The sequence below is a fragment of the Melitaea cinxia genome, chromosome 27 (genome assembly GCF_905220565.1).
Source record: "Melitaea cinxia chromosome 27, ilMelCinx1.1, whole genome shotgun sequence".
NCBI lineage: Eukaryota > Metazoa > Arthropoda > Insecta > Lepidoptera > Nymphalidae > Melitaea > Melitaea cinxia.
Window position 1 is genome coordinate 4,450,616 of NC_059420.1, and position 65,880 is coordinate 4,516,495.

The window sequence follows — 65,880 nt, forward strand, 5'->3', positions numbered from 1 at the left end:
TTTTTTCTTTCTTTCTTTTATAATCCCTTTGTATTTTATTGTTTTATTTTATTATATTACGTAACTAATTAATAGAAATATGACTTTAGAAGAAAATACACTTGGGTTACCATGATGTAGGAAAAATTTAAATATGAAAAATTTATAATTTGAAATTAAGATGGAACTTAAATGAGTTACAAACAGAACTCAAACTTAAAATTATATTTCGATTTCATTCTGTCATTTTCGTTAAACTTCAATCATCGAGGCCTGGATATTTGAATTTGAAATTTAAATAAAACACTAAAAGAACCTTTGGGCTGGAGATCCTGCTCATCGAAACTTCCTGTTGAAACCTTAACACCCGGTGGATGTCCAGAGCAAATTGACAATTCAAGTAATTGGTATGAATTAATGCAGAAGAGGTACAGACTTTCTCATTATTTAGTTGATCTATGCTTATTTACAAGGTTATTTGATTTCTGGTGGTATACTCGTTAAGCTCATTATACTCGTTAAGCACATTATACTCATCACGTATTTTTTTTTTAATGTAGTAAATATATTAAGAACCTTCTCTCTACGACTGAGCAACCTTAGTATTTGTTTAAATTGTAATTTCTGAAGTGATGGTTTTGGGGTTAGCTAGGTAGGTTTATTTATTATATTTTGTTACATGAGGGTAAGTGTAAAAAATGGAAATTAAACTACCTTAATGTTGAATATCTAGTTGGTTTATTATTTAAATCTTTTTTTCCTACCTGCTTAAAATTTGTATTTGGTCCTAGCCCTAAAGTTATATCACTATTTTTTTTGTCAACGGCACATTGTATTCCGAAATAGCCGGGCAACTTTTTCCGTCAATGTGTCGGGTGGCAACACATTATAAAAAAATGTTATTATTATTTTTAATTTAACTACACACTAATACCAGAAAAAGCCAGAAATTAAAAACCTTACTCTGAATGTGATGGGATTAGAATAGTTATACTTATTTCTATATCGTAGTAGTAATCATTGCATAATTTTAAATTATAGGAGCTGATGAAGTATACCAGTCTTCTTGGTTCGCTTTCAAATATTTGCAATTTCTGATGAACAGAAACAAGCCTCGCCCGAGAATTAATACTGTATCTTCAGCACAACCACATTATTACATTTAATTTTAATTATTTTGATTTTGATTTAAAAAAAAAAATGATTTTTTTTATTAGGAGACACCATGTGGTTGCCACGGCGGCATATGCTACGGCCTTTAAGTCTAATTCATGATCTTGCCATGATAATTTTCCGACTGTACAGCAATATTCAGCAATTGTATCCCTTATTACCTGGGCCGACAATGAAGGTCTGCGTGGGGTATTCGCGATAGGCAATAATGAAGTTATATCGTTATTTTCGAGACGCCATCTTCCCATTGTTACTGACCCTTCTACTTCACTATCAATACTACCTGGTGGTGCATAAATTTTAGCAGAATTAGTACTTTTTATTAAGAAGTTGTGAAGATGACATATTGTCATCACAATCAGTTGTGCCGTTTCAGGTTGGAGTAGCATTGGCTTTCGTAGTACTCTAAAAACACTAGCTGAAATGCCAAAAGCATTTCCAACCACTCGTCGAACTCTTGATAATCGATAATTAAATGTTTTTTTAATGATCCTTTAGGATGTACACCTGGATATGGCTTCATAATATGAATACCTAACGGGAATGCATTGTCTGCTACAAAATAGTATGGTATAATGCTATTCGTTCCTTCTAATAGTTTCGGAGATGGAAGATTTAATGAGTTGTTTGAAATTTTTTCCTTGAGAATGGAATCATTAAATACACCTCCATCGGAAATTCTCCCTTGACACCCTACATCGACAAATATAAATTTATATCAAGCATCAACTAAAGCGAACATAACAATACTAAAGAATTGTTTATAATTATAAAACTCCGATCCGCTATTGAAAGGTGCCTGCAACATTATGTGTTTCCCGTCCATAGCACCAACCACGTGTGGAAAATCCAAACAGTTTTGAAACTCGGAACTAATTTCCTCCCATTCTTGATGCGATGTAGGCATCTGTAACAAATATATTATATTTATTTTATTTTGCTTGCAGGAAGGCCAAGACCGCGCTTTGAAGGATAATACAACTAAAAATGAGGAAAATGACGACATAGATGAAGATCATGATCAGTCACAAGATAAACAACCCTATTCCACCGCGAGCACTGAATCGGACAAAACAACCGATAATGCAAAGAATTCATCAAAATCGCAATTCAAATCTCCACTTCCGAAAAAGAGAAAATACGTCGCGAACCAGAACCCAATGTTGCAATCGGCATTTGATTTGCTGACATCATCAGCTTCGGCTGCTAAAGCGGTAGCTACTGTTTCGACTGCACCTGCTACTGGATTAGACCAGTATCAGCTATACGCTAATTATTTGGCAGGCAAATTTAGGGGTTATTCCAAGCAAACCTACATGACTGTGGAACATCAAATAAACAACATCCTATATAACGCTGATTGTGGACAATATGAATATCAGCGCGGGTACTCCACTCCGGCATCTACATATCCCATGGCTGAGACTACAACTCCACAAATGTCTATAAATTCTTCTTATTCAAACAGAGTACAAAGTTTAGCCCCGTACATGACTGAAAATCAAGCACATTCTCCAGTGACTCAAGTGGATAATTCGTCGATGGATTCCGAAGATTCTTTTCGTGATTTGATCCATGACATCAATTATTAGTAATAAACAATAATTGTTTATAAACTTATAAATAATTGATTACATGGATCAATAATTATTTCTATAATAAAAAATATCCTACCTTGATGTTGTCTTTTAATGCCTCCACGATAGCTTGACAGGTCGCTGGCACTATAACACTTATCGATTGTTTCGAAACTCTGAATAAATATTGCAGGCTTGTATAGGAATCTCCGCTGGCTAAAAATCTCAAAGTGATACTTAATCTTTCTTCAACAGAAATTGCTTTCCTGTACGTAGTATCCGCTATTTTAATTTTGTGGCCAATCAAATTTATCAAATATTCGAAGTCACTAGGTGCCATACGGGTGAAGTTTTTGTATTTACCACTTATGTGTTGAAATCTTAGGTCTCGCATCAAAGCTCTTCCTCCAAGTCTGTTTCTGTTTCTAAATAATTCCGTTTGCCACCATCGTCTCTGTTTTGGTTTTGAGGTTAGAATGTTGTGAATAACAATAAAACAGGCACATGAAATTGCTAAATTCTCGTACATTTCAACCAACTGCGACGACATGTTTGATCGAGAGCAGAAACTGAACTGGGCAATTTGATACGCCATCATGACTATTGTGAAGATACGGATACGGAGCAAATCGGAGGCGTCCACAACTTGATACGGGGCTTGACAATACGCAGATACGGATACGGTGATAGGATCGGTCAAATGATCATGTCTGGACCCGGCTTAAATGTTCGAGGATCGCAACCAATTTGCTACCATAGAACGGCAACGAGTGGAAGCTGAGACTGTGACAGCCGAGGCCTTGAGAGAAGCGGTGATTAATATATCTTCAGTGGCTGTCGCTATTAATAACTTAGCAGCAGCAGTAACCGAAGCTGCCCAAATAATAAATAACTCAAGCAATTATTTCTGACAGACCATATACAAACAAATACATCTTAAGTATTTTAATACTTAGTTTTATAAACATAGGCTTAAATATTTATTAAACCAAATAGCATGATTTGTATTTATATATTAGAGACCTAAAAACTGTAATTGCGTTATTGTTGATAATATAAAAATACACATAGGCAAATAAAAACAAATAATAATTTAACAAGAGTTTAATTAATAACGCCTCGCAGCTCATAACTCACGAGAGAGATCTAGCTTCATTGCCTCTAGTTAACTCAGGAAGATCCTGCCTACTTATTCCTGGGTGCTGTCTTTCTCTACTGAAGATGGTATGGTATTCTCACTGTCATTCTGTCTCCAGCTTGCTTTATTACAAATGTTGTGTAATACACAACAAGCATTTATAATTCTAGCAGCTGTGTCAGGATGATAGTGATGGACCCTGTGGCCAAGAAGACATCTCCACCTTTTTTCAATACACCTACAGTACGCTCCACTACATTGCGTGCCACACAATGCATGTTGGTATAGCGCTCTTCTGGTGAGCCAGCCGGAGCATCCAAAATAGGTGTCATTAAAAAATTTCGTTGGGGATTAATTTAATAAAGAATATAATAAAAAATAAAAAATAAATAAAAAAAAAATTAAATTAATAAAGAATATATTTAAAATCATGGTAAGTATGACTGTATTATTACATTAATATATTAATGTATTGGGGTTTTATGTGGATTGCCATTATGTTATAATGTGTTATTGAAATTTCTTTGTATTTTAGGAAGAAAATAAAACATCACGCAAGAACAGAAACATTAATAATAAAAAGAATCAGGTGGCTTTATCGGCTGTACAAAATGTTAAATCCTTTGTACTTTTGTCAACAGCACTAATCCAAGTGGAAGATGTTGCTGGCAACAAACACACTATACGTGCATTATTAGATAATGGTAGTACATCAAGTTTCATGACCGAGGAACTATGCACTAAACTTAAGTTACCTATTACCTCAACATCGTCATTATGTCATCGTCGTCATTATGATGTCGTTATATCGTCACGCACAAGCAAATACAAGAAAAATATTAATTGATTTATAATTCCATACATCACACAAATACTACCGACCACTAGTATAAATCATACATTACTAAATATTCCGCAAGACATTACACTTGCGGATCCAACATATTATGCTCCTGCTAAGGTAGATATGTTACTCGGAGCAGACATCTTCTGGCAAGTGCTTGCAAGAGAGTTGCGATCTTTAACGCAGATGAAAAATCTCATTAGCACAGCTAGTTAAAAAAAAGCCAATAATAGAATCAAAACTCGGTAAATCAGTTGTGAAGAAAAAATCTGCATTGAAGTCACTTACAGAGGAGTTTAATAGCAATGCACACGTCCACAAGGTATCACGTGTATATAAATTGTTTGCCAATTAATATAAATACTATTTGTTCAATAAAGAAGTAATGTAATCTTTCTGTTTTTTCAGCGCCATACAATTACTTTAAAAAGAGCATGGGATAACTTAAAGGCCATGGCTCGTAAAACGAGAGCTGCAGAGAGGGGTAATTTAATTAAGACTCGAGGTGGACCATCTAAACCTCCACAGCAGGGAGCAATAATAAGCATGGTTGAGGAGGTATAATTGCTTTTTTAAAAAAATTCATTCATTTTGTTTTACCCTCCAATATTAATATTGTTTTTGTTCTTCAGGCTGCTCCAGTAATGATACGTGGACGTGACATAGACGCATTACGTGAATGCGTCTATGTCCGAATTTAGGCACCTTAACTCATTAATATCATTTATTCAATAAAAAATGCTATTGTGTAACGTAATCTAGCTCATAGAATTGTTCAAAATTATAAAATTAATTTTAATTAAAGACTTGCGACTAACTTCATACCAGTTATTTCAAGGTTAAAACACACGTGAAAGAAGGACAAAGAAAGCAATACACACTCACCCCGCGTGCGCAAGGGACCATTTGACTATTGTTCATCTAATAAAATGCTCCATCCCTTTCACACTCACCAATTGTGAAAAAGACTGCCGCGGTCTTTGTTTAATACGACGCTCATATTGCTCTTTGTCAGTGTGATTTTATACGTCGCATGCGCTCTTCTTTACTGTGTATTTTCAACGCCTACAACTTTTTGATATTGGACTCTGTTTTACTTTGTGATTTGGACGAATTGGATTCGGTGATCTTGACAACTTGGCTTTTCTTACGGACTTGTCTTGTGAATTGTGCTGGAAACTTTTTTCTGTAATTTAACTGAAACATGTCTCGGTACACACCGACTGAATATGCAAACATGCATTTCATTTACGGCTTATGCAACGGCAACGCCAGTAGAGCTGCTGCACTCTAGCAGGAAAGATATCCTAATGTTCGGCATCCTGATTACCGTGTCTTTATTCGAGTGCACAATTCACTTTGTGAAGGAAGATTTTCCGGGACTGGCTTAAGCAGAGCTAGCGAAGGACGGCCTCAACGACACAGTGAAGTCGAAGTGCTAGAATTGATTGAAAAAGACCCTTCTACATCCTTAAGTCAAATAACAAGACGTACCGGTATACCGAAGAAATCTGTACATAGGATTTTAAAAAGACACCAACTTTATCCGTACCATTACCAAAAGGTTCAAACTTTGATGCCAAGAGATGGTGCATTGAGAGTAACATTTTGTCAAATAATGTTACGAAAAATAAGAGATCAAAATTTTTTCGACAAAATTTTATGGACAGATGAGTCGACGTGCCGGCGAGATGGATTTTTAAACTTACATAATTTACACAGTTGGCAACTTGAAAATCCGAAGCTGATACGTGCAGACAGAGCACAGCAACAATTTAAAATAAATTTGTGGACGGGAATTGTTGGTGGGAAAATAATAGACCCATATGAGTTGCCAGCGACATTAAATGCTGAAGGGTATTTAATTTTTTTACAAAATAATTTACCTGAGCTGCTGCAAAACTTATCACTTGAGACAAGAGAAGGAATGTGGCTGCAAAATGACGGTGTCCCGCGCATTTTGCTGTTCGGGTGCGGGAATATTTAAATGAAGCATACCCAGATAGGTGGATTGGGCGCTTGGGTCCAATTTTATGGCCACCACGATCGCCTGACTTGAACCTCCTGGACTTTTTTTATTGGGGATGCATTAAGGAAAAAGTGTAGAATGAAGCAGTGTCCACAGTCGAAGAATTGCGCACACGTGTGCAATTAGCCGCTGGTGAAATTGAAGCATCAGGCTATGCACGCCGTATCAAAAGGTCATTTATAAGGCGATGCCGAGCCTGCATTGCTGCTAATGGAGGGCATTTTGAACATTTACTTTAATGTAATAAATGCGTTTTTATTATAAAAACCTTTGTTTTTTTTTTTTCTTTTTGCACATTTAAGTAACACAAATGCTAAAGACACAAAACGAACTTACCGACCGTCATAAGCTCTTTCGCTCATACAAAGTAATTTTGCTTGTCAAGTACTAATTGTTATACCTTTTTAGAAACTACACAAACTAAGTATTTTTTTTTAAATACTGGGCAATTCTAGTGCAATACATTTTTTTTTTCACAATCAATGGTTAAATTTTGACAAAAAGTAACGAAGAAAAATAAAAATAACTTCTAACGCTGATTTTTATAAGTTTAGAAAACATTATGCCAGTAATAGTATTTCATTAGATAGTACAAGTATTCCCGAGTAAAAATAAAAAGTACACTAAAATACCTTAATTTGTAAAAATTATGACCAAATTACCAGTCGCGGTAGGAATTTTTTGAAAAAACACAAAAATATTCATAATTTTTATAGTGTTGGCAACCCTGACATAAAAAGTACATTTTCTTGAAGATCGACATCAGGGCTACCCCCAGTTAACGGATTATCCACTATTTACGACGCACCCTGTATTTTTTTAAAACGTTCGTTCATTTAAGGGTTAATTATTGAAAATAAGATAAGACGTTGAAGAAATTAAAAAAGATTTTATCTTCTAAAACTACCCCATAGGTATGTTTTACATTTTTCAATTGAAATATTTGATCCAACCCTCCTATACCTTCTTAACCCTTTTACGAAACCTATTATAGATTTAACAGACAACATAGAAGATAGCCAGTCTATGCTAACTCTAGGCTCTGAACAGAACACAGGTACATATTAATATATATTATGTTGATAAAGTTATAACATGAAATGCTTAGTTATTTTTTTCTTATATTTTAGTATGTGAAGCTCATGGACGTGATGGAATTTTGTGCCTCTGCCACACCTAAAAGTATATACACAGAGCGGACTGAGCAACGCAAACCCTCAGATTACGTAATGAGAGAGGCAGTTTTGAGACTATACCAATCCTAGGCCAAAAAAAAAAATTGAAATACAAATATTAAAAGCAAAGGTAGGTACTGACTTATAATGATTCAACATGAGTTATCTTTTATTATTTTCATAGTGCAAATATATTACTTTTCAGTTGGAGAATGAAGTTATTAAGAAACAGGCTGCAGAGATGAAGGAAGAACGGAACAGAACTCTTTTAGAAATAACTAAATTAGAATTAGCGGAATTAAAAAAACGATTGGGAAAATAATAAAAACTACTTACTAAAATGATTTCTGTTTTTATTTAAGATTACATTGCCTTTTAATTATACGCCTTAAAAACGACATATTGAAATATTGACCTCATATATTTGTACCTAACTCGGACGCGATAACTTGAGATTCCGCTGGAATGCGACCCCCGTCCCGAGACCCCGCGCCGCGTCCCGCACTCGCCTTGCGCGCTCAGTACTGATAGCATCTTTGTTACGGATACGCGCTTCGTCTCTCGTTCGATATTTTTGAAAATTTTTTGTTGTTTTGTTTGAACTTTTGTTAGTTGTTTTGTTAATGTTGTTTGTTATTTCGTTGTTTATTTGTTAATTTTGTAAAAGATGGGAGAAAAGACTTTACATAGTCAAACACGGACACTTGCTTTAAAAGTTTTAAAATGTTTCAAAGATGAAAAATCTAATAAAACGTTTCTTATTCCTGTGGATCAAGCTTTAAAGAGGGCTTGTGCAGCAACAGGCATATCTAAGGCAACACTTCTAAGAATTAAAAACAAGGCGAAAAATGTTCCGCCAATTCCTCAAGAACAAAGTGATGATGACACAGCAGTGTCGGAATCATCTACTTCTGAAGCGAAACCAGATTCAAAACTGTCAACCCCAGGAAAAAAGAAAACAGTATTCAAGCAAAATTGAACTTGACAGTTTCGATTTGTGTGCGCTAAGAAACTTAGTCGACAGTTTCTACGCAGTACGGAAAGAAATTCCGACAGTGAAAAAGATGTTACCGGCTGCAAAAGCCGATCTAAATTTTCCAGGTACGTACCTATATTTTATTCAAATTTTATATGTGTATTTTCGAAATTGCACCATATATTGTAACTATCATGTATAAAATAATAAGATTATTTATTGTAATGTATTAATTACATAAAATAAACGCAGAGAACCCATGTACAGTAACTAATCAATTGAATATTATATTATATAACGCAATAATATTATTGAATATTACGCAAATCTTATATTTTTATTTACTTACTATAAGCATTAGTATAGTAGATCATCATTACTAAAATACCTAAAAACAAGCTTAATTAGCTAAGTAACCATTCATAGTATATTATTTTAATTTACAGTATTTACATTTACTATTATTAATTTTATTTTACAGGTGAAAAGACCACGTTTAGTCGATATCTCGTTAACTACTTGGGGTACAGGTTTAAAAAAATGTAAGAACGCACGACATGTGTTAATACAAAAGCCAGAGATTGCCGCCTGGAGAGCCCGTTAAAAAAACAAGAAAACAAAGAGCTTAGGGCGATCAAAAAACCCGTAATTTATTTAGACGAGACGTGGATACATTCCCATTATACCGTGCGCAAATGTTGGCAGAACGATAATGACGCAAGCGTTAAAAAAAATGATAACCTAGGACTGTGGTGGATATTGGTGCACGCGGGCGGTGAAAACAGATTTATCCCCGGTGCTGAATTGTTATGCAAATGTAAGAGTAATACCGGGGACTACCATCACGAAATGGATAGCAAGTTTTAAAAAGTGGTTAACAGAAAAACTAATCCCAAATTTGCCTCACAATAGTCTCGTTGTTATAGACAATGCCTACCACTCAACGCAATGTGAAAAACCACCCGTGAGCTCGTCCCTGAAAGGTGATATGCAGAGTTGGCTCCGAAAAAATAATATAAAATTTGATGAAAAAATGACAAAACCGGAACTGTACCATAAAATACTGCTAAATAAACCACCAAAAAAATATATAGTGGACGAGCTGATGAGACAGCATGGGCACGAGGTATTACGGCTGCCACCCTACCATTGCGATTTAAACCCAATCGAATATATATGGAATTTAATAAAACAGAGGGTGGCAGTCAAAAATATAAACCAATACGAAAAAGAAATAGAGAGCTTGACAAGAGACACAATAAACTCTATAACGGCTTACGATTGGAACAAAGAAATTAAGCATATAGAAAAATTTGAAAGTGAATATTGGGAGAGAGATAGACTTGGCGAGATCCGACAGAGGGAACTAATTATATCCCTCGGAGGGGAAGAAACCAGCTCAGAGAGCGAAAGTGATGACGATACAATGGACGGAATAGAACCCAATACACAAAGATACTGAATTTTACCCGAATGCCAAGAAACGGAAAGAATACACATTCCTATGTCGATTCAGATGAGGCTGTTGTGTCATTTATCTTTTTATGGTCCACAAAACTGTCGTAATTGTAACTTTTATTTGAATAGCCATTTATGGGATAATTTAATTGTTGAAAATGGAAACCATAGTTTTACTGCAGCATTTATTGAATTGGTATCATTGTTAAAAAATCAGATTGGCCATTATATAAAATATTAAAGGCAGTGACGATCACTTGGTTATTATTGGCTTGACATGTCCAAACATCAATTTAGACAAATATTGGATGAGGTTCCTCGACTAAATAATGTACATAGAGGAGCCACTGCACTGGCTGCATACTTGACAAAACTGAGAAATGGTGATTCAGACCAAAGACTCTTTATGTTGTATAAGATGAGTAGAAATACTTAAGAGAGATTAATGTCAATTGCTAGTGAACTTCTGACTCAAGATTTTGTACCACAATATCTGGATCTAGAGCATATGACCCGACAAAATATTGTTGAAAATAATTCCAAATGGTTTATTTGGACGCACAAACCAAATCAAACCTATAATAATCATAGATGGAACGTATGTATTTATTCAAAAAAGTTCAAATTATAAATACCAAAAAACAGACATACTCAATGCTATCCAGCAACAATGTCAGATGCTGATATACTTAAAAATGCAATTCTTACACAAAATACACCTTTGAGGAGATTCTTTTAATCCGGCTATGTAGTATGTGTGTATATTAGACCGAGGTTTCAGAGATTCTTTACCAATACTGAGAGAATGTGGGTACTCAATTCAAGTTCCATCCTCACGAGAAGAAGGTGAATCGCAACTATCTACCATTGAAACAAATTATTCTAGTAAAGTGACTATTTGATGATGGGTTTTTGAGGCCATCAATGGTGTATTTAAACAATCATTTAAATTGTTCCGGCAAGAGTTTTTTAATCGAGCATCATCTCACACGATGCAATACTTTGCAATTGGTGCAGCATTAATAAACAGGTTCCATCCTAGAATATTAGACATACCTGATGCAGTTCAAATATAATCAAATTCAAATATAAAAAAATTGTCTACTCATATTTAGTGGAAATAATAAATGGATGATTATCACTCAAAAATGAATACAAATAATTTCACTAAATGGATTACGGAAAAGGTTTTACGTAAGGTTTCTTGTTTGGGAGACGGTTATCTTAATATTAAACACGCAGTAAATACAGAAATTAAATCGTGCTACGAACCCGTTCAAAAGGTTTGTGTAAATGCTTATGTATTAAAGTCACTAAAATCATTGTTACTGAGTCTTGAAATTCGTATACTTGATTGGCTTGAGTTAAAAACGCTACCGTTTGCAGATCCAGAATTTTCATCACCGGTAGAGTTGAATATTATTTGGCGCTGATGTATATGGAGAAATTTCGCAGAATGGAGTGGAAAAAGAGTCCGCATGGAAATTTATTCACTACCTTAATATTACTATTCGGTAAAAGAATCAACTTGAAACATCAGCAGTTGTCCTTTTATTTAGATAAATTATGTACAATTAACGTAAAAAAAAGATTATTTTGTTTACATTACCCTATATTAAGGGTTACTGCAATAAAAATAAAATAAGATACAATTTAAATCTTTCGTTATATAAGAATATTGGGAAAAATAATGTGACATTTAAAATAATGCAAAAATATATTTAAATTAATTACATAAACTAATTTTTTAAAAATGACTCATATTTAATGAGACAAGATAGATTTATTCTATCAATCGTCGTGTGGGCTTCAAGACGTGTTAATATGTATAATTCAAGTCAAACAAACAAAAGATCTCCTCTGAAAAGGGGAGGGGGGATAATAATAACATTATTTGTTATTTAAAGCATTTTAAGAATGGTTATCACAAGTTGTATCGTTTGTTGATCTTGGAGTTGAGATCGTTTTTACGTACTCCTTGTTCGAAAATAACTTATAAAGTTGCGAAATGGCGCATGGGTGGCACTCCCCATAGCGCTAGAGCTACGGTGAAGTCAGACGCGGAGCTCAAAGGTGTTATTATAATAGCTTTAAATTCTTCCTCTAATCTCAAAACTTTAACCATGGATATCTCCATAACCATAGGGTTTCGAAGTGTGGCAGTGTTACCTTGTATAGCTTCCCCTACATCCTCCGCTCTCCACCCCCCAAAATCCCATAATTCGGTTTTTCCTAGTCTAAAGCTTAGCTTAGCTTTTATTTTCTAATCGATGCCTAACAGCCAAAAAGGGTTAAGCGACATTTTTTGAAAAACTGAGTTATATACATAGTTAGAATCGTAGTTTTTTCCTGCGTTTGGTCTGGGTTACATTTCTCAATGTGAAACTTTTTGTCGCTAACTAACGAAACTTTATGTTAATTTGCCTGTAGATAATTATTAGTTGAAATCCGTTTAGTACTTTATGCCTGTTTGTTTTTAAAACATTAGTCGTTAATTGTAGTTTGACCACATTTTTAAGACTCTGTTAGCTGGTTAGTGTTTTTTTCCCGGTTAATAGTTAGTGATAAATAGGAGGTTACTACATATTGCCCCTAAAAATACTTAATAATAGTTTGTCGCTTATCCTTTTTTTCCCTCCCGATACTTATACAATTTTGTCGATTAGATAAAAAGGTAGACCTACATGTTATCGTTATACCCATTCGGACTCACCGTATTGTGTTCTTATTTTATTTAAAACCATTTAAATTTGCGGTTGTCGGTATTATTCTCTCGAAACTACGTGTTCAATCGGCAACACGACGAACTTTAGTCGTCTGGTGACAGCGAGGCAAGCGCCACGTATGCACACGTGCCATTTGGTCGCGATATTATATAATTAAAGTTTTGTGTTTATTTATCATTAGGTAAATCAAATTTAATGTTCAATAAAGTAAATAGCTACATTTACTTTTTGTTAACGAATAGGTACGTAATTAAAACTCAAAAATATTACTTTATTGTATCGAATATTTTAGGTTATCAACATGACTGCAAGAAAGCGGACAATGGACATCATTAACAAAGCGCTACACAGTTCCAACATAGAATTTCTGCCACGAAGAGTATTAAATTTTGACATACCAGAGCCGGATCAGGTAGGAATTAACTACTTTAATTTGCCTGTTTTAATAGATTTTAAAACTAAAAGTGGCAAATTGTATTATTGTCAAAATTATTTATTATAACTGCCTCGGTGGCTAAAGGCGTAGTGCATTGAATTACGACGCCGCAGTCTTGGGTTCGATTCCCGGGTCGGATAAAAAGTGATATGGGTTTTTCTGTCGAGAAATGCTCAGTATTATTCCGAACTCTGGATTTGTGCCTGGTGTGCGGCAATAGGCTCGCGCCCTATTACGTGGAACCTAACTTATCAGACGAAACATGGGTAAGTGTTAATACACCGCTGCCTGTTATGTTAATAGGTTTTTAAACAAGATACTCAAAATTAGGCTTATTTATACCGTACAAATGACTAAATAGTAGGCCCTTACCTTATTAAGTATAAAACTTTCGTGTTGCATATTTTATAATTATTTTAATCTTTTATTATTACAAATAAGAATATTTGCGTCAAACCCTGTTAAATATAATTACACTAGATAAGGTACTTACTATGTACTATATAACCTACCAAGTTCCTTAAAAATGTATCTGTGTAATAAGTATGGGAGTATGGGTATCATGGGGCCGAGTGTGGTCCAGCTTGCTGCCTCCAAATAAGGATCAGCAACGCGCGAGTTTATAGGCAACGTTAACCGACATTTGCTTGTTTGTGACTATGTTTATAGAGAAGTTTATTAATGACGTTATTTTATTTGTAGGCAAACGTGTGGCCATTGGATCATGATAAAGTTGAAAATGATGAGCCCGTTAGTCAATCGTTTATAGACACAGAAGCCTTAGACTGCCAAACAGTAGCCCAATCGTTGCCACGACCGTGTATTACTGAAATTGAAATGTCATTATCATCAACCCCTACATTTTCTGCAACGGCAGATCATTTGCCATCAACCAGTTTTGCGCCGGAACCAAAAATGAATAACAACGACACATCGAATCTTAAAAAAAAAACGTAAAGCGAAACTAAACAAGCAATATTTTGATTACTATTTATCAGATGAGGAAGATTTTAGTACTATTTTTGGAGGTGACATTGAGTCGGATGCGTATATACCTACTTCAGATTCATCAGATTCAAATAGTTTGAACATTAATTCTAAACGTACTCCTGTTCGAAAATAACTTATAAAGTTGCGAAATGGCACATGGGTGGCACTCCCCATAGCGCTAGAGCTAAGGTGAAGTCAGACGCGGAGCTCAAAGGTATTATAATAGCTTTAAATTCTTCCGGTGGAGTATATATTTTTTTTTGATAATATATATACATATACACTCGCGTGCAACTGAATCGACTCAAGCCGTATATTGGTATATAAGTTTGATTTTTCGGAAAATGGCTTATCCGATTTTTGTAAAAGTTTTTTTATTCGAAAGACATATATATTTTTTTCATAAAAATAGCAATTTTCAAATAAACAATGACAAATCTTTGTAAATAAATACGGTCAAACATGAGCGTTACAGAAATTACTCGTTGCGGTACCCACGAGTTGCGAGACTAAATGATGTATAAAAGCTCACGTGACCCATATTTCTTATTAGTCACTCGTCAGATGTTGGCAGGTACAAATCTCCTTAAGCTCCCAGTATTTTAATCGCGATCCAATGGACACTACCTCAGAAGCAGCGGCCCAAGTTGTAGCTTTGTTGCAAGCGGGCCATAACCAACGGCAAGTCGCTCGTGAACTTAACATAAGGCCTCTTTTCCATTACACGGTTTCTCGCCGTGAAAATCTACGGTTAATTCGCCGCGTGTAGGCACGGTCGTCAGTGTGGTATGGATCACTATATGAGCTTGTCGACATGCACGGTGGCGCCAAGGCACGGCGCCGCGGCCGCGTGCGCCGTGACTGTCCCTCGGCGCGCTGCGTCTACGCACGGCGTGATTTTCACCAGTGTTGTATGGCAGTCTATCGGGGTGTGTCGACGGTGCCGGACGTACGCACGGATTCGTGACCGCTTATATACGCTGTTTCGCGATTTTATTATAAAATGAACATAAATCAAGAATTATTAATTACGTTGATTCAAGAAAGGCCTGTAATATGGGATAAGACCATCGACGATTATAAAAATAAGCGGCTTAAATATGATTCCTGGAAAGAAATATTTATTCATTTCCAGCCCACATTTGAAGATTTAAGTGGTGATGAGAAAAACAAGTTTGGTAAGTTACAGATATTTAATTATTAACTTTTTACTTATGCATAGTTGTTTTGATAGGAGAGGCGACCTTCGTTAGATACAAAATATTGTGCAAATCTGTTGCGAACTTCATTAGCCGCCAAACTTCCGCGAACTGCATTCGTGATAGGTAACTGGATTAGTTCCGATTCTGAATCAAGGGTGGACTCATTTTCACTCGCATTGTGAAACTGAAAGTTTTCCTGCTTATGTATAAAATTTTGCAAAACACAACATGTTTTCACAATATCAACTGCCAAATCGATGGACACATTCATTGGCCGGTGAAAAATTCGCCATTTATTGGATAAAATGCCAAACGCACATTCAACAAATCTTCGCGCTCTTGTGAGTCTGTAGTTAAATGTACGTTTTAATTGATCAAGCTGATGACCACCAAATGGACGAAGCAAGTGATAATGCAAAGCAAAGGCTTCGTCCGCAACGAACACATATGGCAAATCGTAGTCAATTCCAGGCAAACGTGTTGCATCGGGTAGATTTAATCCGTTGTTTGTTAAATTTTTCCAAAATGGGGTCTCTTTAAACACACTGGAATCACACTCCTTTCCGTAGGCGCCAACGTCAACAAATATAAAGTTGTAATCGCTATCTACTACTGCCATCAAAACTATAGAAAAAAAATGTTTGTAATTTAAAAACATCGAGCCACTATCAATTGGCTTAATAAGTCTGATGTGTTTTCCATCGACCGCTCCTAAGCACAGCGGGAAGTTGGAAGATTCTTGAAATTTGCTTGCAATGTGTAGCCAGTCTTCTTTAGATGGCATTTTCATATATTCTTTATACAGTTCTAACCAAATGTAGTGGCATACTTCACGTACGATGCAACTTATGGTTTTTATTCCAATTCTATAGCTGTAGTATAGGTCAGTAAAGGTATCTCCTGTTGCTAGATACCTGAAATATAAAACAAAACGGTTCAGGTTCAAATACTAAAACCCCATTTTAGGTCGGGGTCGATTCAGTTTAGGTCGGGGGTTTTCATAAATTTTGAATTTAATAATTATTATTTATTTATTTTCAGGGCAAATGGTGATGAAGAAGTGGACCAATATGAAAGATAGCTGGATAAAATATGACAAAAAAATTAATGAATGTAAGTCTGGTTCTTCAGCAAAAAAAATAAGAAAATATATGTTCTATGATGAAATGATGTTCCTAAAAAAAATGTTGAGCATCGCAAGACCGATTCTAACATGACTGAACATGTTCATGATTCTAGCCTCAGTAATGAAAATTTTGATAGTGCAGTCCCGAATCAATCAAGCTCGGGATACACTGAACGGAGTGAGACGCAAAGGGCTAAAAAAAAAGAAAAAATGAACTAAGTGAAGTTGACATTAGGTTTATGAAGTTTATGGATTCAGCAGAACGAGATGAGAAAAAGAAAAGCCGTAGTATGAACTTTTTTATGGGAATCGCTGATACAGTTGACAAGTTCAGTGATGAAAATATGATAGACTTTCAGTTTCAAGTAATTTCAATAATTAAAAATATTCAACAAAGACAGTGTACTCAGTATATACCTACATCAAGAAACCAATGGGATCAAGGCCATCAAGGATATTTAAGTGGTACAGCATCCTCAAATGCGCAATCGTCAACATATGGATATTCTACAGCTGCTAGATCGAGCTATGGAATAAGTCGTCCACAGACGTCTTCTCGTGATTTTGGACACGGTTCTGGTTTAGAGCCAATCCACTACCGACCCGAATCACAATTATCTGTACATAGTGTAAATGCGGAAAGTATCTCGGCAGATTCTCAAGTTTCTATTGAAGACGAATTCGATTTTAGTACCGCACTTGAGTAGCATTTTCAGCGTAGTGTATTTTTTGATTTACTTGTTCTTAAATTAATAATTATTAAAATTCAATTACATGTAATAATTTTGTTTGTGTGCAATAAACAATTTTAAACTAAAATATGTCATTTAATTTTGTACCTACTTACCTCAGAGTTACAGCCAATCTTTCTGCGGGCGATATACTCTCTCGCATAAAAGTATCTTGATGTTTTAGTTCCTGGGATAATTTTTGGAGCAAGTTGTCGAATGTAGTTTTCTGCATTCTAAAATAATTGTAAAACTTGTCTTCATCTTCTCTCAATTGATTCTTGACAAGTGTATGAAACGCGCCATATTCCTCCCTTTTTTCTAAAATCGGATGAATCCAAAACCTTACTTCCCTTTTTTTTTCTATTTTCTTTTTCCTATATATGTAATAAGCAACTATAATCTTTTTTTTCGTAAGAAAATTCATGACGCAGCACGTCCTACACAGCCCGAGTAAAAAGCGCTACTAGCCAGTACTTACCGATGTCTCGCGCGGTGATTTTGCCGTATCATGTACAAGCTAGCACGTTTTTTCAACCGTACGGCTTACACACCGTACGTTTGAACAACCGTGTAATGGAAAAGATGCCTAAGCCAATAAGCTATTTCACAAGTATACAGAAGGTTTCAAGAGACTGGTGGCTTCGTTCGGAGATCACAAACCAATAGACTCCGGAACACATCTGAGACAGACGACCGCTTTATTGCCTCAACTTCGTTGAGAAATCATCATCTCATGGGCGTTGATGTGCAACAGGGGCTCAGTAGGGTTCGAGGAGTGGCTGTTAGTCAGTGAACAGTTAGAAGACGCCTGAAGAAAGCCAATTTAACTCCTAAACAGTCAGCCAGAGGCCCGAAACTGACCGCAGCTCACCGTCAAGCCCGACTTCAATTTGCTCGTGAACACCTCAATTGGACTATTGAGCAATGGAGCTCCATTCTGTTCACTGAAGAGAGCAGAATGTGTCTCCATGGGTACGACAGAAGAGACCGAGTATACAGGCGTCCAGGAGATCGGTTCTCGCAATGCTGTTTCGCTGTAACAGTATCATATAGCGGTGGTTCAGTCATGATGTGGGCTGGAATATCATACGAAGGGAAGACCGAGCTTGTTTTCGTGCCTGATGGTGGTCGGAGTGGTGGTCTAACAGCTCAAAAGTACGTGAAAATCATTCTCCTCGATCATGTTGTACCTTATGCAGGGTACATAGGAGAAGATTTTCTATTGATACATGATAATGCTCGGTGCCATACAGCAAGTGTTACTCGCCAGTTTCTTCAAGAGGTGCAAATTGAGACGATGATGTGGCCAGCCCTCACTCCTGATCTGAATTGCATTGAGCATTTATGGGACGAGCTCAAACGGAGGGTGCGAGCTAGAGATACGGCTCCATCGAGCATCGTCGAGCTCAAAACTGCGCTAGAGGAAGAATGGAATACGATACCTCAAGATTTTATCAAAAAATTGATAAAATCAATGAAAAATCGCATGCAAGCCGTTATAAAAGCTAGGGGAGGCAATACAAAGCATTGAAAATTTAAATTTTCTTTACTTTTATCAAAAACATTTTTTTTATTCATTATGTTGTTGTTTTCATTTTTCTTCATTTTTATGCACTTCTGTCAAATTAAATTTTATCAATAAATACTCAACCGATTTTTATCATTAGGATAGCATTTTTTTAAGAGAAAAGATTAGGCTTTCAAACAATAAAAAAAACAAGAAAGTCGGATAAGCCATTTTCCTAAAAATCGAACTTTTATACCAATATAGGGCTTGAGTCGATTCAGTTGCACGCGAGTGTATATATACAGCGTGACTGTTGAATTACTATCAATATTTAAGGAGAATACTCAGTACATGATTCTCATTCGAAATATGTAAAAAAATAGGTACCTAATTTTTTACCAAATTTTCATAATTTTCAATTAAAATTAATGAAGTGTAGGCACAATTTCCCAAGGAGGGTTGATGTCAGGCAGGCGGCCGGTCGTAAAATATACAAGCCAAATCACATTACAACATGAGGAAAACATGTTGTGCCGACCCTACATAAGTGGGATAAGGGCAGGAAGATGATGATGATGATGATGAAGTGTAGGCACAATTTCAGCCTTGCTGGCGGCGCGTGCGGCCTTGGCCTTGGTTTTGTACTGTGCCGCTTGCGACCCGCCTCCCGCAACCCGCCACCCCGTTTCTAATTGTCGCTAGTTCGACTAAACGATTATTAGGTTGTTCGTATTTCCGTTTTCCTGCGCGCGCGCTTAGCGATCGATCTTACGCGAATATCGGTATATCTAATCTATCGTGTGTGTGTGTGAGACCCGTTATTAACTCATTAGTAGTTAGGTATGGCTTACCAATACACAAATGCAGAGTACTTGGATATGATTTGTGCTTATGCGCGTGCGAATAATAGCTTGCCGGGTGCTATCAATTTGTACCGGAGATGTTCCCCAATCGCCGAGCGCCAGCGTAATCTTAAACGCCAATCAACGACTACGAGACATCGGACAGTTCCGTATTCCAACACATGCCCAAGGACGGGGTGGAGAGGCGTACCCTGTCGCCCTACAAGAAGACATTCTCGAGTATTTCGAGAACAATCCAGAAGCGAGTACTCGAAAGGCCGCTAGAAGATTTGGTGTATCTCAGTGGACTGTGTGGAATCTACTTCACAAAGAAGAGCTACACCCGTATCATTTTCGACATGTTCATGAACTCAGTGCAAACGATTACGAGCCACGAATAAATTTTTGTCGGTGGTTTTTACATAACACTGACAAAAACATATTGTTTACGGACGAGGCTACGTTTACTAAACTTGGTCTTTTTAACGTACATAATGAACATTGGTGGAGTCGTTCCAATCCATACGTTACGCGACAGGACGCTTATCAACACAGATTTAGTGTTAACGTGTGGGCTGGTGTTTTAAATAACTGTCTGTTAGGGCCGTATTTCATCGAAGGAAGACTCAATGGTGCTTCATACTTAAACATTTTAAGCTCGATGATGTACCACTGAGTAATCACCAAGACTTATTTTACCAACACGACGGAGCACCCGCGCACTATCAGGCGCATGTACGTGATTACTTAAACAATACGTTCGGAGATCGCTGGATAGGGCGCGGCGGGCCTGTGCCATGGCCAGGTCGCTCTCTAGATCTCACGCCATTGGACTTTTATTTATGGGGAGAGGTAAAACGTCTCGTGTATGCTACAGAGTATGCAAACAGAGAGGAGTTAAAATTAAAAATCACCAGTGCTTTCGAAACTGTTAAAAGTGACCCATTTGTTTTAAATCGTGTGAAAGACAATATGCGTAAACGTGCCGAACTATGTATCACCCGAGAAGGAGCTCACTTTGAACATTTGTTAAGGTTAGTATAGTTATGTAAGTAAATAGGTAGTTTAATGATTGACAACCGTTGTAAATAAGTATGATTCCATTTTTAAATACGCCGGAAATACCAAGATAGGTAAGCAGACAATATTAATTTTTGGGTGGGATTCGAACCCACAACCCCCGGAGACAAACTGCTTCAACGAGCTTGCCAAAATATTAAACAATTCTGGAACACAAAAATAATTCAGGTCATAATGACTTAAGACCGCCTTGCAGAGAAAATTGCGCATTCAAATGTCATTCAAATATCACATATGACCACCGTCAACTACTTTTTAAAAATTCTGGAATTCGGGAAACGTTGAAAATCAGTGGTCGTCTATAGCAAATAGTGTCGAAGGAGTCATCCCAAAACATTGACACGTGAAAGATATATTCAGATGAAAACGTTGCACCAACTCGCGACAATAATAACGCTTTCTTTTTTACCGTTTCTGGAAGACAGGAGTGTGTTAAGTATTTTTCGAAAACACTTTGCCAATCATTGGCCGATAAAGACAGCGTTAAAGAAGAAAAATAAAAATTGCAACATTTCTTCTATGAAAGACGATCGGGGACATAATGCAAATCGATATAAAGTGGATAAAAATATCAAGAATGGTGTAAAAACATTAATAGCTGTTGATTACGGCAATATTTATATGTACATTTAGCTAAGGTTGGCTATACTGAGTTTTACTTTGTCTAATCATATATAACGGCTCAGACACATTTGTATATTAATATTGTTATCACCGAGAAGGAAAACGAGTTCTGAGTTATGAACTAGGTCGAAGATGGAGATTAATAACAATAACGTCAATGTGCTCAAGCTGGAGAATCTCAGAAATTGGAACATCTGGAAGATTCAAAAAATAGCGTTGTTGAGAGGCAACAGTTGGCTGGACACTGTGTAGGGAAAAGGTGTGAAGCCCGCGAATGCAACAAAAAAAAAATCGGCATGGGAAACTAAAGATGCTAAGGCGTAGAGATTACTAGTTACACATATGACGAAATCTGGATAAGTAGTCACTTAAAAGCGCCAACAGTTCTTTAACCTGAAGATAACAGAACTGTAGATAATGGTTGGAACTTAATCGATGGAAGCTATGTTTTTAATTGGTTTGAGGGAAATACAGTTCCTTCTATCTACAAAATATTATTGACAGCCTACTGATACTGCTGAGAATAAGTCAAGTATTAGTTTATTATAATTGAACGCAACATCCGAGATTTAATGTTATTTTAATGTATTAAAACTTCTTTTCTTTTTAGATGATGACATCAGTTATGAATAATAATATGATGACGAAAAACGTAAAGATGACATATCAGATGATGATGATGAAAATTAATTTAAAAGTCTTATTAACATTATATTGTTAAGGGCACACAAAGAAACTAGCACCATCTAGCGGCAACCATTGAAACCACGCAAAAACAGAGACCACATGAAACTCTCTACTCAATACTAGATGGCGTTAGAGGAACAACTGTGGAACTATATAGAAGTATAGTCTCGAAAACCGGGTACATGCGCGAACTTTCCAGAATGGTCTGGGCCTCGTCTCGGCCGATATAAATAGCCGCAGCGAGGCGAGCGAGTTCAGTTCAGTTTGAGCGATCTTCGAGGCGACTTCAAGAGTGAAAACTAGTGATCAAGAGTGGTACCAGCGAAACCTACGACGTTGGCTACGACATAGGACATTGTTAGTGCTTAGTGTTTGAACCTAGTGCTTTGTGTTGGACCTAGTGCTTGTGAATAAAGTCTTGAAAAGAGTCAGCAGGTCTTTCTCTCCAAATCATTCGAACCCTAACACGTAACAATATCACAACTAGTAAAATATATTTTACCCATAACTTATATTTTTACCTCATTTTATTTGCATCAACGATAGGAGTTTTGTCTAGCTATGCCTCTTACTCGCACTCCCATAGCATTTTCTCCTCACCTGTCAAGGACTTATGCTAACCAGAACCGCCTATCATTGTACCAACTTTGTGTCACTTGAAGAAACAGTTATATACATAAATACAGCTTTACAGAATAAAGTGTATTTTAATTTATACCTAATACGCCTTAAGGTTCACCTGTCAGATACTTGGGCTTATCGAAAACGCCTTGTATGGTATAGCTAAAAATTTCAAGCTTACAGGAACGAGTTTTTTTTTTCAAATGTTTAAACACTCAAAAATTGGGTTGATGAATGCAGAGCTGAAGCGTGCTAGGTGATGGTTATTGTACTTAGCAAGCTATGACTCATTACCATAAGAACTTCTAGCCTTACAGATGTACTCGGAGGGTCCACTAGCTCTCCTACTATTACATAAGATATATTTTGCAGAAAGACAATATCTTTATGAAACAAACTTTTAAACCAGTGTGAAAGTTGTTTGCTTAGAAAAATACAGCGATTGCCATTCGGCAAAAGTACATAACTATATTATTAGAAAGTCTAATGCAAGAAGCGTCTGTTCGAAGGTCGAGATACTTTGTCATACTGAAGGATGATTATTCAAATTTCAGGAGTGTTTACTTTGTCAAAACAAAAAATAATATCAAACAATGTCCTGAGAATTTCTTGAATAACGCTATAAACAAGCCTTGCTAGTCTCTTAGTAGTGTCTAGTATCTTGGTATTCCCAGTAGTTGTTATTAATTAATTGATATTTTAAAAGATGAATTAAAGATTCCAAAAAAACATTCATTATTTTGTTTACATAAGATTTGAAAAAGGAAAATAATATGTAAAATATGAGAAAGAAAGGAGTAAGCGCTGAAGTGACGAATAATAGAGAGGAATGGAAGAGGAAAACATGTTGTGCCGACCCTACATAAGTAGGATAAGGACAGGAAGATGATGGTTATGTTTACATAAGATAAGATTAGATGTTAAATTTAATCAGCTTGTAGATGATTATGGAATGACTTCAACAAATATAAGCAAGATATTTTTTAAAAATATACTTCTTATTCTAAACTACTTAAAACAAAATAGGGACCACCCTGTTTCAACCTGTTTGCTGTGTTGTAAAATTTTTTGCTTTTAATGAATGAGTAAGTTTAATTTTTTAACGTGAACATGGGCAAAAAAGACAAAAAGATTGCCGCAGTTGATTTTGTAAGGCACGGGCGGTTATCGTCCGCTGCCGACGTGCGGTCAATCTGATATACCGGTCCTCTTGAGCTGTTGTAACCCGAGCTCTTCCTGTTCCACGTTTTCTAGCAATTGAAATGTGTGGAAATTTGGTAAAAAATGAAGTACCTATTATTTTTTTTTACATAATTCGAACGAGAATAATGTACAGAGTATCCCCCTTAAATATTGATAGTAATTCACCAGTCACGCTGTATAAGAGAGCTTTAAAAACTCATTGAGAACTTAAGACCTGCTATAGACGACCACATATTTTTTTTATGTTTAGAGGTTATTCCCCCATCATCATAAAGTTTTGAACAATTTGGTCAAATCTCATGAAATCGCAAACATTCTATAAATGCTGCATGACGTTCTAAGCGATGCTTTATTAGTGTATAATAAAAAAGATTGAACTTGAAACGTGCGTATTCATATTAGCAGCTCAATGGGGTATCGCTAATGGGTAATCGCGCGCGTACAAGATTTCATTTTTTTATTGTGCACCTAGGTACTTAACGCATCGAATTTTACGCCTGGGAACGAGATATTTAAAATAAATAATAATAATAAACTGCGAGTAATAAAGATGAATATCTTTATTACTCACAGTTTCATTTCTAACTTTTGCACTATTGTATGTATTGATTACAGAAATATGTCTCAAGTTAAAATATTGACAAATGACGAGCTGTTCTGTGTTTGGCCTGCAGAAAAGTTACCTGTTTCTCAGTTACCAACTTATAACGACGTTATGAACAATTATCTTTTTATTAAACATGAATTAAAGCCTGATAAAACAACAAAAGAGCCAACAGTTCATGTAATATCCGGAAGATTGGCTCGAGAAATTTTAAAAATATGGCAAAAATCGTCATTGCCTACTGTAAGTGTAAAAAGAATTTTACAATTGCTTCGCTCTTATTACGACAAATACAGACGCTTAATGAAACCATATCAAGGCCGCCAGACGAACATTAAATACCACGAAAAGATTAATAAATTTGTATCAGAATCCCATAGCTTGTTTGATATTTGCACCTGCAAATGCAGTTATCTCGAATCGCAACTGTGTTAAAGGTAGTCTGCAGTCATGTTCCTAAGGAGGAAGTAAATTTCTTACTAGATCAAAGAATGACCAGAAAATGATGATTGGCGGTGTGGATGTGGTTGCAACTGTAAAAAATATGAATAAACAAGAAAGAAATGAAAAAAGTTTATCGCGTTACAGAGAGGTAAACTATTTTGATATACCTTGTTTCTCCCGTTCTTTGACTGATGACTTGCCAATCGAAAAAAGCAGCTCATACTATAGCTTACTTGTGTCATCTTCTAGTCCTCAGTATGAAAACCCAAAACAGTTGAAACACAAAGGTGCAACACCTCAAAAAAAAGATTGAAGTTACCATCAGTAGCCCTTGCCTGTGACCGTACTGGAGTTTCGGGTAGAGCCACTGCCATTATAGGTTCTTCTTAGAGGCTGTTGGCATTATTTCATTAAACAATGCAAGTCTTAATCGTTATTAATCGTTCAAAGTTGCGCCGCGAAAGAACTAAAGTCAGATCAACTTCACAAGAATCTGACTGCAACAAAGTTCTTCGGGGTTATGTATTTTGATGGGAGAAAGTATAAAATTTGGTTCATATTGAGAAAGAAGGGACATTTCGGTATCTATTTGACAGTGACGGATTTTACAGGAAATCCCAAAAATTACAGCTCCTCGTTGAATTTCAAAAAAATTATAAATGTGGTACAAGCTCTCAGCAAGATTTAATAAATTTAAATACTTTCAAAATTTATAATATTGATGGTATTGCGCTTGTTTACAAAATTCAGTTAAATAAGTTCAATACTTTTAGTGATTTTGCAGAGGATTCAGAGGAGGATAATCAGCGCTGATACAGATGTATTCGTCTTGGCAGTTTATTACTGGAAATACTTGCAAATATTGGGTCTCTCGGTCTGTGGTTTGACGGTTCTCACACAAAGAAATGTTTTCTAAGATGCCATTTGGCTACTGAATCCCTGGGTGAAAACATATGCAGTATTTTGCCAGCATGACATGCTGTAAGTGGTTGCGACACAACTAGTAGATTTGGTAGTAAAATGCAATGGTTGAAAGCTGCGTCTGAAGATTTCGTACAAACAACTCTCATGCCTTTGGGAATCCTTGACCTAAATAATGAGCAATTCAAACAAAAGCAGTTTGCACATATTTATTTTCAAAGGAAAAATCATCTGCTGATGAACTCAGATTTATACTGATATCTCAAAATATAGGTTTCAATTTGAATTTGATGAGAGTGATATGCACTTCAGATGCTTGGATTTGCATTTACTAAGGGCTCGTTACAAACATTTATATGGAAAAACTCTCATCAAACACAATCACCATCCATTGATTATTGTTCATCTGGTTATGAAAAGCTCAACGGTGACTTACGTGCACGACAAATGACGAAACCGTCTTTACCAGAGAATTTTAATTCCACCATGTAAATGTACTGCAAATTGTCGCACAATGTCTTGTATTTGCAAAAAATCAGAATTGTTTTGTATTTCATTATGTAAATGCGTCAATAACAAATGTCAAAATAAAAATGAGTAATATTTACCTACTTTAAGTACATTATGCTTGAATTCGCTGTTTTTTCATATATGTATAATTTTTATTTTTTTACTAATAAAAAAATATTTATTTTCGTTTTTTTTTTTATTGTTTAAGAATCCATCCTCACTTTTACCATTAGAACAAACTATAAATTATTACGGACATTCCCTATACGAATAAGAGAAGAGGAGATGTAAGCGACACGGGGTGTAATCCGGCTCGAAAGACCAAAAAAAGCTGTCTCGGCCCTGCTGATAAGTGCTTCGTCACCCGAGATGGTAATGTCCACACTTGAGCTACAGTTTGATAATCCTGACCTTTTCATGTCACGCATCATGTTAGATATAAAGAAATTACATCCGGTGTCACAAGAATATCACAAGGATATTGTACCATTTTCAGTGAAAGTTCGAAATTGTGTAGCCGCTGTAAAAGTAATCGGTCAATATGAATACCTAAATGGAACAAATTTGAGAGGGGCAGATGCTGAGCTTCAGAGGGCGGTAGCAGAGCTCGACGAGAAGACGCTGCAAGCTACAGCAAGCATCTACGGTACGCAATGGACCTTCATACCACCGGCCAGCCCGCACTGGGGTGGGGCGTGGGAGCGCTTTATTAGAAGCGTCAAGGTTGCTCTGAAAGTGGAACGAGCACCCAGAGAGGAGGTTTCAAACACCCTGATGGCTGAAGTAGAAGCTATGGTGAATGGACGTCCGCTGAGTCACGTGTCAGTAGAAGTTGACAGTAAGGAGTCCTTGACACCAAATCACTTTTTGCTCGGCTCATCGTCACACTCACCGCAAATGGGCAACTTTGACGATTCCGATTTGTTTTTGAGACGGCAATGGAGGATAGCACAGAGACTAACGGATATGTTCTGAGAAGATGGGTAACCGAGGTGCTACCAGAACTAATACCACGCCAAAAGTGGACCACCGAATTACATACGCCCCTTCAAGTAGGGGATCTAGTGTTTGTCGTCGACCCTCATGCCCCGCGTAACGTTTGGCCGCGAGGTATAGTCGAAGAAGTCTTCACCGGCAAAGACGGTAATGTGCGAGTGGTACAAATTCGAACTCAGTTGGGTAGACTTAATAGATCTGTTGCTCGCGTCGCTAAAATCCCTTTGGATGTATGAGTGCTGCGGTAGCAGCACCGAGGGGGGGCTGTGTAAGCGACGCAATATTATCTGTGACCCATGTACAATATAATCTGTAATGTGGTACAAATTGGTATGTTGGTAAAATGTTAATATAGTGTAAGTGTTATAAACTAAACCTAGCAACACTAAAAATTGTATGATATCTATGGCCGCGCTGCACCCGGCGCATAGGCTGACACTTCCGCTCGCTAACGTTTTAAGTTTTTGACCGTTCCGAGAGAACTCGTTGCGCTTTTGTTGCTAAAAACCCTTTTTGTAACATGATTACGTTCGGTTTACATATTATTAAACCCTGAGTGTATAATTTGCCTTGTGTACGATTGAATTGCTAACTTGATTTGTAAGTAATCGGCCTGATTGCAAGTGCTAAGTGCGCCGACACGTGCTCAAGTAATTGTTTGAAAACTTGTGTAATTTTATTGACTTGATCATTGCTTGAACTATTAATGTAAGCTTATATGTACTTGATAAGTTTGGAGTGACTCAGTGTTGTATAATTTGCAACCCCTTGTTGGAGTCCCACGTCACTCATCGACGGCTTCGTGATCTGTTGGGCTTGCCCTCTTCAGATAAGTATAAATCAATTAGCATTTGATTTGGTTGGCCAGCTTTATCCTTTCTTAGTTAGATTTATACTCAGGGAAACGTCACCTACGAAGAAACTTCAGGTAACTTTGACTTAATTATATGTTTAGCTCTGTGTTAAGGCAGAAAATTATGTACATCCCTTTTGTCCTGTGTCAACTTCCACTGCGCATATACTAAATTCCAGGATGGATGATACAGTAAGGTATATTATAAGTCATTATTGTAGTCGTCCAGTAACCGTCGCTGCGATCGGCACGTTTTAATTAAGTAATTTGTAAAAGCTTCCATCTATCCTCAAATAAATATATCCTCAACACAAGTGTTTTCTATCCGTCTAACATCGACCTTCTACAAGGGGTAAAAAAATGGATCAAAAAATTGAGCGGCAAGATCCACATTATTATTCTTTGACCCTTTCTTCTCTTAAATCCGTTGGCGAAATTCGACACTCACATTATGCGTAGTCACTTAACTCTAGCGCCCGGTCTACAATGCTCTCAAAACTCTGCGGAGAAGGCCAAGACGCTCGCCAAGAGGCTCGCGAAAAATTTGCGTGGATGCCATGAGGACCAGCTTCTTTAAAGGGGACGTAACAAATTACTATGGATGCCTAATAGCATCAGAAAGGCGCGAGATTATAGTATACGAAGACAAGGGGGAGATCTGAGCTTCCTAAAAGCAGAGATTAAGCCATCATCCCCAATAGCAATAAACAAACTCTCGATACCCGCTTGGTGGCACTGAAAAATCCATCCACAGATTAGTCTCTCCAATAAAGACGACATTTGATTCGTCTCGCCGTGCGCCTCGACCTACAACATCGACGGACCGACAGACTATGGCTGTAAGGGAGTTTCTAAAGATTGATCATCCAGGAAAACCGGTTAAACCGAAAACTCCTCGAACTAGGGCCGATAAGGGACACGTGATTTCACCCAGACTGAGACCGGCATCGAGCCCGCTAGACCATGCTGTAAACGCATTGGTTGAATTCCTGGTCATAGTAAAAGCTAGTCGAGAAGTCAACTTGGCCACATGCAAAAAAATCTTGCAGCGAGGCAGCGAAAATCTACTTATGGTGCTGCTCGATGAGGCAGAGGTAGCCATATATAATAACGACACGTCCCAGATTATCAAAGGACACATATCAAGAAAATATATGGCAGCATATAGCGGCACAGGCGGTTTTGTGGGCACAGTTGAGGCTGCGGGGCGAGAAAACACGTCACCAAAATTTTTAACACCTGTGAGAGACCCGGTTTTGGTGGTTGCCAAGTGCATGAGACTAATGCTGGATGATAGGATGCTTAAGATGGCAAAATCCATTTCAGAGGATCTTGATTTCGACGCGGGACTCGTGGGCTGGCAATTGCCGAGCTGGAGTGGATAAATGGGATACCTGGGTGCAGAAAAACGACACACATAGTCAGAAACTTCGATGAGTATGTAGAAATAGTAGTTACTACGACGGTCGAAGCTGCCAAATATCTTAAAGAGAAACTAGCCCGCCGCTTTGACGACAAAATCAGGTCTAGGGTACGTACTATGGCCTCCATTTTAAGAAATGGATTTAAAGAGGGCACGAAATGTAACCGTTTAACGGCGGACGTAGGCAAAGGCTTTCGGGGGCAAACGAAGTTATTCTCATCGGAGATGTCAACCAGTTGCCTTATATAGACAGAAAAAAATCTGTTCCAAATGAGGTACTTAAAGACCTTATCTGACAATCAACATCCCACGTGAGTTGGCCTGCACATACCGGGAGTCCGACGGACCGATGGACGTTGTATATGCCATCTGTGAGGTATACGTAAATATGTACTCGTCAAATGCCACCTTCCACTCCCTCAGAATGAATGGATACACTGGCGATGATAGCGATGATACAAAACTCCAAAAGAACACCCTCCAGAAGTCACCCTCGAATGCTTCTTAGCCCAACAATACAAATTTTCATGCGCCTGCTTCACAGAGGGACAAGCGAAAACCGTTTTCAAAATAATAGTTAAACTCATTACGCCTTCTTTTAGCGTCGGGCAAATGCTGATCTATAAATAAAATCTTTATAATACCGCTGTGCGCCTTCTATGTTCACGACTGTTAAAACTGATTGTTCACTGTACTATTTCATTGTATATAAACATTTTATATAACTCCATAGTTTCTAAGCGATTCTCTTGTAACCAATTTGTTATTGGTATTAACACAATAAATAAATAAAAATAAAAAAAAAAAACATATATATATTATAGTAATATTAATAGTTTTTAAGTCATTAACCCTTTTCACCACCATTTAAATCACGAGTGCCACCAGCATTGTGTCATCGTTGTGAAGGAGGGGTTGCGGAGAATAGCCCGTGGAAAATCAATCAATCAATACTGTTATACCACAACCGAATAGTAAAGGATGTTCTTTACAGTTTGCCGCAAATACATCTAATGCTGAGTCAGTACCAGAGGCACTTGAAATATTATCTCCCATTAAGTACTATTCCTGGAAATTTAAAACGATTAAAAAGAGAAACTACAGGTACACGTGTCATTACAGGAAGTCCTTATAAAAAAGAAATGGGAAATAAAATAGACAAAACAAAAAAAAAACACATCAAAGAATCTAATTATAAAGAAACTTGTGAAAAATAGAAAAATATTGTGATTATTAAGACTGTGAACCAACGATGAAATCTTAAAGTACAATTTAAGAATATATCACACAATTGAAGATTAATGGTCTTAAATCGTACTTTTTTTTTTACATTGTTATTTCTGGTTATTTTATAATAATAAAACATTAACCAATTTAAAATAGTTTAAATTCCAAATACTTCTCATTTATTTCCAAAATATTAGAGGCTTACCTTAAAGAATACAAATCATGCAAGTTTACCCTAACTGTTCCGCTGACTCAGCATCATCACCAGATATTTCATAAAATGAGGTATGGAGAGACAAAACATAGATATTAATTAATACTGGGATTTGTTTTGAAGAGACATGAATGTTTTAATATATTTTATTAAATATATATATATATATATATATATATATATATATAAAGCCCATGTGCACTCTTGTCTGCCACAGTCGCTAGGCCTGAAATTTATCTAAATTGTAGAGAACATACTACAATATCAAGTCCATAAGTAGATACAAAGAATAATCTATTTCCAAAGTTGGCTACCTTCATATAAAAAAAAATTGAAAACAATATTTTTCACACTTCTACTAAGGATTGGAATCAATTTAATTCCTTCTAAACTAAGTTTAATATAATCAAATACTTAAAAAAAAAACAGCCTCTCACAAACAACTTTCAAATATTGTTACAATATGTGTAGTGTTTTATTAGTGATTGAATTAGTATATGTGAAGCCAGAGTAAAGCTGGATGATAACAAACTACAAAACACAAATAGATAAAAACAAATGCATGCTGCGATGACAGTGGTTTCCATAACCTATGACCGCCGAATATTTGAAAACTACACTACACCGCCATGATCTTAACCCCACGTCAACACAGTGGACCCTAAAAAGCTGGCTACATTATCACAACACTACTTAAGAACAGCGTTATTTAAAAGTTACATCTTCTTAAAACAATTTAAATTCACAATTTGAATATGTTTTTGATACAGAAAAATTATCCTTAACGAAGAAATCAAAACTATTATCATATTATGGTCATCACGTGTTTTGTATAAACTTCCAAAGTAAACTTCCTTATAATATTTATTCAACTCTATGATAAACTTCTTGGCTCGTTTTTTTGACATTTGACCAGGGCTGCCAGGTGCATAAAAAGTGTGATCGTACGCTAACTACAAAAAAAATCGTATGCCAAGGAAATTTTGAAATAAAAAGATCGTACAGCCCTTTAAGACCAAGTACTAATTTTTTATTATAAATTATCAAAATTCGTTTAGTTTTAGAAAATAAATGTAATAAAACTATTTGTTACATTCATACAAAATTTTCTGTGGTCATATTTTTTAATAAAAGAATTTGTTGAGTTAAACTTCGTAAAATTTTCGTTTCTTCTTAATTAATTACTTAGCTAATAATTTGTCCTTACGTGTATCATTGGATAAACTGTTTCTAAGTTTTGTTTTGATTAAATAAACTTCGTTGAATGCTCGTTCACAATCTGCATTGTAATGGGGAAAACATAATAAATTTAAAGCAAATTGAGCCAGTGTCTTATAATTTTCAAATTGTTTTTTATTTCAAAATGTGTTTTTTTTTCAAGTCGCAATTTTCGCCGAAGGAGAAAATATCTATATTATATATATTAGTTTTGTTAGAAAGCAAACAAATACAGTTCTTATATGATTATTCAAAGAGACTTCATTCAAGTAAAAGATCTCGGCACGCGTTAGGTAGTTGGGGTGGTTCTCCTAAATGCATGCTTGCCGGTGGATGACGTTTTTTAATTATGAAATGCTTCCAGGTAATAGGAATATAAAAATCGTACATTTTGTGTACGATCTTGGTCTAGCGATCGTACATGAGTAAAAATGCACAAAAATCGTATGAGTACGATTAAAATCGTACATCTGGCAGCCCTGCATTTGACAAATACCCTAGAACGTAACTTGGTGTTGGTACCAGCGTTGCAAAAGCTACCGATTTATCGGTAGATCTACCGATTTTGGCCCTTGTCTACCGATATACCGATTTAGCAGTGCTATCTACCGAATTTTTGAATTTTCAACTAATGTAAAATAATTTTCTAAAAAAAAGATAAAATAATATGTTTAATACGGCAACACTACGGTAACTGAGGTAGGGCACAGCAGGAATTTCCTGCTCAATATCTGGAGCAGCCCGACTGGGGTAGTACCTCGACCTTACAGAAGATCACAGCTAAATAATACTGTTTTCAAGCAGTATTGTGTTCCTGTTGGTGAGTAACAGAGCTCCTGGGGGGATTGGGGATTGGGTCGACAACGCGCTTGCGATGCTTCTGCTGTTGCAGTCGTCTATAGGCTACGGTAATCTCTTACCATCAGGTGAGCCGTACGCTTGTTTGCCGACATAGTGATATAAAAAAAAAAAACACTAAAAGAAAACGGTAACACAAAATCACGCGCGGGCACTTCCCGAAATTCTTCCCACCACGTCGAATATGACCGTTCAAATCCGCGGTGTGTTAAAGCAAATTGTACTAACACGTCATATAATAGAGTTCTGCTCGCATATATCAAAGGGCATGTTAATATTACATGCTCAGATAATTAAGGAAAACCTGTTATTAGGTTACTATAAGATCGTAGAGTGAGTGTGTGAGTGAGTGAAGTGATATGTTTAGTAAATAAGGCTGTTGGTTTTGTAAATAAAATAAATAAATTACTTCTTTTTGTCTCCATTGTATGGACTACTTCTATATTTAATATTTCTTAGTCATAAAAGTATTGCTTTTGAGTACTTTCTTTTTCTGTAATGTAAATTAATTATAATTATAAATGGAACAAAAATTTGCACGTCATTTAAGGTAGATTATATGAGACATTGCAACTAATAACACTTCATGTATTAACTATATTCATACAAATAAAGAATTTGATTTAATTTAACGGAACAAATTTAAATAAATGAACGCATTATTGACTTAAAATACTTTTGTTTTACTCGGAGTCAAAATCTACCGATTTCTACCGATTTTTCGGAGCCAAATATACCGATTTTTTATTTTACACTTTTGCAACACTGGTTGGTACGAAACTACGAAACTGTAAGAAACAATAAAAGAATTATTAATAACATAGTATTTTTTTAAAATACGTACATTTTTTGGTGCGTTAAATGAAAATTTAATTACTTTTACTTTTTCTTGATTTTTTGTGATTGAGTGAATGTTATTGTAACTAAATAAAATTTATTATTGTAATAAATTAATGAAACATTTTTTTCAGATTTTATGGCGATTTATTAGGTGTTTTTAAATACCCGACGTTTCGGATACTTTACAACAACCATGGTCACGCCAGGACTATGTTCTGATGTCCAGAATCTAATGAACCGCGATAAAATCTTAAAAATTTTTTTCATTATAATTAGGTACATTGCGTAAACATTAGAAACAATATAAAAAATTAGATTAAAGACAAATTGATCTTTTGTACCATTGTATCATTTCTATTTACCTATAATATTAAAGTTGAAGTTAAATTTTCTCATCAGAATTTTAATCAAATACACTTTACATTTAGATAATCAAATCGATCAAATACTTATACAAACTTGAATCAATTTATCGTATCGAAGATCGAGTCGTATGGTTACTTCCAGTGTTGCCAACTTAGTGGATTTTCCACTAGATCTGGTGGTTTAGACACCCTTTTTGGCGAGAAAAAATTAGTTTTAGTGGCTAGTGGATTTTTTAGTGGTTTGGGTATGTTCCAGTCAGTGGTAAGCTTCAAAGCTTACCACTAAAGAATGATCTAGTATTTTTCTAGGATTTTTTTACAGGCACACACACCACGCAAAAATGGTATATTTTTGTTGTGTAGGCAACACCGAACGACTTTAAGCCTGTCGGCTGTTGGGAATTCCCTGAAAATTGTTTATGAATTTCTTGAATGAATCCTTATATGTTCAACTATTGGGTTAAGTTTGATTTGATTCGAAAGACCAAGTTGTTATTTATTTACTCAGTCGTCAAAACTAAAATATAAAATATACATATATATATATATATATATATATATATATATATTTTTTAAAATTCTTTATACAACAATTAATGACATTTTTAATAGATATTTAAAAAATTCTCTATAATTTGTTTCTAACAAATTTTTTTCCGGAATAAATTTAACAAAAGTTATTTAAGCATGAATCGGAACATGTTTCTTTCTTTCTTTCTTTCAACATGTAATTAAAATTAGTTTTTTATCTGTTTATATTACTTTTTTGTTACTAAAGCAGAAAGTAATTACATTACAAATTGCAGATGAAGCTGATTCATCAGAAGACGATTTTCTTTAGTAGTTATGTACTTACCTAATTGTTTCCTTTTTTTCTGTAGTTACATTAATTATTGTTTCCTGTAGTACGTAACTTAAATAATTATTATTTTATTTCATGATAATAATTACGGTGTTGTTGTTGTATTTTCAAATTATATTTAGGTAGGTAGCTGCAAAGAGTATATAAGTAAAGAGGTGTCACTCCATAGACACGGTCGAGCTCCGGGTTCAAGGTTTTGCTATACTTCAAGTACCAACTTTGTGGTTGAGCTCTATTTTTTTCGTTAAATTGGTAATAATGAAGCATAGTGTTGTTACTGTTATCCTACCGGAAATCGATAATAGTGTGGAAAAAGGTCGATAAATTAGTCGATAAAATTATCGATACTTTCTGAGCACAGGTACTTAATTTTATAAATTTTATTTAAAATAAAAGGTTTTTTGTATATATATAATGTATATTTAAAACTTCTTGGTATATACTACACTACTACTACATTTCTTGGTACTACTACACTTAACCAGCGAAAAAAAATCTACATTTTAAACAAAAATGAAGGTAATTGTTACAATTAAACATTACAAACATAATTATTATTGTGCCCTGATCACTAGTGTCTCGGTAGACATCACCTATCTATTATGTGATCGGCTTTATAAAATAAATATTACAACAAATTATTTAACCTAATGTTCCTAGTGTAGGCCGAGAGGAAAAAAAGCCGGACAAAACTCTCGGTAGTCTTTTCAAATTTAAAGTTGTTATACAAAAAAGTTACATTATTGAAGGCATGTCGATCACAACAGCTAACAAACAAATTTTATATTTTCGTAAACATACTGCGATACATCCCACAGCTCTCAGCACATTCTAGGCCTCTTTCTTCAAGTAGGAGAAGGATCGGAGCTTAATCCACCATTACAAAACAAATTAAATAGTAATTATCAAACAATAACAAACACTTTTACAAAACAAATTAAATAATAACAACTATTAATTATCAAACAATAACAAACAAAATGATTTAAAACATAAAAAACATGTTAACAAAACAAATTCTTAATTATTAAGATATTAATTAATATTTAATTATAACATAGATGATTTACAAACATAACATAAACTTCTTTATAAAACAAATTAAAATCAATAAATATAATATCTTATAACATAGATGATTTACAAGCATAAAGTTATTTACAAAACAAATTAAAATCAATAAATATAATATCTTATAACATAGATGATTTACAAGCATCATAAACTTATTTATAAAACAAATTAAAATCAATAAATATAATATCTTATAACATAGATGATTTACAAGCATAAACTTATTTACAAAACAAATTAAAATAAATAAATATAATATCTTATGACATAGATGATTTACAAGCATAACATAAACTTATTTATAAAACAAATTAAAATCAATAAATATGAATAAATATAATACAAATCTTATAACATAGATGATTTACAAACATAACATAAACTTCTTTATAAAACAAATTAAAACAAATAAATATAAATAAATAAATATCTTTTTTTTTCTTTTTTCTTTTTCTTTGATATGTATTATTTCTGTTTTTGGTGTACAATAAAGTGTATTATTATTATTATTATTATTATCTTATAACATACACACAGTCATATATTCCTATGTTAAGCAACTTAATGCTTGTGTTACAGGTAACAACTGACTGTACATTTTTTGAAATAAATAAACAGAAATAATATATATATATATATATATATATATATAAATATATACACGTAGTACATTCAATCTCAGGCGGGAATCGAACCTGCAACCCGTGGAACAGTAAGTAACAATAACAAAAAAGATGATTTAAAAGCATAACAAACATTTACAAAACAAATTAAATAGTTTCTAATAGTAATTGTCACCCAATAACAAAAAAGATGATTTTAAAGCATAAAAAAAAATATTAACAAAACAACTTAAATAGTAACAAATAGTAATTATCAAAAATTAACAAACAACATGATTTAACACTTAACGTAGCATAGTCACACAAAAATCAACTCTTAAAAAGTGATACAAATGAAATGATCTCGCAAAACAGTAATTATCAATCAATAACAACCAAGACGATGAATTTGACCCATAACATATTCACAAAAATCTAAAATTTTTAAACATTACATATGTAACGATCCGACATACAGTAAATAACAAACAAACATAACATATATATACAGATATTATCTAAGTAAAAACAATTCTGAAAAGCGTTATATAATGATCCTAGGTATACAGATAAAAAACATAATGATTTACAAACATAATAAGAACATATTTAGAGTAATCTTCTAAATTCTTATTTTTGTATTATTAAATGTTTGTAGTAGGTAATTCCATAAAGTACTACCGATTTTAAAAATTCTTTCACGGGATGCTACAATTCCATGTACGCCATTTAATGGTATGTGGATAAACGAACAGCGGATTATGGGAGAAAACGAAATAGCGAAAATCGCGTAATCTATGTAGGCGAAGCCACAGCGGAATTTTTTTTTTTTTATTTCTAAGCTAAAATATACACATTTAAAAACTTGGAAAACAAAAAACATTGCAAAGACATTAGATGTCAAGAAGAACTGCCAATATGTATGTTTTCTACAAACATTGTTTTATAGTACTGACAATATAAATATAAATATTCAACAAGAATCTTAAAAATTGTTATCTAAGCTTTGTCTTGATCACATTATTCTAATTGTATATTTTTGTCTTTACATGATTTTCTAATGAATAATAAACAAAGATTATGAATTAATTGATTTGTTTTTTTCTATAAAATGCTCATTACTTAATTGCAAACTAGTCTACTGCTTTATATTTTTAATTTGTAAGTCCTGAGATATAATAGCTTTGAAATGAATTTGGCTCTTGTTTACAAAATGACATAAAGGTTTAGAAGGAAAGCACAATGAGCTCGAATCTTTCCACCATTCTTTAAAACTAATATAATTGTTTAAGTCGTCTACTGGTTTATCAACTTTTAACGAATCTTTACATTACTGACATTTCGTTCTATCTAATAATATTGCAGCTAAATAACCACTAACATATACTACTGGCTGCTCCAAAAAGTTACATAAATCATTTTCATATAAAAAGAAATCGATTTCATTGGGCAAAGACAAAACAGTATAAACTATCTCATCAACAACTTGAATGTCATCATTATTATTTCTATTAGGCATGTCAGTGCGGACCCTGCTAATATCGTTATAAGCTACAAACAATTTATTAGTGTCTTCCTCACAGTTCGCATTTCGACTGCCAAACGCTTTAAGCTTAATTTAGTTTGAGTCAAATGACTCAGCAGGATCTTCTCACGTTCAGTTAATGTAGAATCTGAAATTAAAAAAAAATCCTGTTATTATATATACATTTTTTTGTTGAAAGTATACAATATTATGTATAATGTGATCTATTCCTTTAATTTCATAAATTTTTACTTAAATATAATATTATAAAATAATTTATTGCTTTTATTATATTAAGATACATTTATTATTTTTATTTCAATATTAAACAACGCTAATATTGATATATTTTATTAGTGATTGTTACAGTTTAATATGTATTTAATTTTGCTTTAAATAATAACACAAGTATACGACAAAGGAATGCCCATTGCATGATACAATTGGAATCATTGAATGTAATTATTATTTTTTTCCCTTTTTCTTCAATTTACTTGAAATATTATAACAATAATATATACGTATTTGATTACTAAGGAAAGAGCTATATCTAAATAAATTATTTTGTCATTCTATTTTTTAAACTATACTATACTTTAATAGTATTATATCGAATATATATAAATGTATAAAATATAGATAAATGAAACTATGTTAAACATTAATGTTAATGCATATTTAACAAAACTAAGCAAACTTTTGATTTATAAAATGTAAATTATTGAAGCAGTATAATTAAAAATTGATTTGACTCTCATATGCTTGATATTAGTCAAATGTGTACCGGGCTATTCATAGGTATAATGAAATAAATAATTTTCCCATAGAAAGAGTGTGTGCTTCTATTAATAACTGGCCTCAACTTTTAAGTGTATTGCAGCCAATGCAGACCACTTCGGATTAGCTTTATTTTCATAGAATTATATTAATGTATTAAACTAACACACTGTAATAGTAATAAATGTTATGTGCAACAGAATAAATGTTTTTTTTTTTTTTTCTTTATAACAATATTCAGGACATATATATTGGCATTATATATTGGCCTGCAGTGTGTATATATATATATATATTATGGATAGATACTAACTACTACTATTTACATAGTCTACCACATAACTACATTAATAACTACCACAACTTAATCCCTTGTAGTTGAAGTTGTAAATTATGATTTGAAAATAATTTCAATAAAAATAATTTAAAAAGGACTAGGCTACAAAGAACTATACTGAATTACGTTCTTTGCTACATTAAAAGATTGTTGAAAATTATACCTCTATTTCTATTAGGTTTTCCCACAATTCTTTCATAGTTGCGAACAGGAACTTTAACATTTTCTACTGATTCTTTCTGGGAAACTGTAATTACATTGATAAAAGTGAACAATAATAAATAAATATCTTTAACACATACACACGGTTGTCTTTTCCTAAGGTAAGCAACTTAACACTTGTTTTATAGACAACAACCAACATGCATATATATGTATGTATGTATGTATATATATATATATATATATATATATATATATATATATAAATTATAACATAATTATGTATAGTAATACACCCAGACTCAGGCAGGAATCGAACCTACAACCCCCGGAGCAGAAAATAGAACCAGCACAACTGGAATAACAGGCTACTCATCTAAATGTATAAAATTCAATTTTGAGACAAATAAACATTAAAAAAAAATTAATACATAAAAATGTTTTAGTTGCTTATAATTATCTATGTAGTAACATATACAGTTAGAGAAATATTTTATATAATAAAGTGAACTTATGTCATAAAATTAAATGCTAATTAGCTATATGCTTATAGTAGACATGTTACTTGTTAATGTTTTATGTAATCAAAAATGTGAAATTTTCATTTGTTATTCTTACCTAGTGTTTTTTCAAAAGTAAGTCCTTGTGGTGGCTGCGAAGTAGAGGGCAAAGGGAGAAAGCTGTATTCAGCATCTGAAAAATAGTAGTACAATATCAAAATATATCTAGTATCTATTACTTGTTAATTTTTTTTTTTTACATTTTCCATTATTTACTCACACTTAAATTATTTGAATTTTATTTTCTACTAGCTTCTACCCGCAACTTTGTCCACGTGGAATAGTTACTTTGGGCTAGCTGGGGAAGGTCTTAGAAGGAAAAAATCCGATTTTGAAACATTCTTCATTGGTGGTCCACTCTTATTGGTCTTTGCGTGATAATATATAGCCTATAGCCCTAGCCTTCCTTGATAAATGGGCTATCAAATACTGAAAAAAAATTCAAATTGGTCCAGTAAGTCCAGAGATTAGCGCGTTCAAGAAAACAAACTCTTCAGCTTTATACTAATAGTATAGATTTGATATGAAATTATTTTTATTTTAAAATTAAAGTTAGTTGTTATATAGAAGATGAAAATGATTATTTTCCGAAGGTGTTATTCATAATTATTTTATAGAAAAATAAAACTAAAAATCTTATACTGCATTGGATCATTTGTATCATATGTTGTGAATCGTTGCATATATGTGTTAAAAGATATTAAAGATTCTTAGAAAGTGTTTTACATATATCTCTCATTTTATCAGCGATATGTATATCAATCAGCCTTAGATATCTGATATCTAAGGGCCAATATTATCTAGGTAAATGTATAAATAATAAATTAAATATATGTCAGATGATTTTTTAGAACATTGACTAACAATAATCTATTATATGATATTTATTACAACTGAGATTGTACTGCCATTATCAGTACAAAATATATTTAAAAATTATCTTTTTCTATACAGTACAATTGTGAACATTTGTATGGCTTTTATATAATCTCATCTTTATTTTTTTTTTAAATTTCCAGTACATACTTAGTAAGACAGAGTTTTTGAAACAAGACATTGTTTTCAAGAAAACTTTTTGTCACTTATTAAAAATGTATAAGACTTGCAACAGCAAGTTATTAAAATTATAAGTAAGTTCATTTAATTAACAATAAAAATCTTAAATTTATCCATCAAAAATATATTACATAACCAAACATGAACTAACAAGATGCTGTACCTCTTAAAAACACTTGTTACTTTTAACAACATAACATAAATAAATATAATATAATAAAGTAGTTTACTCACTTTTAGATAAAATATTTTCATTCCATTGCACATTCTCTGAATTTGTTATATCTAGAAAACTAGAAAATAAAAAAGAATTTATCATAAACATCAATTAGCATATTATGAACCAGAAATAAAGCTAGAAAAATAGCTAAACAAGAACACCGAGAAAAAATAATTGTAATGTAATTTATAATTATCATAAACATATAAAAAAAATTTGCACCATTCAAGACTTGAGATTTTTCTTTTTCTTCACCATATAAAGGAAAATCTACCAAAAGACTAGAAGACATCCAATGGTTGTGGCAAATTTAATGTTGGAATAGCATTTCTAATTAATCTATTGCCCTTTGTATTAAAATACTTTTTTCAAAGTGATATCCACACAAATATTTTATTTCATGCAATTTTTTAACGGGTATGTAAGCAGTCTTCATTCCCAACTGCTTTGACCCAAGAATGACACCTGAGAGTAGAATTTTAATCGTCAATTTAAATTAAAAGTTTAAATTTTACATAGTCTACAACTAGTTTTCTAGTATACATAAGTATGTATAATACTTTAATGTTACTTTATTACTACAGTTAGCTATTTACTGTTATAAAGATTTAAAGTAGAATTTATTTAAATATTGTATTGTTCTATTGTTAACACCACAGAGCATAGTAATATTTACACTAACCGATCTGGATCAAGTGGAAACTTCTTCAAAAATACATTGGCTCCAGTCCAGGGGTCCTCTTTAGACCACAAATAGTACATTTTTGATATCTCTTCACATTATGTTTCACTGTATTTTCTAAAGGAATGAAAACAGAAAAATATAGTATAAGTAATAAAAATATAGGTATAACTATAAAATACTATTATTTTCTGTTGATATAGATATTAAGAACTTATGTTCAAAAGCAAAATTACTTCGTTCGACCAAAAAGACCAATGATTCAGGTTCAAATACAAACCCATAGTAAATCCCTAGAAGCGACGAATAATATTCTCACAATAAAGTATTAGGGCTCAGAAAATATATATGCAGAAAAAACTAAAAATCCAAAATTCCGGGCATGGTTACTCGGTGGTTGCAATATAATATGGCGGTTAGGAAATAATTGTTCGAGTCATGTTGTTGTTTTAAAATTTATCCCCAATAGGGAAAGGCAAAGGACTATAATCCATACAGCCTAGTCTGAATTTGTAAGTTTCGTTCTGATATATCAAAAGGCCGGAGCCAAGTCTGAAGTAACTTTATTGTTCTTCTGATTCGATGACTGGTAGAGTAAGGCCGAAACCAAGTCTGAAATTTCATATTTTCGTCTACTCTTCTTTGTCTATAAGTGATAGGCGAGGTCGAAACCAAGTCTGTAATAGGCCGAAGCCTGAAATATCAAAATAAAATTTCACATCCGATGAATGAAGGTCCTGATCCTGTTTCAAATATCATTGATAGTATTGCAAATAAATTCAAATATACTAGTATAGTTATCCAAATTAGTCAATAAATCTTGTGTATTGCGCGGGACATTTTTTGGTCCAGAAGTTGATAACAAGTTGGCTATAAATAAGAGGCGTTCCAGATTAAAAGCGGAGCATTCAAAAAATATGTGATCTAAAGACTGTGTAGAGTTGTTGGTGCAATGTGGGCAAACGGGCGATGAGATGATACGCATACGATTCAAATGTGCATTAAATCTGCAATGTCCAAATCTCAAGCGGCATAGTATTGTATAATATTTTCTGCTTCTATGTTGATGCGATTTAGTAAACCAAGGACTTTTTCCAATATCTTGATTTATCTGAGCATACCAAGATCCTTTTCTTAACAAGGTTTGTCGCCAAAGATCACGCCAATCAGATAGGATTTTTGATTTAATAGCAACTAATAGATCAGTGTATGGTACGGCAACATTCTCATCAACAGGGCTGCCGCTGTCACTGTCAACAATTGAACGTGCCAGAAAGTCCACATGTTCATTTCCCCTTACTCCTATATGTGAAGGTGTCCACAATAATTTGATGTTGTAGTTTCTTCTGGATAGTTGATAAAGGAGATGTCTTATTTCTAAAATGATGAAGTTTGTATTAGCACTGAATTGATAATTATCTAAAGCCTTTAGAACGCTCATACTGTCAGTAATGATCAGCCAATATTGATTAGTTTGTTTTTTAATGAATTCTAGGGCAGCAGTAATTGCTAGAGCTTCAGCTGTAAATATTGATATCTCCTTTTTCAATCTGACGCCTTGGCCAAACTTCAGATGAGGTACATAATAGGCCATGGAAACATTTATATCATTTTTTGATCCATCTGTATAAACTTGTTTGAACTTATCAGAGTATTGTGCTATGAGGTTGTAAACTTCCTGGCGCTCTTTTAGCTTATGGTCAATAATAATATCGATTTGATTAATAAGACAGTCAAACTCCTTTTCGTAACACATCCAATTGCTAGAACTGTGTATTTTGTGTTGGTTATTTAGATTTAACATGAATGAATATTCGAAGAGAATAAATGGGTTATTAGAAGTTAATGGAGCATTTACAGGATATTTACTATGTAAGTAATTAAGCTTTTTAATTAGAGGATGATTACTAATGGAAAACAGTTTTAGCAAAAAACAGTATTTCAAATATTTAAATCTAAGGTGTAAAGGGGAAATGTTGCACTCGACCTGTAACGAATTAATTGGGGTTGTTTTCATGGCGCCAGTGATAAGTCTCAGGCTGTGATTTTGAATAATATTTAATTTGTTAACCAACTTGTCATTAGCAGAAAAACATAGAAATCCATATTCAAAATGACTGCGTACAAGAGATTTATATAGGGTAAGAAGGATTTTTGGATCAGAACCCCAATATGTTTTTGCAAGAGACTTTAAAATATTAAGAGCCTTAAGAGCTCTATCAACTATGTGGTCTACATATTTGTTCCATGATAAATTATTCATGAATATAACACCTAAAAATTTAACTTCATTTGTGATAAGAAGAGATATATTATTATAGTTTATTTTAATTCTTTCAGACCCTACTTTATTAAAAACTATGACTTTAGACTTTTCAAAGCTAATGTCCAATGCAAGATAATTAAAATAAGAATTTAATTTAACTAAAGCTTCGTTTAACTTAAGATTTAGGGTAGTTATATTATTACTAGAACAATAGACTACCAAATCATCAGCAAACTGTAAATTGTATATATGAGAGCCTAGAATTAAGTTTAATCTATGTATATAAAGTGTGAAAATCAATGGACTCAAAATGCTACCTTGACATGTACCTTTATGAGAAAGCCTTGGACCAATAAGTCTATTATTATACTTAACAAATACCTTCCTACTGTGCAAAAAATTAAAAATCCATTGTATAACTTTTACAGGTAAACCAATCGCAGCTAATTCCGTGGATAGAATATGATGGTTAACATTATTAAAGGCTCCAACTACATCGAAGAAAACTCCAGCGAGAGCTTGCTTTGATTGTATAGCATTATAAATATCAAGATGTAAGTGAGCAATGCTCTCCCTTGAAGACCTGCCTCTTCTAAAACCAAACTGATTAGAAGGTAAAATATGATTAGACTCTATGAAATGTTCCAATCTTTGTTTTAAAAGTTGTTCAAATATTTTTCCCATGCAAGAAGTCAATGCTATAGGTCTATATGAATCAAAGTTAAACTTGTCCTTGTTGGGTTTTAAGATAGGTACTAAACAATCAACCTTCCAATCCATAGGAATAAGATTATGCTCCCAAAGAAGATTCAGGATATTTAATAAAATTAGTTTAGATTGAGAAGACAGGTGTTTAAGCATTTTATATGAAATGTAGTCAAGGCCAGGTGTAGAGTCTTTTCTGGATGAAATAGCAGAATTTAATTCGACAATGGTAAAAGATTTTATAATAAAATTTTGATTAGGAAGAATATGGCAGAAAGAATTAAGATTAAAGGCTGGCTCTACAGTATCTGGAGTATATTTTTTGAGAAAATCAAAGATCCAAGAATAGTCAGAGTTGTTATGGGAAGGTGGAGAATAGCTTTTGTTAAATTTTCGCATATACGTCCAAATGACTGATATAGGAGTCGATCTGTTAAATTGTTCACAAAGTTTTATCCAACTGTTTCTTCTCTCATTTCTGATAATATATTTTTTGGTGGCTTGTAGTCTTTTAAAATTAATGTAATTAGCCTCAGTGGGATCAGATTTAAAAGTCAGATAAGCGTTTTTGCTATTTAATACGGCTTTGGTGCAATTGAAATTCCACCAAGGAAGAAGTTTTTTTTTTTTATTTAAGTTAGAAGGAGAGCATGAAGATAAAGCTGTATTAACCAAAGAGTGCTTAGAAATAGAAGATGATTTCCACAGTGCTGAGTGTAAAATATCTGTAAATTTTGTGTAGTTATGAAGGGGGTCTTGTGTATCAAGAGAAAATTCAGTGAGCAATAGTTGGACATTTAAATTATAAATGTTCCAATCAACGTTGTTCAGGTTAGGGAAGCAGGGTAGTGAGCTACTATTGGGAATAGGAGTGGCATTGTAATGATTGTTATTAAGTAAAATTTTTGTGATTACAGGAAAGTGGTAGCTGCCTAAGGGATCGTCATGTACTGACCAGTCACACTCTAGAGCCAATGAAGGTGATACTATGGTTAAGTCAAGAGCATTCTGTCTCCATATGTGCGAACCAACAGTGGTCATACTTCCGTCATTAAGTATAACCAAATTATTGTTATTGATAGACTCTAAAATGTCTTTGCCTCGACAATTAGAAGTAGAACAGCCCCAGGCTGAGTTTAGGCCATTAAAATCTCCTGCTAGGAAGATTGGTTCTGGTAAACTTTTAATTAACCTGTCTAGTTTAGATTTAGAAAAAGCAGGATTGCAATTAGTTGGACTGTAAAAGCTTATGATAGTAAGTTCTTTGTTGCTAGAGTATTTTATACGAACAACAACATTTTGAATGGAGTCATCATAAAAAGTATCAATTTTAGAATAAGAAATAGAGCTATGTATTAATATGGCTACGCCATTGTGGGTGTTTCCTGAATCAAGACGAATTACATTGTAATGACGTATCTTAAATTTTTGACAAGGCTTTAACCAAGTCTCACAAATTAACGCAATGTGAATATTTTTGTCCAAAAGGAAATAATTAAAAATATGTTGATTGTGTAGAATACTCTGAGCATTCCATTGCACAATATTTAAAGTATCCATAAAGTACAAATTATTTATTAGTAACCTTTTTTAATGTATCTTGCAGGACATTTTTAATATTTTGGGAAGAGATAGGTATTTCATTATTTTTGTTTAGTGTTATAAGTTTTACTAAAGCTTCTGTAATAGATTTGAGTATTATTTCGGAATTTAAAAGAGATAAGAACTGATCAGTTTTGTTTAATGATGGAAAGTGAGAGCTGTTTAAAACATCAACAAAGCTTTTTTTTCTGAAATTTATCTCTGTTAAGCTGGATTTTTTCTTTTTTAACAGGGCATGCAGGGGATATGGCAATGTGATTGCCAGAGCAGTGACAGCAACTGGCTGCAGTATAAGGAGTCTGACAATCTTTAAAATTGTGACCTTCGCCACAAATGCTGCATCTTTGTGAATTTTTACAGAATTTTGCAATATGACCATATCTTAAACACTTTAGACACTGCTTTACTGGCGGGATGTACTGCCGTACTTCGAACCGCCAGCTGTTGAGGTCCACACTATCTGGTAAATTGGGACAGGAAAAGGTTATAGAAATTGTTTTTGTGGGGATTAATTTTATTTCTCCATTTTCTCTTACACGTCGCATAAATCTACGTATAGATATAATATTTTTCGTGCTAGTTAGAGCTGAATATATTTCTTTATTGGATAATTCTATAGGCACATGAGAAATTACCCCAGTGACCTCTGTAGCGGCAGCCGGAAGGGAAGCTTTAAGTTTGTACCCATCAAGATATTTTTTGTTGCCTAAGACCGCGTTAGCAAAAGCAGGTCTATCAAAGATAACTCCAACTTTACTTTTATTAATGCGTTTTAGTTGTTTCACGCCTTTATTATATTTTTTTATGCTATTAGCGAGTGTCATCATGTCTCTTGTTCCGATTGGCTTGTCAGCCTCTGTACTCTCCAGGAATACAATATAGTCAAAATTACCCCCGTTCTCAGGGTAGTGCCGCACGTAATCGGCTACCCGAAACGGGGCATACCTTTCGGCGTCTGTTAGCTCAACAGATTTTATGGACTCGGAGTCGGAGCTCAACGAGTCGTCCTCAGCGTTACCTTCCTCCTTCTTTTTCCTTTTCTTACTTCTCCCCATCTCTTGATTAATTTATAAGTATTTATTTATAAAAAACTCCAGTGAATGAATTATAAAATTAATAAAATATTTTTGAAAAAAAAAAAGACCGCCTTTTCACTTCAAAGTTCCCGCGCTTTCTCATTTGTTCGAGTCAAAATTTGACAATTACGACGTTTCCGACGTTTAAATTTTTTCATTTTGACGTACAATTTTGCCAATTTATATAAAAATTCAAGTTTGGTATACAAAGTATAGCAAAAAAAGTCTCGCCCTACTGGGTAGCTGTTGTCTTTGATTTTTTTTTAGTGGAATTCTGGTGGTTTGAGAGGCCAATACGTTTTAGTCGTTTCTGGTGGTTTACAAGGCTTCATTTGGTGGGTTGGTAAAAATAAAGTTGGCAACACTGGTTACTTCACTAGTTACATCCCGATGACAAATGTCAAAACGGGCCTATTATTCTGTGATGACTAAAACAATCCTAATATCATCATTTCAGCCTATTCCGGTATACTTACTGTACTCTGTGAGCCTATTGCAGTCCACTGCTGAACTTAGGCCTCCACAAGTTCGCGCCGAAAATGCGTTGCCCATAGTCACCACGCTGGGCAGGCGGGTTGGTGACCGCAGTACTTGCACCGCAGTGCTTTGTCGCATCGAAGACGCTGCTGCCCGTCTTCGGCCTGTGTATTTCAAAGCCAGCAGTTGGATGGCTATCCCGCCACCGGTCGGCTTTTTAAGTTCCAAGGTGGTAGCGGAACTGTGTTATCCCTTAGTCGCCTCTTACGACACCCACGGGAAGAGAGGGGGTGGCTATATTCTTTAGTACCGTAGGCACACAGTACATAGTATTATATATGGCTGTCTAATTAAATCTGGCCGCAAATAAGTATTTCTGGCTGTTGAAAATAGTAAATATTTAAACGCGTATTTATGTACCGGTGCGTACGCGTCGTTGTCGTAGCGAGAGATGGCGTTATTATCGATTCGAACTATCGTATAACGTTGTGAGTTACCTGTATTATCCACTAGCGGTCAGTGACAATTTATTGTACTTATATAAATAATTTTTAATATATAAAAAAAAATTAATATATATAATAAATAATATTGAAATATATATTTTTTGCTTACAATTGTGTTTTCTCGCAAACAAAAAAGAACCGTCTTCAATTACAAAACTACTGATTAGATCTCGATCAAATTAATTAATAATTAAAAAATATAAATTAATTAATAAATAATTGGCACCACAAAACAAGCATCAGCTTTCGATCGTTTGTATTATATTTAAGTAAATAAGGTTCGTTTGCAAGACATGCGCAGTATTTTTGTTTTATGTTTCTCATTTTTTATGTTTATTTATAATCTATTTTCATTTGATAGACCGTGGATAGACCTATTAACTTTGTTCGGATGTTTGAAAAAAAATATTTAAATGATTAAACTATTCAGTTTTTGTGCAGAAACAATTATTTTTGTTTTAAATTATCTATTTGTTTAATACGTAATACGTTAATAATAGTTGAATATCAATAAACCAATGTACAATCTAATTAAAAATTGTTTTACTTTTTTCTAAATTTGATGCTTAATTCCATAGGTACTTACATTCTTTCTTAAAAAAAAAAAGAGTTAAAAATAACTCGAGTTGTGTGTTAGAGCTGACACATGTTTTTTTTTTTTTCGTTATAAGTTAGCAATAACGCAATCAAGAAGAAGAAGAAGAAGAAGAAATATACTTTATTGTGCATATTACATAACATACATCTTTAAAAATAAAATTTGCAAAACAATACTATGCACAAAGGCGATCTTATCGCTAGGTAAGCGATTTCTTCCAGGCAACCTTGGGGTAGAGGAGATTTTAAAATGAAAAGAGTAGGGTTATCAAAAGGCAAAACAGAAAATTAAAAACAAAGTAGATCTTACATTCTAATAATAATACACAAATAAATATATACCCATTGCATTATGCTTTATCAAAAAATCAAAATCAAAATCAATTTAATTGTAAATAATTGTGTTTGCTCGAAAATGAAAAATCCAACTTTAATTATTTCGACAAGGAATACAACGTAAGTGGAGGTAAAATAGTCAAATTCGCGTTATCAAAGATTTTTCATAAAAAATAGTTACTACTGCCCTCTAGTGGATAAGATCTGAACGCTTATCATAATTTGATCGAAGCCGTCTTATTGGGTTCTGACAGATGGCGTCACAACCAACGTAGTACACGCATAGGCCGTCGAAAGAAGAAATGGCGTTAGTGAGCTCTATAATCTGATGTCCTCTAAGCTTCCTGATATAAACCAAAATAAAAAATCAAAAAATGTAGACACATTAGAGTTGAAAACTTTCATATATTTGTGTATAAATATATAAAAAATCTTATTATTTCTCATTAATAGAATACTGTTTTTTTTTATTATTTAATATATTTTTAGACTACTGTTACGTGATGGTTTAAAAATTTGTCCTCTACCAATCATAAATGGTCGTTACGAACGTATAAATGTCTCGAAATCGTACCTGTTTAAACCTGGCTGCGAAGAGTTTCGAGCCGCGAGCTGCGAGCTTTTTAGGCTCTAAACTATCTATGTACCAAATTTTATTTAAATCAGTTCAGTAGTTTTGGCCTGAAAGAACGATAGGCAGAGTTACTTTCGCATTTATAATATTATTCAGAATTAAAATAATATTATTATTAATTAACATTATACATCATTTAAAATTACCGCAGTATTACAGCTTATGGTTAAGAAACTTAATCACAAGACTAGATGGCGTTAGTGAGTTATCTAGTGTCGCATAAAATATTAAACCAAATTAAAAATTCAAAGAATGTAGACGTTAGAGAAGTCCTAGTGCTAAACAAATCCCTCTTTCTCCGTGTAGGGTAGCAAATTAAGATTTAAAAAAAAAACGTTAAGATATTTTTTCGTACTCAAATGCATGGTTAAATTTTATTAAAAAATTAAAAAGAACGAAAAAAAAAAATGCTTTAAGTTTCTAAATTCGAAGATTTCAAATACTATTCGTACAACCACATTATACTTGAAAAAACCTATTTAAGTTATTATTTACAACTAAATTGTTAATGCCCGTATTAATGATAATAATTGAAATGTACTTTATCAAGGGGCCCTCGAGCCTGTATTAGTGCTCATATTATGTACCTACCAAATGTCATATTCAAAATAGTGCAGTGAGAAAATAAATAAATCTTATTATTAGTATTATATACATATACTAAGATATCCGGAAAAGATCCCTCAGCTATCTCAGCTAGCAAATTTGATAGCCGACATAGCGGCAACAGCGCCACCTACTTGCTCCGATTACGTTTTCAAACCATCTATAAATTCATTGAAATGTGCACACAAATTTTTAACCAAATCAGTTCAGCCACTTAAGAAGAAGTAAGTGACTAACGCCAAGTTGCACGAAAAGAAATTAAAATTTAAGTAGTGATTAAAATAATTTAATCACAAGAATTGTATGACATTCTTGTTAATTCCTTAACTAATACATACATACATACATATAATCACGCCTCTTTCCCGTAGGGGTAGGCAGAGACCACTTCTTTCCACTTGCTACGATCCTTACATACTTGTTTCGCTTCATCCACTTTCATTATTCCCTTCATACATGCTCGTCGGTTTAGGGTACTCTTGACCTGGCCTTTTTTCAAGACGTCCCCGATTTGGTCTTGAAATGTCCGCCTAGGTCTACCCCTTCCAACACTTCCACTCACACTCGCCTTATACACTTTTTTCGTCAGTCGTTCTTCATTCATTCTCTCGACATGACCAAACCATCTCAGCATACCTTTCTCAATTTTTGTCACTACATCTTCTTTCAGACCACACCGTTTCTTTATCTCACTATTTCTCATCCTGTCACTCAGTTTAACTCCTATCATACTTCTTAACGCTCTCATCTCAACTGCATTTATTCTGCTTTCATGTCTCTTCTACCATACCCAACTTTCACTTCCGTACATGAGTGTCGGAAGCAACACCCCCTCATGCACAGCCAAACGAGCCTTTTTAGACACCTTCCGACTGCCCATAAAGGAGTTCAAAGCTCCGTTCACCATGTTTCCTGCATTCACTCTTCTTTCAATATCACTCTCACACTTTCCATCTCTTGTAAACTTCGAACCCAGATACACAAACTCATTCACCTGTTCAATTTGTTCATCTCCAATCACGATATTACAGTCTGTCACTACCTCATCTCTTTCAAACACCATCACTTTCGTCTTCTTTACATTCATCTTCATTCCCTTTCTAACAAAAGCTCCACTCATAGCAGTTACCATCTCCTGCAACTCCTCGGCCGAGGACGCAAGTAATACTTGGTCATCAGCATAGAGAAGACATTTGACGAGTAACTCACCCATTCTCAACCCACTTTCATTCTCTTTTAACTCTGTCAAGCAATTGTCCATGAACAAGTTAAACAGCCACGGTGACGCTACACATCCCTGTCTAACACCTTTTTCGATATTAAACCATTCAGTGTATGCCCCGTTTATCCTCACACAAGCACTAGAATCCCTATAAAGAGATTGTAGTGCTCGCATGAGTGCGCCGCTCACACCGTACATGGACAATGCTGACCACAATTCATTCCTCACCACTCTATCATAGGCCTTTTCCAGATCCACGAACGCGCAATAGACCTTTTTGTTTTTTGCTAAAAACTTTTCGGCTATGCACCGCAAGGAAAAGACCTGATCCGTACATCCCATTCCCTTTCTAAATCCCGCTTGTGCATCCCATACTTTTTCATCTGTTTCATTCACAACCCTTTCAATCAACACTTTCGCATACAATTTACCGACCTTAACTAATGGAAGCGTTATATTTATTTAGGTAAGTAAAGCTGAGAGGATCAACCAGTCTTTATAATAGGACATTGAAATAAATTTTAAAAATTAAAATAAAACAATAATTAACATCATTTATTTAAAATGTTCAGGTACAAAGTTCAAAATTAAAAATATACATATCCACGTCAATCTTCAATTCTGTTACTCGAAAAATGGCTCCGTTATCCTGAAAACTTCTACAAGCTCCTGAAAGAAAAAAAAAAAATAATAATAAAAAACAATAAAAAAAATATTTGATGGTATATTATCATGTTCGAAATAAATAATCATCCCGTACCTTCCAACGTTTCATATCAATGGACACTATGAACTGCGTTTCCGATGTATTCTCTAAGCGCCTGCGTTTTTTATTGTTCAGAGTTTGGATTAATGGCAAACCGGTGTCGTCATCTGTAAAAATAAGTGACGAGATTTATATTATTACGTGTTTTCGGAAAACTACAACCTGGGGATCTTTAAGTCGCGAGTGAACAGGTTACTTCTAGGTATGCGTGCTCCATCTTAGACCGCATTTTCACTTATCATCAGGTGAAATAGTGGTCAAACGCAAACCTATCATTGTATAAAATAATTGTTTGCAGGCAAACGAAAAAAAAACGACATCAATGACATGACATGAATTTCGCAAAAAACTCAAGTGGCTCCCAATTCGCCTTCGCAGGAATACTCATATTCTTACCCTACTTTACTCCATTTTATTTAATCCCTTTACCCCTTCCTATCTGAAAGAACGTTTCAAATTCCTTGGTGATTCTCACGAACGCTGTCTTCGTTCTGACAGTAATTTTCTTCTTGAAATTCCTTCTCACTCCTCTTCCTTTTATGACAAATCTTTTACAGTTCAAGCCTCTCGCTTATGGAATACCTTGCCCTTGAATATCAGACGTGTACAAACACCTGCACTTTTTAAAAAGACTGTTTGGAAGCATTTTCTTCAAACTCAACAATAAACAAGTAATTCATAATTATAATGTATACATATATGTATTTACATGTATGTATGTATGTATGTAGGTATGTATGTATGTATGTATATGTTTAATTATTTGAATATTTATAACAAATTTGTTGTAACTTGTACACCTATGCTGACGCTAGAACATTTCCTTTGCCCTAAGGTTGCCTGGAAGAGATCGCTTTTTAGCGATAAGGCCGCCCTTTGTACCTAATGAATATATTGTCAATATTTTCTTTCTTTCTTTGATATGTATTATTTCTGTTTTTGGTGTACAATAAAGTGTATTATTATTATTATTATCAATTATATCGATAAGTAATACAACGTAGGTAGATGAAAAAATAGTCAAGTAAATACGCATTGTCAAAGATTACTCCAAAAGTAGTTATCAGATCTCGATAAAATTTAATGTGACCACATGATAAACATCAGCTTTCGATTAAATTAAAAATTATCAAATCGGTACACCCAGTAAAAAGTTATACGGATTTTCGAGAGTTTCCCTCGATTTCTCTGGGATCCCATCATCAAATCCTGGTTTCCTTATCATGGTACCAAACTTGTAATATCTCCTTTACAACAAAAAAAGAATTATCAAAATCGGTACATCCAGTAAAAAGTTATGCGGTATAATACAACGTAGGTCGACAAAAAAAGCGTCAAGTAAAAACGCATTATTAGATATAACTCGAAAAGTAGTTGTTAGATCTCAAATAAATTTAAATGGGACCAAATGACACACACCACCTTTCGATTAAATTTTTTTTTGTCGAAATCGGTCCACCCAGTCAAAAGTTCTGATGTAACAGACACAAAAAAAATACAATCGAATTGAGAACCTCCTCCTTTTTTGGAAGTTGGTTAAAAAAATTGCCTTTTACGAACTTATTCTCTTCTAAATGTCGTTGTTGGTGGAATTGAATTTTTATGATAAAAATGGACATTGAATTGTTTTGACCTTTACCAACAAAAACAGCCAGCTTTCCATCCCTCACCATAAAGGAAAGATGGTAGATGTTCTCAACGGTGCGGCTGAAGTTGTTCGGGTCGAGAACTGCCTTAAAGTAGTTCATTGCATTGTCTTTGCATACGGATTCCAACTTTTTGAACATTATCTGAGCTTTCTTCGTGTCTTCGTCGTTGTCTGTTACGATACTGAAATAAGAAAAATCATATTTAAAAGGTTCAATATTTTCATTAATTATGGGGGGTACCCAAAAAATCGAAAAACCTTAGGGGTAACTTTGCGCATGCGGTAAGTACTCCCATGAAGATAGTCCTCCGAAAAGGTCGCTAAACTCCAGGCGGAAAACGCTGGTCTGAAGAATTAGATCGAAGTTCTTCGGAGGTCACGGAGCTAAAAGAAACGGCGCAGTCCGCGCAAAGATCTGAAAGCGTCCATCCGTGTTATATACCCCGAGCTAGCGGGCGTCGAGAAGCGTCTGCCTCCTTCTAAGGCGCTCCGACCTCCATTGGTGGTTGAAACTAAGTGGGCTAAAACTACGGACAAAAAAATTCTTCCGCTATCACGTTTGTCTGACCGTCTCGATACTGTGGGCAGAAGTGGAGTCGAAAGCGTCTCTTACTACCAGATCCTACAAGGCGCAGTCCAAACGGTGGTCTGCTGTGACAGAAGTCGGCCTGGAGGAAGGCTTGAGAGTGAGACGGGCTATTACTAAGGTACTGCTAGATGTAATCGGTGTTGGACCGAGGGACATGGATTCGATTGTCGTGAGGTGTCACGGCAGCCAATGCCCTGGACGAAATCGCCAGGCTCCTCGTCGGCTGGAGCTCGGCTAGGATCCACATTATGGAGCAGCGCCTCTTGCACATGGTCCGAACGTGCAACGGAGCACTGCGTACGGCGGAAAGCCGGCATCCTATACAATTGGGGGATAGAGTTTGCTGCCCCTCAAAACTGAAGGAAGAGCGGTCTTTTAGACCTGCACCGCTCCAAGAATTGAAAACCGCCAGGCGCCAGAGGGTAGTACGGCCACGTCTTTGTGAACGGTTGTAGCTTTCTCCAGGCGCATTTTAACTATTGCGGCACCAGGCTTCAAGACCTCCTGATGCAGTGGCGCAGTGGGGGATAGACCTGGCGGTGGCATGCGAGCCCTACAAGTGCCACCTGCGTCACAGTGCCACGGTGCCACGGTGCCACGGTGCCACACTGCCACAGTGCCACGGTGCCACAGTGCCACGGTGCCACGGTGCCACAGTGCCACGGTGCCACGGTGCCACAGTGCCACGATGCCACAGTGCCACGATGCCACAGTGCCACGGTGCCACATTGCCAGTGCCGGAGCCGGACCCACCTGCCGGTCCGCGGCACGGCCTGCTGGTGCAGCTGCGCGCGGGCGCGGGGGGCGCGCGGGGCGCGGGGTCGCGGGGCATCGTTCGACGCTCCGTGTAAATACGTCACGGGCGGGGCTTCGTTCGGGAACGCGAAGCACCAGAAGTCCGAGTTACGTTTCTGCAAATTATTATAAATAAATAATTAATAAACGAATGTCTTATGACATTATACTACTACTGTGTGGTGGTATTGTGTGGTACTGTGTGGCTACGGTACTAAAGAATACAGCCACCCCCTCTCTTCCCGTGGGTGTTGTAGAAGGCGACTAAGGGATAACACAGTTCCGCTACCACCTTGGAACTTAAAAAGCCGACCGGTGGCGGGATAACCATCCAACTGCTGGCTTTGAAATACACAGGCCGAAGCCGGGCAGCAGCGTCTTCGGTGCGACAAAGCCAGCCCTGCGGTCACCAACCCGCCTGCCCAGCGTGGTGACTATGGGCAAAACACATGAGTTCACATTATTTTTGGCGTAAACTTGTGGAGGCCTATGTCCAGCAGTGGACTGTATAGGCTGTAATGATGATTATGACATTATAATCGTCCCCTCCTGTGTTCAGCAATTCAAAATCAAAAGCAGCTTTATTTAAACAGGCCCCAAGAGCACTATCGAATCGTCATTTTACAAATTAAAACTTTAAAAATAAATTATTATTTTTATAAAAGTAAAGCTACCACCGATTCGGAATGTAGATTCTGCAGAGAAGAATCGGCAAGAAATTCCGCAGTTACTCTTGAAAAATATTATATAAACTGTGTTTTAGTACAAAATTAGTAACATGTTGCATAAATGCTTTGTTATAGGAAACAGCCCGATAGTTATAATTTTTTTTTTTTTTCTGACAAATAAATTAATACAAATATCACAATCCGCGGAGCAGGAAGTACCGCCAACAGGCTAGTCCCGGGGCGCATTATCCCATCCGCTATTCAAGTTTTTATTTATTATCTACTGCACTACTACTGTTCTTTATACGGGTCACCTGTGTATGTCGTTTGTGAATACATACATCAATTATCTGTTTTATAAGTCTGTGATATCACATTGTAGCTTAGACTTAGACATTTCAAAAATATTTGGTTTTACTGTACCTAATCCTAGTACTATTAACCGCTATCTTACCGTTATTTTTAACCGACTTCAAAAAAAGGAGGAGGTTACTCAATTCGACTCGATATATATATTTATGTATGTTCAGGGATAACTCCGTCGTTTATAAACCGATTTTGATAATTCTTTTTTTGTTGGAAAGGAGATATCCCTAGTTTGATACTATGATAAGGAAACCAAGATCTGATGACGGGATCCCAGAGAAATCGAGGGAAACTCTCGAAAATCCGCATAACTTTTTACTGGGTGTACCAATTTTGATGATTTTTAATTTAATCGAAAGCCGATGTTTATTATGTGGTCACGTTTAAATTTCATCGAGATCTGATTACAACTTTTGGAGTAATCTTTGATAATGCATTGCACTTGACTATTTTTTCGTTTACCTACGTTGTATTACTTGTCGATATAATTGAAGTCGGTTTTTCTTCGTCTACTACTACTACGTCTACTACTACTACGTCTATACTACTACGTCTGTTACTAATGTCTTTGACTACTTTTTAAAGTATTTTAGCAAAAATGGCCTTAGTTAATTATGTTAGTAAGCACACATTATTGTACTCATACACTACAAATTAAAATAGACCAGAACAAAAAATATGTTGGTTAAAATCTGTAGCTCGACTGGGAAAGTACCTTAAACTTGCAGAAGATCACAAACAAATAATACCACTTTTAAACAGGTTTGTATTCCTGTGGTGAGTAAGGTAGCCAGAGCTTCAGAGAATGCATTGTCTGGACAGCAGGATTAGCATCTTTGATTGGTGTTCATAGGCTACGGTAAATGCTTACCATCAAGCAGGTTATATAAACTAGGAATTAGGATAGTATATTATATACACTTGTAGGTTTTTTTAAACAACCAGGTCGGTCAACCGGATATGGCTCACCAGATGGTTAAGCGGATACTACAAAAGCTTTGCCAACCCTGCCCCGACTCTCTCCAGGAGTTCCGGCTACCTTATTCACCACGAGAACACAACACCCCTTGACAGCAGTGTTATTTAGTTGTGCTCTTCTGTAAAGTTGACGTACTTCCCCAATAGGGCTGCTCCAGATTTTGAGCAGGATATTTCCTGCTGTTCCTTACCTCAGTTTGCCAATTTTTAGTATAAAAAAAGGACACTCACGATATTCTCAGCCAGTTCCGTTTTGTCATATTTGTTCAGCTCCGAGCTAATAGCTTGTGAGCACTGGATCGCCGCCTCACTCGTGGCCTTGATTACTTGCGAATCTAGGTAATTCTCAGCTGTAAAATAATGATTACGGTATAGCAATTTATATTTGATTGATTCAAATTGTAATTTACTATAGCTACGCTTCTTTCTCTATATAACATTACTACATATACATGTGCCATTGGATAAGGACAGTAGCATATTTCCTGCTCAAAATCTGGAACAGTCCATCTGGTTAAGTACCCCAAACTTACAGAGGATTACAGCTAAATAGCACTACTTTCAAGGAGTGTTGTGTTCCTGTGACTAAGGCGGCCAGAGGCTACTAGGGAGGGTCAGCAACAAGCCTTGATAATTTTATAAGCATCTTAAGGTGCAGTTGCCGCTTACCATAAGATGGGCTGTAAGCTTGTTTACTGACTTAGTTGTATAGTATATAAATATATAAGTAAAGAGAAGCTCCGAAGAGCTTAATCCATAATGCTGCCTTAGTGTGGGTTAGCAGATAATTTCCCTAGTATGAATTGCAAATGTTTTCAGACACCTACGCTGAAACTGACATTTTACCATCACTGTAATTGAAATGAAACAACTTATTCGGATTTTATCGCGGTTTAAAGGTGCTCTACGAGGTACTATCAGGTTTCCGACGTTTCGGATACTTTACAGCAACGGCGGGAGGTCCTCCCGTGACCATGAAGTGAAATGAAAATGGGACATCGGGAATCTACAAAAGTTAATAAACCGCGATAAAATCCGAATAAGTTGTTTCATTTCAATAAGTGAAATTCGCGTAATCACTGTAATTGTTTTTAAGTAGTAACCTCCTGTCTAATGTTGAAGTTTACATGCACTTTTTTTATTTATTTCTATCAAATATATTTACTGACGACGACGCGTTAGCGCAACGGCCACAAACCAGTGCTGTGGGTTCAATGACAAACATTTGTATTGGCCATGCAGATGTTTGCCGTGGTCTGGACGATTGTACAGTCTTTGTGGGTCTCCCCACCATGTCTCCGAGACCACGTTAAGCCATCGGTCCCGGTTGTTATCACGTACAGACAGCGATCGTTACTCATGGTAGGGAATATATTCGCCAACCCACATTGGAGCAGCGTGTTGGACTATGCTCTGATCCGTCTTCTACATGGGGAATAAGGCCTATGCCCAGCAGTGTGATATTACAGGCTGCAGCGTAGCGTAAGCGTAAATATATTTACCGGGGTTTTGAACCCTGTCCTCAATTTTTCCATCCTTAAACAAGTTGTTGGCCTGTGTCAGTACATTCTTCGTTTCTTGTATCATCTCCGGTGGATTTGAAGATTTATGACCTGAAAATCACGTCACATACTTTTGAGTAAAGATTAAGGAAATACAATTTAAATTCAATGATAAACTTTATTATTTAGGGTCTTTCCTAAAATAAGTTAGTTTAAAAACACGAGCTAGATTGAGCTATTAAGACCTGTTTCCCCCCCAATTAAAAAGCTAGAAGTTTTAGATTAATACATGAATATGGAAGAGTTCATTGGTATAAAGAATCAAAAACTTTCATCTCCTGGATACCGTCATTCACCAAATAGCGTGTATCCACAACCAGTGGATCAGGCCATCAATAAAATTGTATTTTTTTGTATGATCTTTAAGAGAAAGAAATAATTTTTACTATAAACTTTTGATAGAACGAAGCCTGTCCGGGCAGCTAGTAATATATCAAAGATTAATAAATACCTATGTGACTTGTGTCCTTGTATAAAGTTTGTAGGAATTTTTTTCTTTCAGTGCTGTAGAAATTGTCACTTAAATTATTTACATCAAGTTCCATGGCACTCATCTTTATAAACAATTAAATTATTCAAATAACAGATTTAGTTTACTATTGTCGTCTCGTGCACTTCTTAACCTCGAATAAATCTGCGCAGTGCGCACAAAAGCACTTAAATATAATAAGTATTAAGTACTCAAGAAGATAAGTAATTTAATATAGCTAACAATATTATTGATGTTAATTCAGATTAATGGCTTCTAACAGTGACAATAACACAAATGTTTTCGACAGTGTTGCCAACTTTATTTTTACCAACCCACCAAATGAAGCCGTGTAAACCACCAGAAACCACTAAAACTTATTGGCCTCTCAAACCACCAGAGTTCCACTAAAAAAATCAAAGACAACGGCTACCTACCTAAATATAATTTGAAAATACAACAACAACAACGTAATTATTATCATGAAATAAAATAATAATTATTTAGGTTACGTACGGAATTAGTCGCAATGATGGCAAGAGACCTGATGGATTGACGTTGGTTCCCTGGGAAAGAGGACGGGCGCTTTTGTGGGACGCAACCTGCGGTGACACACTTGCTCCGTCTCATGTCAGGGAAACAGCCTTAAAAGCGGGAGCCGCAGCGGAAAAAGCTGAAACGACTAAACGGCACAAATATTCGTCACTAATTCCAAATTACATCTTTGTGCCGTTTGCAGTCGAAACACTTGGACCTTGGAGTAGCAGTGCAAAAAAATTTTTAAAAGAGTTAACACCTCGCGTTATTGCCTCCACTGGTGACAAGAGGGCTGGTGCATTTTTTGCCCAGAGAATCGGCATAGCGATTCAACGGGGAAATGCTGCCAGCATTCTTGGCACAATTCCACGCGGACATGATTTATACCAAAACTATCTGTAAATATTTAGTTCTTAAGTTGTGAATTTTAAATATGTATAATATTTTGTATATTGTAATAGTTACGTACTCAGGAAACAATAATTAATGTAACTACAGAAAAAAAGGAAACAATTAGGTAAGTACATAACTACTAAAGAAGATCGTCTTCTGATGAATCAGCTTCATCTGCAATTTGTAATGTAATTACTTTCTGCTTTAGTAACAAAAAAGTAATATAAACAGATAAAAAAACTAATTTTAATGACATGTTCCGATTCATGCTTAAATAACTTTTGTTAAATTGATTCCGGAAAAAAAATTGTTAGAAACAAATTATAGAGAATTTAATTATTAATAACATTGCTCTCTTTAACAATCTTGATAAAGTTAATAGTTTTTGAGATAAATGATAAATAATGATTCAGGACACAGAGAGGCTGGTGCAGCGAATACTTGTGAGAGCGCGAAATTAACAATTAAAAAACCAGTATACACAATGAAATGTATTAAAATCTCTATTAAAAATATCATTAATTATTGTATAAAGAATTTTAAAATATATATATTTTTTATATTTTAGTTTTGACGACTGAGTAAATAAATAACAACTTGGTCTTTCGAACCAAATCAAACTTAACCCAATAGTTGAACATATAAAGGTTCATTCAAGAAATTCATACACAATTTTCGAGGAATTCCCAACAGCCGACAGGCTTGAAGTCGTTCGGTGTTGCCTACACAACAAAAAATATACCATTTTTGCGTGTTGTGTGTGCGTGTAAAAAAATCCACTAAGTTGGCAACACTGGTTTTCGACTTGGATCTTGTTGTTATTGACATTGACCTAGGATCACTTCCACAGAGTAGAACAGATCACTTCATGGAGCATAGAGAATGCTCTATGCTCTACGGATCACTTCATCCTATAAACATTGACAGAGAGTAATAGAGTATCTTTCTTTTTTTTTTATGGCCTGCACTTTGTGCGTTGCCATGACGTTGCCCAAAGAGCAACACGGATGGGAGTAGCCATGTACAGGCGTTCCCCCTCTGTCAAGGTATAAGACCAAATGGCCATATGCATACAATAAAACTAGTTGCAGCCGCACTGATCACTAGACTAAATCTAGTTGCGCGATTGAATCAACGTCCTTCAAAAAATACCAAATTGTTCTGTTTTTTTGCTGCAAAAAAAGATCTGCCACGTCAAATTTACTAAAACATGACGTTACCTTTCATACGTAAGTATTTTTTAATCACATTATTACTTGTATACTTCTTTTAAACCTTTTTAAAACTTTAAAATTACAAATATTATCGGTCGTGTTGACTCGATTTGTTTCCCAACACAGGCCGCTCGCCCTCATACAATATGCGGATCGGTCGAGCGACTGATCGGAGTCTATTTCCGAGAAGTCACTGTCGCCGAGCGATAGTGTTGTTACCGGTTTGTTTGTAGATGGTTATCGATAAAAACGGTCAAGGCAAAAGAGGAGACAGACATTTTTGAGATTTTGATTTATTTAAAATGTTATATTGCTAGTTTTTTTTTTAATAAACATAACAGTTATATAATAAAATATCATTAAATTAAATATAATACACGTATTATGAGTATTAATACATTTTACTAGAATTACTTAATGTGAACTTCTACCATAATTTTTTATATAAAAATTTGGCAGGTTTTCTAAAAATCCAAATTTAAGGGATACATGGAAAAAAATGTAATAACAGATTAACCTGGATGCCCACAAAAAATAGTGTAATTTGTTCAGATAATATCAATACCACTAACTTTCAAGTGTTGGCGAACAATAGAAGGATTAGTCGAGGGCACCAAACCAACAGTAACGCCACACAATTTTTGTCCCGTAAGTTTTTTTTTTGTCTCATGTACAAGGTAATCATGATATGGTTCACCTTAGTCATAGTAGTGAAATGCAGCTTAGATTTATCAACTTTGAAAATTAACAATGTCCATCCTTTCAGAGTCATCAACAAATCATTCAATCTAGCAGATGACAAGCTATCATCTTATGATGCCATTAGTGCTACGCTCCCTATTCCCGATTCGTTGATATCACCGTGTACATCATCAACTCCTCAAAATGTATGTTAACTTTAAATCGTTTATTGTAGACTGGCATTGTTTGGCACAACAACATTGCACCAAACGTATTGTGACATAATTATAATAGACATATGCTGTCGCGACACTTTTTAACCGACTTCCAAAAAGGGAGGAGGTTCTCAATTCGACTGTATTTTTTTATGTATGTTACTTCTGAACTTTTGACTGGGTGGACCGATTTTGGTGATTGTTAATTTAATAGAAAGCTGATGTTTATCATGTGGTTGCGATTAAATTTCATCGAGATCTGATAACAACTTTTTGAGTGACCTTTGATAACGCGTATATATTACATATATTGTATTACTTGTCGATGTAATTGAAGTCAGTTTTTTTTTTTCGTTTGCGAGCAAATACAATTATTGTAGATAATGATGTGTTCTACAAAGTCTTACTACATTATATATTTCTATTATCATTAGTTTTTGCAGCGCACGCAATGTAAGGAATTTTTTAGGTTATTTTTTTATTCCTTGGGTTACATTATTGGAGTTTTAGTAAGGATCCCTAATATTTTTGAAAATATAGTATAACCTATGTCGCTCAAGGATAGTGTAGCTTTTCAACGGTGAAATAACTTTTTGAATCGGCCTAGTAGTTTCAGAGCCTATTTAATGCTAACAAACAAACAATCAAATCTTTACTCTTTATAATCGTTTATTTTACCTGAAGATGTTTGTTTTGTAGTATATAATAAATAAATCCATTTTTATAATAACATCTTCCCTTTGTATCACTTTAAAAACCTTATTTCCCTAACCGAGTACTTGAATTTATCGATAATGCATATCGACAGTTGTTACAACCACGGCTGTAAGCAACTTGTCAGTGAAGTTGCGGCGTGTCATTATACTGTAATGACACAGAATGTATCTGTGTGTGTGAAAAATGTAAGTGTGATTTTAATTTAGTATGTGTGAGTTTCGTAGTGATAGACGATTATTTTTGTGTGGGAATTAGATAAAGTGAGCATGTGTGTAATTTCCCCCCGCAAAAAATGACAGAAAGTTTTGTATCGGTAACAAACGCAATGGCTACTCCCCTCCGTGTTGCTCTATGGCCTTGCCATATAATAAAACCGCTGCGTTTTCTTGGTTAATGTTTCAGATATATAAACCGGCTGTGTTGGAGATTGTAAATTTAAGTGTGACGTACCTATTAAGTTTCTCTGTAATTTCCTTTGACTTATTAAATTTTTTAACATTAGATATTACTTTATCTTTAATAATTACGTTATTAAAGTACTCTAATAGGATTCATGTTATCTTTTGACTTTGTTCGATAATTATCTCTAATATCATAATTATCAACCTCAACGTTAATTGCTTTAGCCATACACATAACCATTTTACGGAGATGATCCTTTGTCTCACCAGTCGATTTTGGAACATTTTTAAGTTCAATAATAGTTGCTTGAGATTTTCGTTCCAATAAATCGACCTGTTTCTCTAACCGTTGTATGTACTTTTTATCCTCCTTACGTTCCGATTCGAGTATAGATATGCGCGACAAGAAATCATCATATTTACTTGATAGAACTAAAATAAAGATTTACATACACTTACCAAAAATAGAAGAAAAACAAACTAAATACAAATCTAAAACTAAATGACTAAATATATACACTTTACACCTGTTCTGAACTATATTTAAAGTAATTTTAATAGTAGCAAGAAAAAACACAACGGCGCGCCTTCAAGTTTCCCGCTCATGCTTTCAGAAAGTATCTTCATTGGAGTTTGTACATAGAGCCGTCTAATGAGTAGTGCTACCAACTCTTAGAAAATGTTTATCTATAAAGCTAAAGTCAAAACCCCTAAAAAACTAAAACCGCTTTAATAAATTGGAAATCCTCCAAAAATAACAATAATATGTTCTAAAAATAATAAATGACAAGCCATAATATTTTAAACTAATATATGTATAACGTAATATTTTAGGGTGTCGTAAGAGGCGACACAGTTCCACTATTGCCTTTCGGACGGGATCTCTCACTGCCGAGCGTTGTAAAAGCCATGCTTGACAGTGAGAGATCGTAGCAGGCGGCGGTCTCCTTCTGCGAAGAGGTAATGATGCAGAAGGAGGCCGCGGAGCGGGCCAGGGAGAATGACGTCTCCGCTGACCCACTCCGGCGCAGATGTACGGGGCAAGGAGGAGATCCGGGCCTACCGCCGGGGCGAGGTGGCGAATGCTAGCGTGACCCCATCGCGCCCCACCCAGGCGGACGACTGTTCACATGTGGTGGTTTTTAGTCAGTAGGAGTCTGACATAACCATCTGGCGCCCCGCGCTGGAGGGTATCCATGATGGATTTTCCCTACGTTAAAAAAAACACATGAGTTCGCGCCATTTTTGGCGTGAACTTGTGGAGGTCTATGTCCAGTAGTGGACTGCGAAAGGCTGATGTGATGATGTGATGAATATTTTAAACAGTCTTTATTTATAAATTACTTAACACATCAAGCATAATTTCGTTTTCACCCTAAAATCTAAACTTTTTAGAATCA

At 34.9% G+C, this 65,880-nt stretch overlaps 3 protein-coding genes and 2 long non-coding RNA genes across 6 annotated transcripts; 1 reads left to right on the top strand and 4 right to left on the bottom strand.

Annotated features, from left to right (window-relative positions):
* The first annotated feature begins 13,148 nt into the window (after positions 1 to 13,148).
* Positions 13,149 to 14,614, top strand: LOC123666782. Of its 2 annotated transcripts, none has more exons than XM_045600836.1 (2): positions 13,149 to 13,487; positions 14,214 to 14,614. In XM_045600836.1, exons 1-2 carry the CDS (start codon positions 13,377 to 13,379, stop codon positions 14,466 to 14,468), a joined length of 366 nt encoding a protein of 121 aa, XP_045456792.1. In that variant the 5' UTR covers positions 13,149 to 13,376; the 3' UTR covers positions 14,469 to 14,614. The 2 variants fall into 2 exon arrangements, 1 of the variants encoding a protein (XP_045456792.1); XR_006745324.1 differs by lacking the exon at positions 13,149 to 13,487 and adding an exon at positions 13,703 to 13,777.
* A 1,066-nt stretch (positions 14,615 to 15,680) lies between these two features.
* Positions 15,681 to 17,873, bottom strand: LOC123666769 (protein ANTAGONIST OF LIKE HETEROCHROMATIN PROTEIN 1-like). The gene is made up of 2 exons (XM_045600824.1): positions 17,677 to 17,873; positions 15,681 to 16,617 (listed from the first exon to the last, which is right to left on the bottom strand). Exons 1-2 carry the CDS (start codon positions 17,790 to 17,792, stop codon positions 15,714 to 15,716), a joined length of 1,020 nt encoding a protein of 339 aa, XP_045456780.1. The 5' UTR covers positions 17,793 to 17,873; the 3' UTR covers positions 15,681 to 15,713.
* A 19,512-nt stretch (positions 17,874 to 37,385) lies between these two features.
* Positions 37,386 to 41,821, bottom strand: LOC123666797. Its single transcript, XR_006745337.1, has 3 exons — positions 41,787 to 41,821; positions 40,555 to 40,629; positions 37,386 to 38,808 (listed from the first exon to the last, which is right to left on the bottom strand). It is a non-coding gene; the product is annotated as an uncharacterized LOC123666797 (long non-coding RNA).
* A 647-nt stretch (positions 41,822 to 42,468) lies between these two features.
* Positions 42,469 to 42,869, bottom strand: LOC123666787. The gene is made up of 2 exons (XR_006745325.1): positions 42,735 to 42,869; positions 42,469 to 42,571 (listed from the first exon to the last, which is right to left on the bottom strand). It is a non-coding gene; the product is annotated as an uncharacterized LOC123666787 (long non-coding RNA).
* Positions 42,870 to 53,023: 10,154 nt separating this feature from the next.
* Positions 53,024 to 60,407, bottom strand: LOC123666874 (non-structural maintenance of chromosomes element 4 homolog A). Its single transcript, XM_045600898.1, has 7 exons — positions 60,305 to 60,407; positions 59,794 to 59,904; positions 58,523 to 58,641; positions 56,238 to 56,395; positions 54,887 to 55,077; positions 53,242 to 53,354; positions 53,024 to 53,150 (listed from the first exon to the last, which is right to left on the bottom strand). The coding sequence occupies exons 1-7, from the start codon at positions 60,405 to 60,407 to the stop codon at positions 53,106 to 53,108; spliced, it is 840 nt and encodes a 279-aa protein (XP_045456854.1). The 3' UTR covers positions 53,024 to 53,105.
* Between the last annotated feature and the right edge of the window lie 5,473 nt (positions 60,408 to 65,880).

What these genes read in the sequence shown, in the direction of transcription:
- LOC123666782 (XM_045600836.1), top strand. Translation starts at nt 13,377, where the DNA reads ATGACTGCAAGAAAGCGGACAATGGACATCATTAACAAAGCGCTACAC. An exon ending in ACATACCAGAGCCGGATCAG is followed by an intron (nt 13,488 to 14,213) that starts GTAGGAATTAAC and finishes TTTTATTTGTAG; the next exon opens with GCAAACGTGTGGCCATTGGA.
- LOC123666769 (XM_045600824.1), bottom strand. Translation starts at nt 17,792, where the DNA reads ATGCAGAAAACTACATTCGACAACTTGCTCCAAAAATTATCCCAGGAA. An exon ending in AGATTGGCTGTAACTCTGAG is followed by an intron (nt 16,618 to 17,676) that starts GTAAGTAGGTAC and finishes TTTATATTTCAG; the next exon opens with GTATCTAGCAACAGGAGATA.
- LOC123666874 (XM_045600898.1), bottom strand. Translation starts at nt 60,407, where the DNA reads ATGAGTGCCATGGAACTTGATGTAAATAATTTAAGTGACAATTTCTAC. An exon ending in CGGAACTGGCTGAGAATATC is followed by an intron (nt 56,396 to 58,522) that starts GTGAGTGTCCTT and finishes AATAATTTGCAG; the next exon opens with AAACGTAACTCGGACTTCTG. An exon ending in TTGATATGAAACGTTGGAAG is followed by an intron (nt 53,151 to 53,241) that starts GTACGGGATGAT and finishes TTTTTCTTTCAG; the next exon opens with GAGCTTGTAGAAGTTTTCAG.